A 72,089-nucleotide genomic window follows, 5' to 3' on the forward strand; every position below is an offset into this window, starting at 1 on the left:
TTCAAAAATAGTGAAATTCAATTACGATGTGCAGTAGTGATGATCACTACTGGCTGGAGAAGGTAGAGGAGAAAAAGATGTACAAACATAGTGTTTTCCCTCAAGAAGCTTACCATTTTAATTGACTGGAAAAAAAATTTGCAGATAACCAATGTGTGAAGTGATTTGAGACAAAGAACCATTTTTACATATAGTCAAGACCACTCACAGATAAGCAGACCATTTGCATGTAGGTTGTATGATTACATCATAATTTTCTCACTAAAATGAAATCTTCCTATCTGCCTACTTGGCTTTCCATGCTTGCAGACTTTTAATTAGCAGTGGGGAATAACTGTGCCCCACTTAGAGTGCTACCTGTTTCATTGGCTGTCTATCCTTGTATTCAAAGTTTTGTCTGCCAACCAAACAACATTAACATTACCTAGAAAGTTGCTGTTTGCGAATTTAGAATCTCAGACGTAATTCCAGAACTACGCAATCAGAATCTTCAACAGGTGATTCATATGCACATGAAATGTTGAAAATCAGCGCCACCTGATCTAATGCATCAACTATTGATGATTTTCTTGTTAGAACAAGACTTAGAACATGGAGGCCTACATCACTAGGACTCTCACCTGAGTAGCAAGATGGTCAGCAAAGCAATGGATCAAAAACCTGACAGCTCCATACTTTATTGTTAACTCTTTCAAACTGACATTTACTTACTTTCAGTCATTACCAAAGAGGTTTTGGGTCACTTATAAAATATATACCGTACAACACTTTAAAGAGAGTAATGTTAGGCAAGAAGGAATAAAAGGAATACAAATAGGTAAAGAAGCTGTCAAAATTTCCCTGTTTGCAGACGGTATGGTCCTATACCTTAAAGACCCAAAAAACTCTACTCAAAAGCTCCTAGACACCATCAATAGCTACAGCAAGGTAGCAGGATGTACAATCAACATAGAAAAATTATTAGCATTTCTATACACTAATAATGAACAAACTGAAAAAGAATATATGAAAACAATTCCATTTACAATAGCCTCAAAAAAAATCAAATACCTAGTTGTAAACTTAACAAAGGATGTGTTAAGTTTTACCTCTACAAGGAAAACTATAAACTTCTGAAGAAAGAGATTGAGGAAGACTATAGAAAGTGGAGAGATCTCCCATGCTCATGGATTGGTAGAATCAACATAGTAGAAATGTCTATACTCCCAAAAGTAATCTACATGTTCAATGCAATTCCCATCAAAATCCCAATGACATTCATCAAAGAGATTGAAAAATCTACTGTTAAATTTATATGGAAACACAAGAGGCCATGAATAGCCAAGACAAAACTCAGTAAAAAGAACAATGCTGGAGTTCTTCAAACTATATTACAAAGCAATAGCAATAAAAACAGCATGGTACTGGCACAAAAACAGACATGAAGACCAGTGGAACAGAATAGAGGACCCAGATATGAAGCCACACAACTATAACCAACTTATCTTTGACAAAGGTGCTAAAAATATACGATGGAGAAATAGCAGCGTCTTCAACAAAAACTGCTGGGAAAACTGGTTAGCAGTCTGCAAAAAACTGAAACTAGATCCATGCTTATCACCCTATACCAATATTAACTCAAAATGGATCAAGGATCTTAATATCAGACCCCAAACTCTAAAGTTGGTACAGGAAAGAGTAGGAAATACCTTGGAATTAATAGGTATAGGCCAGAACTTTCTCAATGGAACCCCAACAGCTCAGCAACTAAGAGGTAGCATAGATAAATGGCACTTCATAAAACTAAAAAGCTTCTGCTCAACAAAAGAAATGGTCTCTAAACTGAAGAGACCACTTGCAAAGTGGGAGAAAATATTTGCCAGCTACACATCAGACAAAGGACTGATAACCAGAATATATAGGAAACTCAAAAAACTAAATTCTCCCAAAATTAATGAACCAATAATGAAATGGGCAAATGAATTAAACAGAACTTTCTCAAAAGAAGAAATTCAAATGGCCAAAAAACACATGAAAAAATGCTCACCATCTCTAGCCATAAAGGAAATGCAAATTAAAACCACACTAAGATTCCACCTCACCCCCGTTAGAATATTAGCAACACCACTAACAACAGGTGTTGGCAAGGATGTGGGGAAAAAGGAACCCTCTTACACTGCTGGTGGGAATGTAAACTAGTACAACCACTCTGGAAAATAATTTGGAGGCTTCTTAAAAATCCAAACATTGATCTATCATATGATCCAGCAATACCACTCTTGGGGCTATATCCAAAAGAATGTGACACAGGTTACTCCAGAGGCACCTGCACACCCATGTTTATTGCAGCACTATTCACAATAGCCAAGTTATGGAAATAGCCAAGATGCCCCACCACTGACTAATGGATTAAGAAAATGTGGTATTTATACACAATGGAATTTTATGCAGCCATGAAGAAGAATGAAATGTTGTCATTTGCAGGTAAAAGGATGGAACTGGAGAACATCATTCTGAGTGAGGTTAGCCTGGCCCAAAAGACCAAAAATCGTATGTTCTCCCTCATATGTGGACATTAGATCAAGGGCAAATACAACAAGGGGATTGGACTATGATCACACGATAAAGCGAGAACACACAAGGCAGGTATGAGGATAGGTAAATCACCTAAAAAACTAGACAGCATTTGTTGCCCTCAACGAAGAGAAACTAAAGCAGATACTTTAAAGCAACTGAGGCCAATAGGAGAAGGGGACCAGGAGGAACTAGAGAAAAGGTTAGTTCGAGAAGAATTAACTTAGAAGGTAACACACATGCACAGGAAATCAATGCAAGTCAAATCCCTGTATAGCTATCCTTATGTCAACTAGCAAAAATCCTTGGTCCTTCCTATTATTACTTATACTCTCTCTTCAACAAAGCTAGAAATAAGGGCAAAATATTTTCTGCCTGGTAATGAGAGGTTGGGGGGGTAAGGGAGGGGAGGGGGAGGAAGGGAGGGGGCGGGGGGAAGTGGGGAGAAATGACCCAAACATTGTATGCACATATGAATATAATAAAAAAAGAAAAAAAAAGATGGAGAAAAAAAGAGTAATGTTGATAGTAACAATAATAAAATATAATGATATTGTTGGAAATAAAGATGAGGAGAAAATATAGATAAGAAACAGTAGCCATAAAGAGCAAAGTACACAAATTCCATGCAGAGAAAACTTATATGAATTGCCATGTTTCTCTCTTTCCCTGACTACTAGGAAGCAAAAGGCCAAATTTTATGGCAATTATGAAAACTGTTTTAACTTCTATAACTGGAATATTTTCTTCTTTGAATACCTAAAGTGATTTAGTTTTATTGTTTATATGATCTGTATTGTACCCAAGTTCAATAAATTTTTAGAAAAGATTTTTTCATGAATAGTGATTATTATACCACCCTATAATCAATCAACACATTTTGTTTCTTTTCTGAGTACTATTAAAAAGAATGAACAATACTTTTCTGCACCACTAAGAAAAATGGGTTGCTCATTTCCTCTTAACCAAACTTTGGAGCATGTGGGGCATATCCAGTTGAAACTGAATTCTGATGGTGAATAAATGATTAAGGGAGAATATATCAAAAGCTATACCCAAAGGAAAGAGAGGAGTGACTGTGAAGTTCATCAAATCTAAAGGAAATTATGTTGTGTATAATGCCCCACTAGAATCGATTTCTGTGTATCAACTTCCATAATGTGCTATTCTCCAGCTCACAGAAGAGAGATGACTGAGTCCTCCATTTTCATTATGGAAAAGGGCACATTCTTTGCAAGGTTGTACACTTGCAAAATTGTTTCTTTTCTTGAAAAAAGATGTGTTCTTTTGGGTGGCCATGGCCACAGAAGGACGAAACGTGTGTTTTCACTGTGCTCAGATGCAATACATCACCACTAACATTCCATCCATGTAAGCATTTGGATCTCAACTCAATCCAAAGAGGTTGAGCAATGTCATAGATTTAGATTTTCTCATTGGATGAATGAAATGTTTGTGTTAGAGTTTGACTTGTGGAGAGGGAATAGAGGCTGAGAAAGTATGAAAGCTATGGAGGAAAAAGAGGGAGAGAGATGGAGGGGGTGTTAGAAGACATGAGGAGGAGACACTACAATTTTCTCATTAGGTAATTCCTGCCATTCTAGCATAGGAATGGTTAGAGTTAGAAAGGTTGTTTTTGTTGATTAATTAGAAAGCTGGTTCTAAGGTGTTTTTCACAAAAGAATTCCAACAGCCTCAATGCATTCGTGCTTGCCATGCATCTATGTATCTTCTTGCTTGGTTCTCTGATTTAAAGTCTGGGAGTCAGCCTTTGTTTTATATTTTCTTTCTTGTAGCCAATAGGGTTAATCATTAAGGTAATTGAAACTTTATATTTTTAAATCTGTGAGTAGTTAGTTTTGTTGTTCAACGTATTTCACTTCAGAATATTGAGTTGAAAATACAACATATATCAAAACCTTTATGGACACATGAATGATTTGTGAAAGGGATGTGTAGCCTTTTCCTGTGTAATTTTTATGTGAATACTATTTATATGAATATTGTAAATTTGGAGCAATTTGGCTTTATTCTTTCTAATTATTTTATTGTAATTTTTTCTTAATGATAGAATTTAAATTTGGCAGAAATTAATTTTACTTTTACTAAAGTGCTGACTTTAACATTGCTTTTATTTGTTCTATTATATTTAGTTTTCTTGAAAGTTGTAAATGGAACTGTAGGCTAAGTCTGTATAGAAATCTCACACTATTATTACGTTCCTGTTGAATAGCATTTATTTTGTAATTGATGGTTGTCATCCTGTAATTTCTTGCCTTATAATACTGTGAACATTTTACCCTTTTCATTAATTTTTGTGGTATTTACAGTCTACCCTGTCATTGTATTATTTTTTCATGATCAAGTGAAGTAAGATGATCTTTATTTAATTATGTCTTATTGGACCAGAGTTTCTCAGTCTGAACTGCACAGCAGAAATACCTGGGGAACTTTCAAAAATCCAATTGTCCTTGCCACACCCAGATTAATTAAGTCAGAATCTCTGGGGTTTGAGCCCAGGTATGGGAAATTTTTAAACGTCCCCAGCTGATTCCAACATGCAGCCAGTTTTGAGAACCTCTGGATAGGGCAGAAAAGCACATCTGTTCAGAACCACTCCCAATGAACAACACAGATTTTGCAAAGATTCCTTGCCTAAGGTTTCATACCCATTAGGTGTGTTCCTGCCCAGCTTTCTAAATCAACTTCAAGCCAATAATAGCTTGATACAGTGGAGAAGAGATAGAAGTATCCATAGCAAGTTTTACCTAACAAAATCATTGACTTAGCTCAATTCCAAACTTTGAGTTTTTTGATGGACATAATTGATTATATATAAAGTTCTTTATATATAAGTTCATGTTTATGAAATACCAAAGTAAGAATCCCACTGAACTATGCACTCAAATTGGGTCTGCTATTTCATGATCATGTATGTGAACCCATAGGGCAGGTAAATATGCAGGAAAAATATGTACATATATGTGTTTATACATTTGTGTATATACATATATGTATATTCATACATATACAAATTATTACATATAAATTTATTATATATAATTTAAATTGTATGTGATAAATTTAAATTATATATAAATTTTTCCTTAAACCCAGAAAAATTAGCTAGTCTAAGTTGCTGTTATGAATGCTCAAATTAGAGGCAGGAGACTGAATTTTTTCTTATTTGGTCTGTGTCTGCTTCTGACTAAAGATTCTGTCATTTTTATTGTGTAGACAGTTAAAAATGTAAAATCAGGTATGATTGATTTTTTTTTCTTTGTTCACCACCCACATTTTTTAAAGTGCAGAATCTTGGGATAAATATCCTTAAGTAAGAAAGTTTAAGTGCCTACTCTGACAGTTGCAAATAATTTTATACAACAGTCAGACAGACAAATTGTGCTGATTGTATTTCTTTAAAAAAAAAAAAGAAGGAAGAGAGAGAGAAAGTGAAAGGGAGAGAGAAAGTCTGGCCTGGAGACTAGAGTAAATCACAAAAGTGATCTCAAGTGAACAGAGATAGATTTCTGGAATACAGTGAGCAATGAAACCGCTGACCTCTATACATGGGTTCATGTCTTTTTCTACAGAAACAGATGGGTAATAGCATAATACTGAAATCATGCTCTACATAATATGGACCTACTGATTGCAGACCTGATTGCTTGCCATATGGTTGCTGAAGGGTTGAAGAGAAAATGGGATGATATGCAAACCCTTAAAAGCAACATTTTTATTGAATGGCCATTACATTAAAACCCAAACTCTGCAAATGAAGGCAAGAACTGTGGTGAATAATGATGAAATAACAAAGCAATAAAAGCAGCAGCAGCATTGTATGCATTTTGTTTTCTATATGCAAACTAAGGGCAGACTTATTTTTGTCACTTTGCCTAGCTTTACTATGAGCATTAGGGTGTAAGGTGGCGGAACATAACTGCCTTCAAGGCAGAAATAGTGTGTGTATAGGGCATTGTTGCATTCACTAGGTCAGGAGAGAAGAAAATAATCACTCCTCGCAGAGGAACTGAATTTGACTCAGAAGCTACCTGCATTACGTGACTATCCTCTGTGAAGTTCAGTATATCAGCAAAAAGCTGTAGTAAAATCCTGTTTGAGAGTCTTGTGTGATAATGCAAAATGAAGAGGCATGTTTACTTTTTGCTTCTGCATTTCCTCACACAGATTTTCCTGCCACTCTGTATTGGCAAACAGGTGTATGGGATAAGGTAGGTGCTGTTTCCCAGAGTGTATTACAGTTTAGTTGAGCAGCTGTGATCTGTTTTGTTTTAAGCGTGTTACTGGGAACATACAGGATTTTTTTCTTTTAAATATTTTTTTATTAGCTTGCTCCAAATTTGCATACACTCCATTTCCTGTCTTTTTAATGAATGCATTTCAATCATGCAGAATCATAAGAGTTTGTGCTCTCACAAATGAAACTCAAAAACATTAAACTAAACCTACTCAGAGTGTGTGGAGGGTAATGAGGTGAGAGGTAAAAACTCAGTGCTTCAGTGAGGAGTCTGAAGTATCTAATTTTATTTTAGCATGTAAGAGCTACTGATCACCAAATATTCAAATCAAGTATATATTATGCTAACAAATCTATGGGGATTTGGGGAATTTATATTCCCTAGTGTCTACCTATGAAAGTTCGTTCTTCAGGATGTGTGTGTGTGTGTGTTTTAAATAAGCCTACAAATGGCACTTTACTAAGAATTAACTTCCTTATTAGATGCTATATAAGTTTTTCAATTCCTAAAGGTTAAACCATATCATGAGCGAGTAATCTGTGCAGTTTTCTTTTACTTTCTTTGTTATATTTCTTCTGAGAAAGCCCACTGCTTTTATTCATGTTTCCAGAAGCAAAGAAGTCCCCTGAGAGCTTTTAATACTGGCCAAATTCAAGTTGGCAAAGGTTTTGGGTCTCTTAAAAACTTTGTGCTTGCCCATTGTTTGTAAAACGTTTATTTGGAGGAAGAGGTTGACTTTGGTCAGTACAAGCTTTGGGGATATTCTTTAATTTATCTTGTATCCTAATTGTTAAGGATAATTAAGAGTTATTTTGTTAGGTTGGAACTGTTATATCTACACTTAAGATAAGTAATTAATAGCTTAGTTCAGGGGTTCTCAAACTGGAGGGCCACTAAAGCACAAATTGCTGTGGCCCACCCAATTCCAGAGTTTCTGATTCAGTGCACCTTGGAGAGGTTATCATTTGCATTTCTAATAACTTTCCAGTTAATGTTGATGGTGCTAATTCCTGGGATCACTCTTTGGCGATGTTTTTAAAGCATAGTGGCCAAGCTGAACCCTTAGCATTATTAAATAATATTTTTTTGAATATGGGAAGGGTGTTAGGAGCCTGAAATTTATTCAGTGTTGTTTAAACAATGGCTTGCACACTTTAGGCGCAAAGGAAACCACAAAGAGCCAGAACAGCACAGTTTTGTCCAAAGTAGCAATGGAGGTAGAGGTGGATGTCTATGCATTCTGGATTAGATGTCACTTTCTATGTGTCATCCCTGTTAAAACCAATCTCTAAGTTCTGCATCTACAAAAATACAGTTTGCTTTAGCAGTAAGATCAGTGTACCTTCGAAATTCCATTTGCTTTTGCTGGAAGAATAAGAATTTCTATGGCAATGTTCAAAGAACTCTCATACACTTAAATGAATCCCAGAATTGTTAGGCATTTCATCAGCCTCATTGCTTTTATCACTTTCTGTGGCCTAAAGACATATGACAAGTGTAGTATAGTATTTAAGACATTTTATGTATAGCCAAAGAGTTTTTTTCCCAGTGATGAGAAAAATTTCCTTCCTGCCTAGAAAGCTGATTTTTATACAGCTTGACTAGTGACATCTCTCCTGTGTGGCAGAAATAAGTTTTGCATAACTTTTCAGTGCCCAGGCTGACCTATTTAACAGAAACCCAGTGCTACATAATGTATTTAGGTCAAGTATTGTGTCTAAGCTTTTCATCACTCTTGTGCTCATCTTGCTGTCTGTGAAAACCTCAGGTATATCATAGATACTAATATAGGCTGAGGGATGTTGCCTGATATCAAAATGTAATAAATCCCTTTATAACATAATTATTGTATCACCCATTGTACCACTAAGTTAAAAATATGCATCTAAGATTTTAATGAAATATCTGCCTTGCTGGTTTTACTTTAAGATATTGCAGTGTTTCTAGTACCAATCACTGTGACTGAGAAGCAGCAGCAAATCAGTGGAGCTCAAATGCTTCTGTGTGCCTTTGTTATTTGGAATACTATTTTTTAAAGATTAAAGAAACGATGCTCTGTTATCATTTTTGGGGTAACTTTTTACTTGAGAAGTCAAATGATTAAGTTTTTACACATGTCTCTCAGGGTTGCTTTTTTCTAGCAGAGATTTCTTAGGTGGAGGTTGAAACCTGAATAATATGGGCAATGTCACTAGACGAACACATTGGGAGATAAACCATGAAGCTTCGAACAAATACCTCATTCTCTCTGAGATTCTCAAATTGTATAAAGTAAAAGTTATTTGAAGTGCAATTCAAAAAGTTTTTAAATGAGAACTTTCTTTCAAATAAAAATTGGTGCTAATCATGTTCCCCTTTTAATTTTGTTCACATGTTCCACTTTCCCTTATCCAAGATCATAAAACAAATGCTTACGCTTCAGGTTAACCCATGTCTGGAAGAGATGAGAAAATAGCTTTTAACTTAATTCTTTAGCTTTGGTATGTAATATGTTGTTATTCCCATTTTATTGCTTACAAAACTAAGATCTACTGGTTAGGAGCGTTAATCCATGGTAGACTGTAGGTTAGAAATCAGCCCCCCTGCCTCGAAGTGGTAATATCTTGGCTGTGATACCAGGCTGTAAAATCAGTGGGTCATACCCTGGCTGCGCATTACAGCCATCTGGGGAACTCTTGAAAAAATACCAGTGCCTGGGTCCCACCCCAGCCCATTAAGTCAGAAACTCTGGGGAGAAGGCCTGGTTATAGATGGTTGTTAAAATCTCCCCAGGTGATTCTAATTGTACAAACTGGGGTGAGAACCACTGTTTTAAATTAAACAACGTCTATGTTTGTCCTGAACTTATAGGAACCAATTTTTTAGCACTCACAGCTCTAGTCACAAATTACCAAATGAAAATTAATTATACACATGGAGGGAAGAGTGTCCAAGTTATGAAATTCCTGTTTGTAACTTTGTTACACAGAGAATGGGAAACTTGACTGAGGTTTGAGAGCAGAAGCCCTGACCCAGGTCAGAGTTTTTGGTATATAATATGCTTTTATTCCCATTTTATTGCTTACAAACCTAAGATCTACTTGCTAAGATCATCAATCCATGATGAATGCTCTAGATGTTCCCCACTTCCTCTGAGGTCCAGCAAGAACAGGCGGACAGGATGTAAATGTGCAGAGCCAGCAAGTTACACACCCCCTCTCTTTCCTCATCATCATCTCTAAAGTGGGGTCAGTAAGAGGATGAGTATGAGAGGTGAATTAAAAACATAATGTGACATACTGGAGACCTGAAATAAGTGTTGTAAGGTAAAGAATTAAGAACCACTGTTCTTGCTTTAAACCAGGTAGTATGTTTGTTATGACTTTTGTTTGTATCTACAGAATGGATAGATGAAAATGATTGTCAGTAGTATGTTATTCATCTCAAAACCAAATGTAAGGGGTGGGGTGTAGCTCAGTGGTAGAGTACTTGCCTAGCATGCACAAGACCCTGGGTTCAATCCCCAACACGGAAAAAAAAAAGTGATCTTTAAATTATCTGTTACCTGGTGCAAATAATGTATACACAAGTATGTAAATGCAAAAATGACTCCTATTGAAACTGTTCCAGGAATCGGGGCGCTGGGGAGAGCAGGGGAGAGGGTTCAGGGAGGAGGGTGAAAGACAGCAGTGGAGAGGATGAGTTAAGTATGATATATTTGACACATTGTAAGAACTTTTATAAATACTCCAGTGTACCCCCAGCCAGCACAACAATAATAAAAAACAATTATCTGTTACCTGGATTGTGTTTTCTCTGCTACTACAGATATTTAAAATAGGAATTCTAACTCCTCCTTGCCTTCCCCTTCTATTGCTATTTTTTTTCTGGCTGATGTTAACACAGCACACTAATACACTGCAATAATTGTGGGATTAGACTTTCTTGATAATTGGTCTGTATCCAAGAGCTTACTTTGAGAACAGTGGCTGTGGAATGGTGAGTGAGAAATTCCACTTGAGGTGTGGTGAAGGTGCTTCAAACATCCATGTTCTGCTCATCTTACTTTGGTTATATAAACATCTACATTTGTTTATGTCCATCTGCCAGAGTGTAAATACATATTTACTCTATGTATTTTTTCTTTAACTGTGATTTTTTTGTTTTAATTATTTGGAAATATCATTTATCAACTCTAATTGCTAACAATTTATCACTTGTGTATTTTACTTAACTGACAATTTATCATCTTTTATTTTTAAATTACTACTAAATTTACCGACTCCTTAGAATAAAAGAAGTCTAGCAAATTTTATTGACCTTACTCAGTTACTAGTTTTATGTATGTGTGCTTGTGTGTGTGTGTGTGTGTGTGTTTATGTGTTCATCAGCTTTTGCAATGGTCTATATCTAATGGCCTGCTTTAAAGTACTCTGCTGAATTGGTAGATTTATTATTATTTTTTAAAGTGTTAAAATGCATCAGTTTTTCTCTTTAAATTTAAAATAGAAGTACTTTTTTGATCCTTTAATTTAGATAATTTATAATAATGTTCCCCCTCACTCAATAATCTTTGGTTTTTTGAGACACAGTCTTGCTGTATGGCACAGGCAGTCTTTGAACTCTCAATCCTGCTGTCTCAGTCTCCCAAGTGCTGGGCTTCCATAGTGCACACCACCACACCTGGCTCCTCTGTAATTACTTTTGTGTGTGTGTGTGTGCGCTACTGGGCATAGAACTGAGGGCCCCCTGTGTGCTAAGTATGCACATTTTCACTGAGCCCCTTTATTCTTCACCTCTCTATAATCTTATAATTTGGAGAAGAGCTGCACTTAAATGAAATAGGTAGTATACACTTTGACTTAGACACATCCAAAGCATTTCCTAAATATGGGACTTGTGCTTTTGTTTTTTCACAACAGTAATAATAACAAGAATTTGTATATTCCATTAAACTTTGGCCCAGAAATAAAGGCCCCCAGAGGAAACAGCCCAAACTGCCCTTAGAGGAGAAAAGCATTCCACATAGACTTTCTTCATTCTCATCCTTTGTCCTGCTCCCAGGGCTGCATCTAGGAGTTTTCATTTTGATTAACAGCCTTTCTCAGGAAGTGGGAGGCAGAGACTAAGAAGCTAAACTCTCTTTGAAGTGTGTGCTAAATGATTCACAACAGTGTGAATGAATCAATTTCTGCAAGCATTCCCAACCTTTTAAATATGTAGTCTGCCAAATCTTTGTTGGATTACATTCAATTAAAAAAAAAGCACCTTTCTCCATGATACCCACTCTCCAGACAACTCTCAAGTACACAAGCCATTTATAACTCAGCTTCATTATGCTTGCCTCAGAGATAGTTTTGGGGAAAACATTGAATATTAACTTATCTTTGCATTTAAATATGTTGTGGCCTGCCTCTTTCATTGTAATCTTTGCAAGTACTATTAGTTTATTTTAGTGGTCCCAATTATTTAAGAAATTGCCAGAAATAAGTGAAACCAAGTTTTCATTCACTCCTTTTGATGCACAATTATGTATCTTTTATGATTCGAAGTGAGATTACCTCATCCCAAATGAACATGAAAATACTCTTTTTTGAGTATGTCTTTATTACTTTGAGGGAAAATTAAGATATTAACAAATTTGATTATACTTAGCTAATTGTGCACTTAGGCAAAGGTTATTCGGTTTTTAAATACATCCCTAGAAACGGTGAGTCCATTCTCAAAGCCGACCTGAGAACCAAGTTTGATCCCCAAGTAGTATGATCTAATGTGAGGCCCAGTGTCTATTCAGGAGAAGTCTGGCTATATTTCAAGTACAGTCATCACTCAGAGGTTATCTTTTATTCTGATGATTTGGCGTTTTCCCTCCATATGGTAAATATTTCAAGATTGGCATTAATGTTTTAGAAGGAATTTAGCAATTCCTTGTATCTAATTTAGAAACAGTTAAGCCTACAATACATAAAACTATACGTATCCGAGTTCAATTCATTTAATCCATTCCCCTTCTCCTACCAAACACACCAGAGTTCCATTTTAAATTTTCTTTCTCCTTTAGTACTATCACTATAATCCAGCTGTCTTGGCCATACAGAGGGATAGTGGAAGAGAGTTTATGGACCACCTGCAGAATTAGTTAAAAGGTAGTGTGAGTTTATTAGAGGTCTTTCAAGACCTGGTCTGCAGACACCCACATGAGGGTGATCCATAGTGCTTGCTAACTCCAGAGATTCCTGGCCTGTCGTCAGATCTGAATCCAAGATGTGAACGTGAGGCCCAGGAATCTATCATCAGTCTTGCCAAGTTAAACTTGCTCAAGTTTGAGAATACTGCAATAGAGTTTAAATGTTCTTTTGGCAGCTCTATTTCATATTTACAAATAAATATGAAATATGTCTTATTACACAGGCAGGGTATTCATTTAGAGCCTGAATTTTTTACCAAACTACTTGTATGGATATAAGATTAGCTACTCAGTAGTTATTAATATAGAAAAAGAGGGAGAAAAAGTATCAGATGTAAATTGTAAGAATTTTTCGTGAAAAATAAGGATTCTCATTAAAAAAAAGAAAACTTAAACCATATTAGTTCATGAAGACATGTGGTTTGGGTACTACATCCTCATATTCTATTTTATCATAGGTCCATCCTTATCTTCTGTTCCCTCCCTTTTTTCTCATCTTCTCTTTCCCTCATTATAAAACTGTTAAGAGGTGTCATAGAATTTACACTGCTGTGTTCACATTTTTCTTTTTGTGTCAATCTTTTATTTATTTATTGTTTATTAATTTGCAGTACTGGGGAATCAAACCAGAGCCTCATGCATGCTAGGCAAACACTCAACTGCTGAGTTACATTCCCAGCTGTTTTTTGTGTCACTCATTACCTTAAGTACACCAGAAGTTTTTTGAGAGAATTGGAAATCTGGCCTAGACCCAAGTAACATTTAATGTCTCTTAAAGGGTGTAACAGAGAACATCAATGTTTTTCATTGTTGTTGTTGTTTTGTTCATTTATTCACATGTGCCTACATTGTTTGGGTCATTTCTCCACCCTGCCCCCCTCCCCCTCTCAGTTTCAGGCAGGTCCTGTTCTGCCCTTATCACTAATTTTGTTGAAGAAAAGACATAAGCATAATAAGGAAGACAAAGCATTTTTGCTAGTTGAGTTAAGGATAGCTATATAGAGAGATTCCTACTATTGCCTTCGTGTACCCATCTGTTACTACCCATGTTGATTCAACTCTAACTGATCTTTACATTGTTTCCTGATCCCCTGCTCATGATAACCTATCATTTTAAGGTTTCTGTATTAGTTCCACTGTAGTGGGGACATCAAACACTTTCATGTTTTGGGTTTTCTACCTATTCCTGTATCTCCTGTATGTGCTGTCCTCTTGTCATGTGATCCAAGTCCAACCACATTGCTGCATTTGCCCTAGATCTAAAGTCCGCATACGAGGGAGAACATATGATTTTTGGTCTTCTGAGCCTGGCTGACCTCGCTCAGAATGATGTTCTCCAGTTCCATCCATTTACCTGCAAATAATAAGATTTCATTTTTCTTCATGACTAGTAAAATTCTGTTGTCTACAAGTATCACATTTTCTTGATCCATTCATCAGTAGTGGGGCATCTTGGTTGTTTCCATAACTTGGCTATTGAGAATAGAGCTGCAATAAACATGGGTGTGCAGGTGCCTCTGGAGTAACCTGTGTTGCATTCCTTTGGGTATATCCCCAGGAGTGGGATTGCTGGATCATATGGCAGATCATGTTTAGATTTTTTAAGACGTCTCCACATTTTTTTCAGAGTGGTTGCACCAGCTTGTATTCCCACCAGCAGAGGATTAGGGTTCCTTTTTCCCCATGTCCTCGCCAACACATGTTGTTGGTGATGTTTTTGATGATGGCTATTCTAACAGGAGTGAGGTGGAATCTTAGTGTGGTTTTGATTTTCATTTCCTTTAGAACATCAATGTTTTGTAGAAGAATTCAAGTTACTGTGGTATTATGTTGGGATGCCAGAGAAATCTGATTATAATAGTTAAAAAAGTAACTTGTTTTTAGGGTTTTTTAATTCCCCATATTATACAATGTTATTTTTTTTCTTGTCATTTTTACAGTTTATATAGATACGGATGTAAATTTAGGATTTTTTTGTTTTCACATAGCAGGGATGTTTCCCATTGGGTGAGAAATGGAAGTTAATGATTTACTGAGCTGTGAAGCTCAAATGGAATTTGGACAGGGAAAGCCAGAGTGTCTGGTGTGTTGCTGTCAGAAGAGTATTCCTTTTTTCCACATCCAGCTGTAGTGGAGGCTTCATTGTATCTCCCGTGCGGATTAGAGTGATTGAATTACAAAATGCACTGGTAATGCCATACAAATTTCATTCTTTGAACAATTAACACAAAGATCATAAATAAAATAATAATAATAATTTTTAAAACCCACAATCACATACACATGGACTCCGTGCATGCCCTGGTTGCTTTTTTCTGTGCACTGATTATTTTCTGGTTGAATTGGGTAAAGCTTCTATCACCTGTTAACATTATGACTTATTCTTCTCCCCAACAGGCAGGAAGACAGTTCTGGCTGCACCTGCCTCCTCCCAGGTGTGCTTCCCTCAGGCAAGAATGAACTGAAAAGGAGAAAAGGAATGATAAACCAGGGCAGACCACATGGTTTCAGCTAGAATCTAGCTAGCACTTATCCCACAAATTTGTTGTCACTTATATCAAAAGAGGTGGCTTCCATTGTCCCCCTTCCTCCTTTGTCAGGTTATCCTTGTGAGGGTTGCTGGATGAGAGAGTTTCAGCCTCCAAAGTAAAGTGAATCCTACGAGGCTGAGGACAATGCTACAGAAAAGGGGCAGCCAACTGTCACAGTAGCTGGGGTGGGTTGTGCCCAGGTGAAGGGGTGAGGGTGAAGCACCAACAGTATTCACCTTTAGGCTTTTCTTTTTTATCTTTTCAATTCATGCTTTAATCTGTATTCATTAGGCCACTGGTCTGTTCAGAAACTGTCCATGCTTTGATCACATGATAAAGCGAGAGCACACAAGGGAGGTATGAGGATAGGTAGGACACCTAAAAATCTAGATAGCATTTGTTGCCCTCAATGCAGAGAAACTAAAGCAGATACTTTAAAGCAACTGAGGCCAATAGGAGAAGGGGACCAGGAACTAGAGAAAAGGTTAGTTCAAGAAGAATTAACTTAGAAGGTAACACACATGTACAGGAAATCAATGTGAGTCAACTCCCTATATAGTTATCCTTCTCTCAACTAGCAAAAACCCTTGGTCCTTCCTATTATTGCTTATACTCTCTCTTCAACAAAATTAGAGATAAGGGCAAAATAGTTTCTGCTGAGTAGCGAGGGGGTAGGGGGGGAGAGGGAGGGGGTGGGGAGGGTAAGGGAGGGGATGGGGGAAGGGGGGAGAAATGACCCAAACATTGTATGCACATATGAATAAAATAAAAATTAAAAAAAGAAAGAAACTGTCCATGATTCCTCACTGCCTACAGAACACATTTCCCGTTATCCATTGCTCCCATCTGTCTTATTATCCATGTTCTCACTATTCTTGCTGCTCTCCCTAGATTAGCAATCCAATGTAGTCCTGCATGTGTCACACCAGTCCCTCTCCTTCCTTTTGGTATATCTAACTTCTTGATCATTTCTTCATCTTCAATACTTTCTTCTTCAAGCCTTGAAGTCAGTCAGCAAAACTCTGATCAAGTCCCCATTCTGATATATTTGTGCCAGAGTAATGGTTTAACAACTTTGAGTGTCAGTTTCTTCACCTATAGAAGGGACTGTTTAGTTGATAAAGTCAAATTGAAGGGTTGCATTTGAAAGCTTTAGAAAGTTCTCTCCATGGTACCCATTGATAAGGGGGGATTACTCACAAAGACCCTGTGCTCCCTGTATTCTGTGAACTTTTTTGCATTTGTTGTGTCAGCTGTTTGGCATTCATCATGACTGCACTCAGATTACAAGGCAACTTTACCTGTGGTCATACCATCTTCTTGACTAGACGCTAAACTTTCCACAGGTTTAATCTTTCTCCATCATGGCTATTGTAAGAGGTTTTCCATGGAGCTATATTAATTAATGTACCTTTTAAATACTAACAAGGCACATTTCAGCTCTTGTATCTGGACTGTAAAAGTATAGAAAGAATGTGAGCTTGGAGCTTAGATGATTGGACTGGAAAAATTCAGGTAAGTTTAGGTTTGTAGTTAAAACAGAAATTTAGAGGCTAATAGAGATTTATAAAACTGTCTAGAAAAGAGTTTTTATTAAAGTGAGGAGCCTCTAATGTTCAGGAAATAAAAATTCTATCTAACCATATACTAGCCAAGAGGTTCCAAAAATCATCTTTCAATTATTTACTTTTCTCACATTTATCAAGTTACAACCAAATAAAATATGCTTTTAAAATATTCTCTATTTCCTTAGAAATTTGCATTTTATATTATATATCCTTTTTAAAGACTGGAGTATTTAGTTAGGATATCTGGAATATATGTCAAAATGATCAGAATCAGTAAGTTCAGGATAAGATGCAGTGCTACTGGAAGTTATTAGTTATTATGCCTTTAGTTGCTGGAGTTTATTTTTTAAGGATATCCCATCATGCCCCAAAGGTATTTATAGACCAAACTTCTTAACAAGTCTGGATTTCATTATTTCATTCTCTGTACTAGGCTTGTACAAGTGGCTATTGAACACAAGCCAAGATGATTCACTTTTTATCACAAGATGGAAAACTTCTTTTAATGTGGTTCTATCTTGAGGTTTCTGTTTTCTGCTACTGGTTGGATATCAGTGACACCTAAGGTGGTAAGGATGTATTGAACACTTTAAGATGAATAGTTCAGGTTTGTTTAAAAATCTGAAACTTGGATTGTGATGAAAAAAATACAAGTGGACCATTTCACAATAAACTGACCTCACTTATTTTTCTTTATTTCCCCTATAACCCTAAATACAGAGATGGGGAAGGAAAGAAATTGTGAAAGACCTAAAGGAATGCCTAGTTAGCCTCACAATTTCTACTGCAGTTAGTATTTATCTCTTTTGAAAACAATTGGTGGTTCATGTGTGTTTCTCAGCTAAATGTTAGGGGACAAGAAAAGATAGGATATTTGGAATGTCATATACAAGGAAGCATTGCTGTCAAACATATTATTGAGGCTGGAAAAAAATGAAATTGAAACAAAGAACACCTGCTACTTTAACTCATTTAAAAAAACATAATGTTCTTTACTTGCTGACTGGAAATATTGTATTTTCAGAGAAGAGAAAGTGCTAATCTAAATGGGAGAAAATGTAATGATTCACAATGCAATGATATGAAATAAAAATATTTTAAATTGGATATTTCAGTTTGTGGAGGGGTGGGTGCTTTGTGTCAAAATGGTTTTGCTCATCAGGTGGTGAGTATTGCTCCCAAATTGCAGTAAAGAGAGTAGAATCAGCTTGTCACTAAAGATTTTTTTTTATTGACATCTTTAGCTTGTCTTCATGCCAGTAATTAAATTGCTAATTATGTGTTTCTGTTACTGTGGTCATGCTTTTATTACATAATTGCTTCAAGTTTAGCTCAAATCACTAACAATATTTATTTAACCTTTTTGTACATTAGATAAATTTTAATATATAAAAGCTTTGGAATGAGTTCATTGACTCTATTTTGATTAGCAAAATCAAAGGAATTCTAACCTTTCTTATAGTTATACGGGTTGTTGGTCATGTTTTCAATAAGATTGCTGATAATTATTAATTTGGGCAATAGCAATCATTGAAAGACCAATTGAAATAGAAGGGAAAAATACAAAAGAAACCTTCCAAAAACCTACTGTCCATTCCAGAAAGATAAAATGATCTTCCTAGAGGTAATCAAAATTATGAAATTAATAACTTGGTTCTTAATATATTTCAGAAAAATACTTGATTAAGTTGTGGATAATTCAGTTACCAAGCTTTTACCTCCCTTTTGAACATAGGAATAATTTTTGTCAGCGTTTCAATGTATTCATGATTTTTCTCATTTGTTTATTTTATGCAAACCATAAGAGACGTTTTTCTCAGTGAAGATTGCCTCTTTATTTTATTTTGAAATATTTGTATATTTATTTCATTAAATGAGATAATGCTTTTTCTTATTAACATAATTTCCAGTACATTAAACATATTTCTCCACAGACAGAAGAGAGGAATCAAATTAAATGACAGCTAAATCACTTGCAGCAATTTCAACTGTTAAAAGAAATAAGTGTCTCTGTTTTCTTTGTGATCACAAGATGTGCTGTAAAGGGAAATGAAATACTAAAGAAAGAAGGGAAAACATAAAGAAATAATGACTGACTTATTGCAGTAATACCATTGAGAGAAGAAAAATTCACTACAAATAAAAGGAAAATAATATAGTGGATTTGAAAGTTACCAAAATTCATTTCTTATTGATGAGTTCAGTGGAAGCCTAATACTAAGTAAACTGATGAAAAAAATCAATGCAATAAACTATGAATGATGAAAGTTGAAATAAATACTTTGCGTCTGGAAGACCATTATTCTAAATGTCTTTAATTTTTTAATAATTCATGTCTTTATGTTTATAAAAAAGGAGGAATTATTGCTTGGTGAACTCAAAATGCCTGTAAAAAGCATTTTCTTGGAATCCCACAGTTAGTAATAAGTCCAAATGATATTGGTGACCTTCTAATTTTTAGTGTTATGTCCTCTCTTTGACATAGATGCTTCAGGGGGAGGTGAGCTTGACTGTTAGAAATGGTACTGATTAAGGATGCTAATGTGTTTATATAGCATATTTACACCATGGAGGGAAAAAATGCTTTCCCAAAAGACTTTTTTTTGTACCTTTTGAAAGAGGAAAACTTAGACATATACTATATATATGTATGTATGTAATATGCTTGTGAATATTCTGGGGGACCGTGATGGTGCTTCTTGGGGAAAATCAACATTGCCACACACATGCATATTCATACAGGTGTGTGTTTGTGTGTGTATACTATTTTTTTATGTTGGTCAAATTGTTAATGTGTTCAAATTAGAGTATATAGGTTACGTAGGTCTGAGTATTTTCAGGTGGGGATTATCCACTCTTTCTTTCCACATATTATTAAAAAAATAACAAGTTAACTTAATTCCATCAGAAGCAATCAATTCAGTAGGGAAAAAAGTATTTCAATTATTTTTCCCGAATTGCCTCCTTCTAAATTAAGCTACTAACACAGCTGATCCTATAGCCCTCTCTTCTCAAATCCTTCTCTTTTTCTTCCCTTCCTCAATCCATCCACACCCTCAGCTCCTTCCTCTTTCTCTTCTTTTGATCCATACTTAGTGATTCCAAAATTTTGGTTTCCTTTCTTTCCTTCTTCTTCCCAACATGTTAAGAAGGCTTTTCCACTGGCTTGTCTCTTCTCATCAACCCTACTTCCATCTTGCCCTCATTGGGAGAAAAAATTCTAAAATGATTTTTCTTTTTTTGAATTACAGATTCTTGAGACTATTGCTTTGCTGAAAACATCTGATTGCTGCTCTACAAGGGGACATTTAAGGTAATAATTGTCATTTTCTACTTCTACAGACCTCTTCATCCCAAAGGTTCACAAGTCCCCACTAGGTATAAACTTTGGAGCCATCTCTCAAATTCTTTTCTCTCAGTGTGAAGCCTTTGTAAGGATATATGGAAGCTGCAACAAACAATTTTCTGGGCAGTGGGAAGGACCAGAGTTGGGGGTCAATGGTGATGTTCAAAAATTCTTTCCTGTGCCCACTTTGGAAATACTTCCTCTTATCTTACCTTCAGGATGCAAGAAATAAGGCAAAAGTGCAGGCAATATGCAAGAGATTTTGAATTATGCATTAAGCTGATAATGCTGCAGCATGCAAGCTTATGTCAATAAATAACTAGGCTGGTTGGAGGAAGGCGTTCACCTTCCCAGAGCAGGGGGTACCACACAGTGAGCAAGCTAGAGCAAGACTAGGGGAAGGATGAAAGGGGCTTACAGCCTTTTGCCTTGCTCTGATGAAGAAGTGAAAAGAGTAAGTTAATATTGAAACTATTGTCTAGTGCTTATTTGCCTTTACAATGCTTTAGCCAAGATAATAGGACTATCTCTAGTGTGGGTCCTGCTCGCAAGTTTGCACTTGGGTGGAGATAGCCCTTCTGTACATGAAGCCTCTTATGTAAAAGAATTCTGTCTAGAAGAGAAATTCATTTGAATCCTCAGACAAGATTTTTCACAATGAAATTTGGCAACATTCTAATAGGACACTCAAAATTTTGTTTCACCAGATATCTTTTCCTGATTAATATGTAATAGAAAAGCAGTTAGAAGTTAAGCAAGTGGAAGAAGCAAAAGAATGCTATGAATTATCTCCCTGGCACATAACACAGCACTACCCAGTGCTGCTGACGAGAACTGATTCTTTAATCTTTGCATTATTCTTTCTGCATTAGCAAAACGCATCAATGAATGTGAGCACCTTCTACTGTAAGAAATGAACATTGGTGCATGCACCTGCAAACACACACACACACACACACACACACACACACACACACACACACAAAGAAATACTTAGTTGTATCTGGAGTTGAGGGCTTTAGGAGAAGGACAATTGAACATTTTCCTATTTTTCCTCCTTCCTACAAAGTAGAGGAAATCCATATGTATTTCTTTATTTTTCCTAGTTTTAGAGTTTGCACCTTCTGGTTCTGCAATCTGAAGGTTTTCGGTAGACTCCACAACAGTGAGTGCGTTTGTGAGGCCCATTCTACATGCGCACATGCCTGTACACACCAATGGATTAAAAATGGATCTGGGATAACACCCTTCTCCTCAGAGAGTCATATCAAGCAGTGTTTAAATTAAATAATTTGTGGAGTGTGGGGAATAAAGCTTTTGTAGCAGTATCTAGAGGTTATCTTCCCTTGGGAAATTCCTGCCATTTAGTACAGTCTGGTGCATGTCAATGAAACACACATGCATGCATACACACACTAGTAGATGGGTTTTATTTTTTATCTAAATTATACTTATTTCTTTGGATTATCTGCCATTTTGTGTTCATGTCAAGCAAGAAAAAAAAAAAAAAAGAGACAAACTTCTTGTGAAAGGTTGAGGTCATTAAGATCCAAACAAAGCCAGGAAAGGTTGTTAGCGTTCAGGCGGGAGGGAAGACTGGCTTTCCCTGGCATGGAGCTCCTGCAGCTGCTTCTGCAGCGCTTCCAGAGAGCATGGCTGTAATAGGGAGAATGTTTAAACTCAGGCCACTGTTTGATTTTGCTACCAGCAAAAGAGGAACCATTCCTGTGCTGAGGTAATGTGAGTGTGTGAGCCATAAGTGGCTGAAATTAGTTGATTTCTTGCTGCTTATTCTGTACAACTAGTATTTCATATGAGTTGGATGTCAAGTCGAGGTTTCCAGTGAGACTTTCATGCTGTGTCACCAGTGAACCCATTCCTCTGTATTTGGATGTGTTCTTCTTCTAATCAGCAGACTTGTCCCCCAGTGGAGAAAACAAGGCTGATCGTGGCAAGGGCAGTGAGTTAGTGAAATGTTAAAGAGGAGAAAGGATGGCAGAGAAAGGGGGTGCAGAATGGAAAAAAGAAAGAAGATATCTTTCTTCAGGTACAGAGAATAAAATAAAGTTCTGATTTTGAAAATTAACATGACTCATGTGAAAATAGTTATTTTCCTTAAGTTGAAGATTATTTTTATAGTCCTTGGACTCTTCCTTTTATTCCTTACTTTAAAAATTCTTACAACTTATTAGTAGTCACTATAGAAGTTCTGAAGTTCTGAGCTAGAGTGAATCTCAATAAATTCTGCATTCTAGTTCCCCATTTCTTTGACAAAAAAGCCCCCCAAAAAACTAACAAACAAAAAAACCCATTGTGTTAGTTTGTTGGCGCTGCTTTAACAAAATACCACAGACTGGGTGGCTTAAATGGTAGAGATTTATTTTCTCACTTCTGGAGACTGAAAGTCTGAGATCCAGCCTTCTTGCCATGTTCTCAAGTGGTTATTCTTCTTCATGTACAAATTTCCTTTCTTTCTTAAAGGACATCAGTCATACTGCTTTAGAGCCCACTGTGAAGATCTCATTTTAACTTAGTCACCTTTTAAATGACCTTATATCTATCTGTGGTTGCATTCTGAGGATAAGGTCTCAAGTTGTGCTAGGAGATCCTCCCTATCTGTGCCTCCCAAGTAGCTGGGACAGAATGTTGATTTTTTTCTTCTTACTCTTTGTTGCTAGCTTATTTAAAGATTTAGTCCACTAACCTTTATTCTTTTCTGTGTTTTGATTAATAGTTGATAGCAATTTATTATAGTTTTTGTAGTTAGTTGTATTTTATTATGTTAAGAAACAAGATTTGGGGAGCAAGGTAAAAACATTTAATGGAACAAAGATTATGTGAATTTTTTGTTTTAAAGGAAGTCATAGCTTTCATGCAGTTCAATCATAGGGGTTATCAGTGCAGTTTTGAGTTAGCTCTGCCACATTCTAACTCTGGCCTAGGTCAAGTTGTTCAGCCACCTTGCCTCCAACTCCCCCTCTGTATACTGTGGATAATAGAAAGAACTTCTAAGACTTGAGTTGATACATGTAAATGCTTGGTATGATGTCCGGCTCATACTAAATACTCAATAAATGTTTATCTAATGTTCATAATAACCATAGACACTTACAGAATGCAACATTGTGCACTGTGCTAGACAAAATGCAATACCCTTCCTGAATTTCATTTGATAACAGAATTTCCTGATTTTTGAGGTGGAGCCAGGAACAGGTTCTTTCTTTGTTACTTAAGTGGACCTTGATGGAGATTTGAACTTACCAGGATGAAGTGCAAGCAGGCTTTAATGTCATCTCCTGACTTTCCCAGTCCAAAGATCCAAGGTAAAAGGCAGAGTACACAGAGGGGGCCCTCTAATAGCCTGTGGTTCTCTAGAACCCTAAGTTTTTCTTCTGTGTAGAATCTTAGTCCGTGCAGCATGAATGGACAGACCTAGTCTGTGTACTGAGCTCTTATAGAGGGACCAGTCACCAGACTCTCTCTCTGTTGCTGGAGACAGAGTTTCAATCTCTGAGTCTGGGGCTATGGAACATTCAGGACTGGGCTGCCAGACGGGGGTCACTCACAAGTCCTTTCAAAATGCACAGTGAGAAGGCAAACACATTGTTTGATTAGGCCAGGGGTTGCCAGCAGCCTTCAGCATGATGTGTGTACTATAATCAACTTGTATCATTAAGACCCTCAAACCTCAACTATTTTCTAGAAACAGTTTGGTGACCAAGGAAATACAAGTGTCACTTTAAAATGGCATCTCTGAAGGAGCTTTTGGTTTCATAAAATCTCATGAAAATCTACACCAAGACCTTGCCCTTGAATTTTTTGTGTGTTTGTTTGTTTTTGGCTTCTGAGACAAGGTCTCCTTTTGAACCTAGGCTGGTCTGGAACTCATTGTGTGGTCCAGGCTGGCCTCAGCTCATATAGGCAGGCTGGCCTATAACTCAAGATTCTCCTGCATGAACCTCCTAGGCTCATCCTAGGCTGGGATCACAGGTATGCACCATCATGCCCAGGTTTGCCCTTGAATTTTGAAAGAAGTTTAGGAAGTTGAAATATGCTTTGAATTTAATATAGAAACAAGGAAGTGCGTGAGTTGTGCTAAAAGAATAATGCTAATGGCCTGTCTGAGTTGAGGCCAGCCGGGACCACAAACAAACAAACAAACAAACAAAAACATTGAATGAACATTTTATCTGTGGGAGATACCATGTTAGGCTCTATATTTCTTATCTCATTCAATCCTGTCCATAATCCCATGAGATATGTATGTGTTTTCAAGGTTAGGGATGGCCAATGAAGTAATAAAATTACCAGGATTCAAACCCTGGTGTTTGGGCTCTACTGCTATTGATGGCAGTGGTTGCTTTAGTTGGATGATAGTTAAGGATAATCTGAGAGCTCTTCACACCTTTAGAACACTCTTCCCAAACATATTTTCATACTGTGGTTCTGTTCCAGAGATACTCAAGCTTCAAATGTTAGAAAGAATGAAAGTATTAAAATATAACACAAGATTATTTTTCTCACTTCCAGTTCAGAAAGACCATTTTAAGGACAAAAAGACTTCTGTGTATTTACATTATATACAAAGTTAAAATGAAGTAGAGAACTTTCATAAAATAATAAGATAAAGATAAATCACACAATAGGAAAATGAGTGTAAGACATGGAAGAAATGAGAATGGCTACTAAATGAAATGAAGCTGAAAATGAAAATTCATAATGGAATACCATCTTTTTGCACATCAGATTGGTAAAATTTTAAATTATGAAAAATCTTTAGCAAACCATGCATTGTGAAGAAATGGTCCCTCTTGTACTTTGTGTAGGTTGGAGTAGAAGATGGCATAGCTTTTTGGAAGGGAAATTTTTCAGAATCTCCAAAAATCTTATAAGCATAAATCTTTGATACAGAAATCCCATTTCTGAACATCTATATTGTAAAACCACTTGCATGTAGTGGAAATAAACTATAAGGATGTACATTGAAACATCATTTTTTGTAAAGCTAACTAGTAAAAGCAATACTTAAAACAAGATGAGGGCTAAAATATTTACAATTTCATTATATTATGAAATATGACATGGCCATTAAAATAATAAGAAAAATATCTTTAGATAGATCTAGATCTAGATCAGTATAATATGAAATGAAAAAATAGAACCAAAAATTCATGGACAACTATGTGTCATTTAATTTTGCTTATGTAAAATATACATACTAATTAAAATACATAGAGGGACTGTAAGGATATGTCTACATTAAAAGGTAACTATATGCTGGGTTCCAGTGGCTCATGCCTGTAATCCTAGCTACTCAGGAGACAGACCAGGAGGATTGTGTTTCAAAGCCAGCCCTGGCAAATAGTTCATGAGATCCTTCAATAAAGTCCAACACAAAAAAAAAACAAAAAAAAAAACAGGACTGATGGAGTAGCTCAAGAAGTATGGCGCCTGCCTTTCAGGTGTGAGGCCCTGAGTTCAAACCCCAGTACTGCCAAAACAAGCAAAAAGGTAACTGTATAAGGGACAGCTGTTAAGGTATGTCAAGAGAAGTTTTCATGTTTTTACTTGTAATGATAGTGTGCTAATTTTTAGTCATAAGCATATATTATGTTTTCATTTAAAACTTTAAAGTAACCCCTCCAAAATTATTAAAATATTATTGATTTGAGAAATTTTGCATAAAAATGATGATCATGTTGAAAGCTTCATAGGTGGTAGATTTTCTTTCTGCTTTTTAAAATTTTACTTGCTGAATGTTCTGTAGTGAGTATCCATTGCCTCATTCAAATCTATTGAATAAAATTCTCAAAGATTGGAACCCAGGCTTCTTCACTGTAGGAAGCCCCTGAGATAGTCTGGCAGTTAGTTGGGTTTGATAAGAACTGCCAAAGAGTTACAGTATACACCGACTTTTGAGTCTGTGACTATAAAGAGTGATTTTAGTTAGATTTTGCTTGAAGGTAAATTTTAGAGAAATTGTTCCCTTTTTATCTCATGAGTATTGATTTAGCACTCCTTTTTGGCTTCCAGATTCAGACTACTGTGGTGATGCTGTTTCTTTGATAAGTTTTCAAACTTACAGGATCTCTTCTTTATAGGATCTCATACTGCAGTTTATATTCAATGCACAGAGCTTTGTGCTCTAATTCCAAACTCTGTGGTTTTAAAGTGAGCACTTAATTGTTTCCAGAATAACCAGTAATGTGGTGCTAGAAACCCATGACTGATTCTTGGGCTCTTCTTTTCTCCTCTTCTTTTCTTTTTCTTAGGGACAGGCCACAGAGTTTTTAGGTTATTGGACTCTTTGAAGAGAAACATCATTACTTTTCATATATGAGCCCTTTCTTTTCCTGTTTCTATCATTGGAAAGGAAGGGCCAGATGTGTGTGTTTTTAAAAGAACCGTGAATTAATCTGCATAACTTGGAACAGTCATGTCTGCCTACTTCATGTCTTCCAGACATGCTGGTATGCACACTAAATGTTTGTCCACTTAACAATGCAGCAACCATTTTTGCATTTCGAGATCTATATTGGTATTTGCTCAGAACACAATTTCCTCTTCTAAGAACTATGGAATAGGATCCATTTCCCTTTACCTGCTCAATAGTTCTATGTTATCCCATTCCACCTTCTGTCATTTATGTTTTTCTTGTTTTGAGGTCTGATTATGGGTGAGCTGTTATATCCCCTGATGGCTACTAAAGGAATACTCTTTGGAGAAAAATATAAAGTATATATTTGTGGCTCATCTGTACCTTGAGGGCCTTTGCTACTTTGCATATTTTGGAAGCTTTATGAAACTAGAGTTCCTAACCTTTGTGTTACAATATGTACCCCTGGTTAAATTTCTCTTGCTTCAAAAGTAGCTACAGGAATGAGCTCAATAATTAGGATTCATCTAAACTAGAGCATTTTATTAATTACACATTGTAATCACATGGATAGTCACAAAACCAATCGTGCAAGTCTGTATTTAGAGATTTGTAGACAGAAGACTTAACGTAAACATAGAAATGTTAAACCTACTCAACTGTAACCTGCAAAGAAGATAACAAGAAGGATTCTGTTCTCGGTATGATTTGTGAACAATGCTAAGTAAATATTCATCATTAATATATAATAACTGTTGCTTTTGGCAGTTCACTTTTCATTTAATTTGATAATGTGTCCAGTAAATGAAGTGGTACAGGCTACAGTGTTTTACCAACACAATTGCATATTTTCAATCATTGTTAAATGGAGGCAGCTCAAGGCAAAGCTTTAACCCCCACTAGTTTTGTGTGTGATAAAAAGAGAAGGCGCTATCAATCTTTATTGTCTGTCTCGCTTACTGTAATTGCATTCAATAGTCCACTGATTCTGTTGTCTGTGCTAATGTCAGGAACAGAGGAGAGCCAGATGCTCAGACTCGATCATATGCATCCAGTGGCCACTTTGATAAGTTGGCAGCTAGTCACTGGGTTTGATGATAAATTGTTAACGCTATAGATTATGAACAGCTGAACACTGCAAGTGTACGTGGAGGAACTTCTTACCTTGTTTTAAATTTGGCATCATGATGCTAGCTAAAGGGCATGTCATGTATTATTCAAATGCATCTTGCACTGGAAGTGTGCCAATGACTCATTGTATCCCTATGAATAGTAAAAGCAACAACAACAACAAAAATCCACAGTGATTTGAACATGACATTAATGGTCCCAGGATTACGAAAAGGATTTTGAAATACTGTTTAATAGTTTTGATTATCTAATTCAACAAGAAGAAAGCTTCTGAGTTGTATTCACGTTTAATCCATATTAAATCATGCTCTTCCTGGTCATTTCTGTTATATTAGCTGATAACAATGATGTTTTCTAAAAACAAACCAGTTTTTCATTAGTTAAAACCCATGGTTATTTGCTTGTGAAGAGATATAAATTAGAATTGGGGGGCAAGCAGTGTGTTGAAATTTTTGCCAAGATTTTGTTTCCTATAATTGCTGCAGTCTTGAGAAAGATGTGATGCAGACCACTTGTACTAAGTGGTACAAGTCTTATCTCTACTGAGCCCATGTGACAGTTTTAAAAAATTCAGGGTTGTGGTTCTGAAGTTACGAGACATCCGTTAAAGTAACTTTACAAAGCAGAGATAACCATAAACCGTACAGCAGTCTAATTCTAGAGGAGCTGAACTGTTCGTCACCTTTTCAGTGGAAAATTCCAGGCACAACCAGATGGAGATATTTCTTTATCATTGGAGAGATTGTTGTTGAAGTCTGATCATTATCTGGTTAAATTTTCTGGAAATATACATAAGGATGTAATACTGTTGTACTTATAGATTGGGATTAGGAAAAAAAAAGGTCTTTTGTCTTACTGATGTATTTTCTTTCATTAGATAATCAAAATGTTTAATCCACTGTGTGATAACTTTTTGCCTGAGCTGCCAGGAAACTCAAAACAGCCATAATCATGTTTGTTGTGGCTGAGTTTCTTTTCCAATTTCTTCTTCATTCTTTTCTTGGTTTTTTTGTCTCTTTATTGGCAGGGTGGACATACAAGGAATTGGCTTGCAGATAAAGGAAGGGAGAGAATAGACTCTATTCTGTTTTAAGGGTGAAGACTTAAAGAGCTTAACTATGTCATTAAAATGAAGCCCAGTCTGTAGTGTGACCCTTGTAGGATTCATGATAACATTAGGAAAATCATGTCCACCTCTCTTGAGAATCATTTCCTCATCTTAAAAAAACTAAGTATAACAGAATCATTTAATTCATAAGATTGTATATGTAATATACATATTATGTATATTATAAAAAATTCATATAAAATAAGCATTTAATAGCCAGGGGTAGTGGATCACTTCTATAACCCCAGTTACTCAGGAGGCAGAGATCAGGAGAATGGAAGTTAGCAACACTCCATCTCAACCAATGAGCCAGGTGTGGTGATGTGTACCTGTGATACTAGCTACTGGGAGGATTGCAGTCCGAGGCCAGCCCTGGGCAAAAAGGTGAGACCTTATCTGAGAAGTAATTGGGAACCAAAGAAGAGATGGAAGCATGGCTCAAGTGGTAGAGTGCCTACTTAACAAACATGAAATTCAGACCCTGAGTTCAAATCCTAGTACTGCCAAATAAATAAATAAAATACGCATTTAAGAAATGTTAGCAGCTATGATAATGAAAACTTTTCCTAGGAGCACTGGACTGAAAAGAACATAAACACATGACCCAACTGTGAGTGTTCTTCTGTTGGCAACTGAAATTAAAGCCATCTTTTGATAACTTCGTCATAATTTGGTGCACTATAATTTAAGTCCTACTTTAAGCAAGGTGATGTATGAGGATCTTGGTTTGCTGTTTGATTATTTGAGATAAATTCTTTATTTTATAAAAGACATTTCACTTTGAAAAATTCTTCATCCTGGTGTGCTTCAAGCTTTTCTGTAGGAATGAGTTATGAAAATTTAAATGCACACAAGATTTGCACGAACACATTGTTTGCGTAAGTAAGGCAGGTTCCCTGGTTCTTCTTCATTCAACACATGACAGAGTTCAACCCAGAGGGTACTTATCCTCCTGCATTGGTGACACTATTTTGAATCTTTAGCTTATTTTTCTCTTCCTGGTGTCCTCAACCTCAGTGGCTTCTCCTTCCTCTCTTCATTTGCTCTCCATCTCTGATCAGTTTCTAGATTACAGTGCTCAGGGTGTAGCTTCTGGCTTCTCCCACCTACACATTCCCTCCTCAGTGACTCCATCCAGTCTGAAAGCTGTAAATGCCATGTAGAAACAAGACTGCCAAACCTGTCTGAACTGAATGTTTTCCTAGAGCTTCAGATCCATGCATCTCACCTTGGATGCATAAGAAGCATCTAAAACTGACCTTGATGCTCAGACCCCCAGCCCTTCTTATTGCCCAGTCACCCATATTTCAAAAACAACTGCCTCCTTATAAAATTCCTCAAGCCCAAAACTTCGTTATCATCCTTGATTCCTCATTTTCCCACTCACCATACCCATCCTTTTGAAAGTCCTGCTTAATCTTTCTTGAGCATGCCTGAATCTGCCTGCATCTTCTGATCTCTTCTTTACTCACCTTAGCCACTTGTGCCCAGGCCACCTGCCATTTTCACTTACACTTCTGCAGTAGCCTCCTGGTCTCTTTGCTTCCCCAATTGCTTTGCTTACAAACCATGCCCCACACAGCACAAACCACAGTTCCTTAAATCTTCCCAAGTCCCTATAGCACTTCCCTTCACGCTTACGATAAAGGCTAAAGTTTCCATTATCACTAGTGAAGCTCTGCTTTTCCAGAGTTGTCTTTAACTTTTTATAGCTCATGCACACCCATGTTGCCCCCTCCCAGGGCTTATGCATACATATTTCAACCCCTTGGAACTTTCCCCGGATTGTTACAGTACTGGCTGCTTCTAGTCACTTAGGTCTCAGCTTCAATGGTGTCTCACAGCTCAAGTAGGCTTTCCATACACACAGCCCCATCATCTCTCATGTCACTGCATTTTATTTTCTTCAAAGCTTGTCATTGTCCCCTCAGAATTATACTTCTGTTTAGTAAATGTTCTATGAAAAGATACAGAATCAAATTTTCATATCTTGTTGATGAATATTTTTGCATTTTACCTAATATTAATTTATGATAAGATTTTCTAAGAAATTTTTTGTTCTCAGAAGAGTAATTATAGTACTCATAATACTTGTCACATTCAACCCAATGACTGTTAACAATCATATTGTCATTTAAATATCCAAAGTTGATATATTAAATTGTGAGATATTAGTCAATAATTTTTGCTGTATTAGCTCACTGAACATAAGTGATGAAAACACTTGACTGTTTTCTTTAATATAATATTGAAAGTTGATAACTGTTTTCTTATTATATAAGTATGACGTTGTTTGGGAAGATTATAAGATACAATGAAGCAAAATAAAATATTAATCTATAATTCCTGATATTTTTATTTGTATTTCCAGACTTCTCTGTGTACTGTAATGTATATTTTGATTGATACTAGCTTTCTGTGTTAGCTTGAAACAAAGGCTTGTGGAAGATGGTTGATCTAAGAAATAGTCCCAGGGAGATCATTAATATTGTTATTATAAACTGCATTGCTTTTTTGAAATTGATTTTTTCAGTGTTTACTAAGTATATATAGATATGAAATTGATTCTTAAAAATATACTCTAATTTCTCGATAAACTTATTAGCTTGTTTGTGAATCTTTAGAATTTTCTATGTACATAATTATGTTGTCTGGATAAAGATCATTTTACTTACTCCTTTCTAATTTGAGGGCTTTTATTTCTTTCTCTTGTCTTATTACACTATAGAAGACTGCCAATATAATGAAGTTGTGAGAGCTGATGCCTTCACCTTCCTCCCAATGTGGGGGGTGGGGGAGAAATGTCCAATGCATGCTATTAAATATCATGTTAATTGGGAATTTTTAGTTGACAATGTATCAGAGTGAGGTAGTTCTGTTCTCTTTCCAGTTTCCTGAGAGCTTGTTTTTTTTTTTCTTTAAATAATGAGTTGATGTTTCATTTGTGTCATTTTTCCCTCCCTGAATCTAAAGGAATGACTTTTTCTACTTTATTCTGTTAATTTAATGCATTTCATTGACTTATTTTCAAATACAAAACCAGATGGGTATATTATTATAATACAATATCTATACAAATATTTGATCACAATGTATTATCTTTTTAATATATTCCTTAGATTCAATTTGGTGATATTTTGTTGCAGATTTTGGCTGTATATTTGTAAGTAGTATCAGCTTGTAGTTTTTATTTATTTATATTTTTAAGACAGGACCTTGCTATAAAGTCCCAGCTAGTCTGAAATTCATGATTTTCCTGCCTCAGCTTCTCAAGTGCTGGGATTATAGCTGTGTACCACTACAGTTGCTCATAATTCCTCTTTAAAATGTCTGATACAACTCACCAGTGAAACCAACTGGGTTTGGTGGGCTTTTTTATGGGAAAAGTTTAAACAGTAATTTAAATTTGGTTAGTTCATAAGTGGCTACACACATTTTCTATTTCTGTTGCATCACTTTTGGCAAGTTGTTTTATAAAGATTTCACTAATATCTTCTAAAATTTTGAATTTATGAGCATAAGTTTGTATGTAATATTTTTAATGTTCTTTTATTATTTGTAGCACCTGTAGTGATATCCTTACTCTAGTTTTTGACATTGTCATTTTGTGCAATATCCTTTTCTTTATGTAAGTTTATGAATTTTAATTATTTTAAGAATCAAATTTTGGCCTTGTTAATTTTTTTCTATTGCTTGTTTTCTAATTCTTTGATTCGCTATTTTTTATTTTCTCCTTTATACTCGGATTTAATTTTCTTTGTCTTAAAATAGGAACGGAAATCACTAATTTTATTTTCTTTTTGCTCTTTTTAATGTGAACATATAACTTTGCACATTTCTTTTTAGCCATTACCTTAATGGTTTCCCACAACTATTTATAATTTGGGTTATCATTACTATTCATATTGAATTTATCTTTAAGGTTAGACTTTGATCTATAGTTAAATAAGTGTCTATTTAATTTTCAGATACTTGGGGATTTCCTAGCTAATGTATTCTTATCAATTCCAGATTTTAAGTACATTATTATCAGAAAACAGTCTATGTAAGATTCCAATACTTTAAAAGTTATTTTGATTTATTTCCAGTCTGCTGTGTATTTGAAAAAAGAATGTATATTCTGTACTTGTGAGTTGTGGTCTGTGCAAGTATTCTAGATTTCTATCAAATTTTGTCTATTTGTTCTATTTTTGAGAAAAAGATGTATGTCAAAATCTACAGTTAAGACATTTCTTAACTATTTTTTGTTTCTCTATGTTTGTATTTGATATCAATTTTTGAGCTTTGTTATTAAGTACATTTACATTTATGGTTGTCATGTCTCTGATAAATTGAACCTTTGGTTATTATAAAAATTTTTTTATTTGTAGCAATATTCAGTGCCTTGAAGTCTAATTTGCCTGATATTATTGTAGCCACACTAGCTTCCTTCTGCCATTTGACTTCTATAAACTTTTCCTCCTTTTACTTTTAAGTTCTTATATTTAAGGTACATTTCGTATATGTATGTGTGTGTATACCTTGCTTACTTTTCACCTTGACAATTTCTACCTTTTAATTTTTTTGTGTGATTAGCAGTATGATTAGGAGTAAGTCAGAATCTTGTTTTTTTTCTGTTTACTCTGTTGGGTTTTAAATCTTATGTTTATCTTTTTCCCTTCACTTGGATTAATTCAATGTTAAAAAACTTCTCCTATAATTTCCTTATTAATATTTTAGCTTCTTTGTTTCTTCAAATTTTCATTGAGGTAGCTTCTAGAAATTAAAATATTTATCAGAATCTGACACTCAAAATTTTAACAATTTTCTTCAAATAGTGCTGCTGAATAGAAAGTATCTGATATCTATTTGTTTAGTAAATGACAAGATCCATGATATTATTCTAATGTCTTTACATAAATGCTTTTCATTTTTATGTATTTCTAGTATTGATTTATAAAAAGATCTTTAACACTTTCTCAGACTTTTAAGGCTAATTAAAATATTCATAACATTTTTACATGGCCTGTTAATAATCATGTTGCCATTTAAATTTCTAAAAATGATATCTCAAAACTTATTATGTCAATCAATAAATTCAAGCAAACCATCCTAGTCACCCTAAATGGCAAAAACACTTTTTTTCTTTGTGGAATTTTGAAGGGATTATTTTAACATTTGTCTCATGACATAAGAAAAATTGGTATTTGTTTTTTATCAGCTATTTCAATAGTTTGAAGTTCTTGAAAGGGTAATCCTACTTTTAGTTGTGTTGAATTCATTTTCTTATGTGCTTTGTAAGTGTAAGTTATGGGCTCTCATCCTTAGTATAGCACTGTCTTGAGAATCTTGTTCAGTCGGGATTAGGGCCGTATATCCACAGAGTATTTCTGCATTATTTTCTACTAGATGTTCCAAGCTGTATCCTAATCTGTGGACAGTTTTATGCTAATTTCATGGTTTATGAATTCCCAAATCATGAGACCAAAATCAAATCACATTCTCTCTACCCGCTCCTCACACATATCCCCAGAGAAGTTTATTTTCCCCTTCCATCCTAGCTTGGAAAGAGAGAAGCTTTCGCTTCTCCCTCTTGTGCTGGTTGGCAGACGTTTCTCTAGTCCACTTATGATTAATCCTGTGAAGTTCCCAATTTTCATGATGGTGAAGGGGCAGGAGTTGTCTCCTTTGCAGTCTCTATCTTTGAAGCTTTGGGTTCTTTCTTTTGTCTATAAGTGTGTGTTCAAAACTAAGCCTCTGGATCACGGGAAGATCTCTATTCACACTTCCATTTACCCAATCTCCAGATAGGACCACTGGTACCAATCTCCAGATAGGACCTTTTCTTACCTTCCTGTCCTTCAATTTTGAAAAAAGACATTTTCATTTGTTTAAGGTAGCTTATACAGGGAGTTTCTTCATGACATTTCCATGTATGTATTTAATATATCCTGAATTGGTTCATCCCTTCCATTTTTCTCCTTTCTACTTTAGTCCCCTTCTTATTGTGATATCAACAGGTTTAAGTATTTTATATTCATTCTTATATAGAGAAGATATCATCCATATTCACCTTCTTGTTCTGAGTTTCAAGTTTTTCTTCTTCAGTGCTGGTTCTGGCGATCTAGTTACCTTTCTTGCTCACTCAATTATATATTAAAATGTTTGTCCCTATTTTTAGACATTTTTTTTTAGCACAAAGAACTTTCAAGTTATCTTGTCTCCCATATTGATAAAAGACTCATTGTGCTCTTTTGTACAGTTACTTTTTCTTCGTGTTAGCATTCAAGTTTAAAATTTTGTTTCTTTAATTGAAAAGAGCAGTAAGAATTATAGCTGTTATTTAAATCTTGAGATTTCTGATATAAAGATTGTAGTGGAGGTTCATGGGCTATTTTCTGTATTTCAAAATACCTGGTCTAAATTATTTTACATGAATATACAAAAATTCTGTGCATGCTAAGTAGAATGTCATATCTCCTTTCCTTTTACTAAAATCATATTATTTTACTGTGATAACATTGGTTATATGATGTTGAGAAAAACTGAAGATCATAATTACATTTGAGATGGACACATTGTTTAATCAATAGAGATAACAGAATTTCACATACTCCTACTATACAAAGTGGTAAAGATTTAACAATTACTTTCTTAATATTTCTCCAGTTTCCTTAACATTTTCTGCTTAATAATTTCATTAAGCTTCATTATTTGTAGTTGTTGCTTTATTGTATTATTAGCCTCTTCTTTATTATGCATCCTTTGTGCTCAAAAATCCAAATTTTATAAAAATAAGTAAACATGGAATCAGTGAGGAAAATTAAATTAGAGTAGACATATTTGGTTCCATTGCATATAGTTTTCTAAATCTAAAAATGCGAGCTAGCTATACTGATAGCCTTAAATCTCTTAGGAACTTGGGCTTTTTTGCTTCCATTCTAGAACTAAATAGTGTTTTATTTTCTAATTATTGTGTCATGTGTGAAATTCTAATAGGCATACCTAGCAAGAACAGAAAGTGTTTATGTCTTACAGGATTTTGTTCTAGAACCAGAAGGCAAAAATAATGGAATACCTTTGTATAAAATCAGTCTTGATCTAAGAATCTAGATTTATTTAGCAATTAGTTCACAGAACTCAAATATAAAAATTAGAAGGCTAATTTGTTAGTTATTTTTCTCAGCTTCACACATAATCATAAAAATCATAAGTTTTCTACTTTGGAAAGGGTCTTAAAGGCTAACTACATTTTTGAAGGTTGAATTTCTTCTACAGTACTCCTGCCAAATACTCTTCAAATCTGGAAGTTGATGTTTGAGCTGTAGCTATATAACTCTGTGAGTAAGCTCTTTTGATTTCTGGAGATCACTCACACCATCTAAAATGTCAATATCCTTCCTCCACTTCTGGTAGGTTCCTTTGTTTTGCTTTCTCTGAATTTTCATTTTTCTGAATCTAAATCAGCTATCCTATACAACATAGGACAGTTGGAACTCAAAGCCCAGCATTTGTGCGTGTGTGTGTGTGCGTGTGTGTTGTGAGGTTGTGAGGGGAAGAAGGAGGGAGTGAAGGAGGGGCTGAAGGAGGGGAAGGTCGTCATTCTGCCTACAGGGCCTTTTACTGATTTCTTTTCATCTCTCTGACATCCATCCCATTCACTAGTGATAGAGGCAAGTGTCATTCAAAAAACTTGAATTCACATTCAATGTACTCCCTGTCTCAAGTTCTATCTTAATTTTGTCAAAAATTTACTTTCTATCAAGATTGTACCCACTCTGCAGGAAATATTAATTAATAGATTCTCATTTCATCATAGATAAAAATTATCTTTAAAACTACATTAGATATTTACTTACACATACCTTACAATATTATCAGTTGATGTAGTTTACTAATCTGAATGTCTTATAAATTTGTGGTAAGAATTAGTAAGATGTTTAACTTATTAAAATGCTGGGAATGGGAGGGGCCATCTAGGATTGAATGACTTTGCCAAGGTGTAACTTTTGCAGGGAGGTCAATTTGACAGAGGGAAGAAATTTGCTTTCAGATTAGGGAGTGCTAGAAAATTGTAAAGTACTCTTGTATTATACACTCATAAAAAGAATCAATAGCTAAGAACAGATACCTGCCTTTATTATCTTGGTAAGTGGATACATAAGATTAATCTGTAATTAGTACATTCACACCCTAAGTGGAAAGCCCTCAAAGTACTTCCAACATTAAATGAGCGACTTCTGTAAGGCAAATATTGTATTTCTGGCCTGGCTGCTGAGTGGATTTTTTTTTCTTTTTTTGCAGGGTGGGGGTACATTGTGGCGTTTACGAAAGTTCTTACAATGTATCAAATATATCATACTTGGAAAAGTGCTAGAGGAACAGATCCGTTTCTAAAATGGACATATGTCCTTCTGCAAATACTTCTAGTCCAAAAAAAAAAAAACATGATTAACATCTTACTAAAGTTTAAACTTGACTAAATTTTGAGTTAGTGTAAATACATCATTAAATCTTGTTACTATGATGATTATTTTTATTTGGGGTTGTGGCAAATTATTAGCACTTGTCCCTTAACCAAAGGAAACATTTATTTTGGTTTCATCTCATGACAATGGTTTTCTTTCACATATCTGTGCAACCATGCTCTTCATCTATCTTTCCCCTTATTGTTGTTGAAAAAAATATCTTTAGGTCCTCCTTAAAAGTAGAATGTGTTTACCAGTTAATAGCAATGATAACAGAACAGACCCTCTGCAGGTTTTTTTAGATTGTTCAGTGTCTATGAAAATTTTGTGACTATTTTATTGCTGCTTCTCGACAGGTTTTTCAGTTCTTTTTATAGCTCATATATTGTTTTGAAGCCACATTCTCTCCAAATACTGGGGGAAAAAAAAGAAATCTGGGGCTACTGCCATGCCTGGACAATTACATTTTGATAATGAAATTGGTGAGCTATTAAGAAGATGTGAGTTGATAAGAACATGATGGATTTACAACAGAAAAATACTGGGAAGGGTGATCTTTTGGGTGTTGCAAAAATTACTGAAATGTGCTTAGTTTATGCACCCTATGTGCCTGGTGGTGGCAGCTATGGGGGCTGGGGCACTGGAGTATTTTAGTTAATACTTGGACTGTTCTAAACTGAGCTGTCCTAACATTTTTCACAGAGACAGGGATCCGAACAAATACTGTGTATACTCACATATGCATCCCTGTATGTTTTTGATTGAAAACAATGCTATCATAAAATACTTGTCTACTCTACTAAATCAATTTGACTATGTTTATAGCCATGGGAATTATTTAATGTTGTTTGATAATTTCTTGTTTTGTTTATACTGAAAAATCATTAACTAAGAAGCAGAGGAAACAAAAAAGTGGTTTGTTAAATTCATATTACCTACTGTTCTTTCTTTTCCCCCGTATTTTCTTCAAATTAATCAATTAAAATGCACAGATGTTCAATTAAAACTATAAAAATTTTCCATGGCTACAGCTGTTTTGAAGCTGCATTGTTGAAAATTTAACATATCTGGTAATGATTCCCTCTCAGAAGAAATGAAATTAATGACTCTTTGCTAGATTATTTTCCATTTGATAAATTAAACAAAATTAGAAAAAAACCTGAGACTTACTCTGCCTGCTACATTTATTAATTAGCATGATAGACTAGCAGATATTAATATGAAAAGGCAACAAAATGGAAAATGTTTCTTATTTTTCAAGTGAAATACCTTCAGGACTGCAGTTTATCTTTTCAGCAAATGGTTACATGTTATAAATTATTAAAATTTCACCTGTAAATAGCAGACAAGTGACAAATTTCGTCATCTCACATAATAGAGATGGCAGGGATGTGATTATGCAGGGCTGGTATAACATTTTTCTTCACATTCTTGTCCACCTTGTGCATGATAGTCAGTGACCCTTAAATAATAAGTGGAGAAACAGGATCTTTTTTTTTCTCAGTCATGTTGTTTTGTCTCCAGGAGAATTTATTTTTTTTTCCTCATTCCCAATGTATTGTTTAATTTTTAAATATCTTCCTACTCTTTTTTTCTTATGCCCACACTAATAGATGCTCAGTAGTGTGTGTGTGTGTGTGTGTGTGTGTGTGTGTGTGTGTGGAAACAGAGAGTTTATTTTCTGGAGCTGCCACTAAGGGTAATGGAGGCTGGCAATTGTATGGTGAGCTGGCAGCCTGGAAAAGCAGTGTTGTAGCTTCGAGTTGAAAAATCCTCAGGGCAGACCAAACAGACTGGAAACTCAGGTAGAATCTCTGTGTTGCAACCATGAACCAAAATTCCTTCTGCTATGGGAAACTTCCGTCTTCCATCAGTTGGATGAGGTTCCAATAGTAAGGTGGGACATCTGTGTTCCTTAAAGTCTACTAACTGTATATGTTAATCACATCTAAAACATGCAGTCATAGCAACTCTTGGACTGGCATTTGGCCAAACAACTGGGAACCATACCGCACCTAAGTTGACATATAGCATTAACCATCACACTAGGTATGGAAATTTTAGAAAATAAAAATAAAAGTAGGTACTAGAAATGCACTTGTAATCAAGCACCTTCAAATGACCTCGACTAATGTTTCAAACTATATCTGATTCTTCCTCTCACATTAATATAGCTTTTCTTTGTCCAAAGTTGAGAATAAAGTATTTATTTGTTTCCTAACTCTTTGTTTATTTAAGATCACATACACCTTCTCACTTCATTAAAATTATTTCTTTTGCAACTCATATGTAGTAGCCATGATATAATGAGTTAAAGGGATTGTTGAATCATTACTTCTTAAATTTAAAAGGACATTGTATCTTTTCACACTTGTGTTTCAAATATATTACTACATGGGCATTTGCTAGTTAAAATATGCACATCTTAAAACTTTTGCAAGTACTGCTAAATTGCCTTCTAGAAATGCACCAGTTTATATTCCCAAAGGCAATATTCCAGAGGACTGTTCTCTTCCTCTCCTTTAAAATTAGGTGTTAGAAGAAAAAATACTCCAATCTGAAGAATAAGAAAGACCTCTTGTTATTTTAATTTGAATATCTTTGATTTCTAGTTATGTTGAATAAGTTTCTTAAGTCTGCTGATATTTGTAGTTCTTTGTGAATTGTTTACTTTACCCAATTTCTAACACATTTGTTTGCCTGTTGTTTTCTTATTCTAAAAACTCTATTCAATGTGTGTACACATATATAGAGAATAATTTTATCTTAAATTCTACACTTTTCTCTAATTCATTACTGCTTTTCAATTTATTTATAATTTTCTGAAATGACTGAAGTTTTTATCTTTAATTCTGCTTAACTTATTCTATCCACTTTTTTCCAGTATTTTATACTTTTGAGTCATATATTCCAGATTTTTCTACTCCAAGATCATACATCTTCTAGTGCCATTACAACTTTCTTCCTTCCTTCCTTCCTTCCTTCCTTCCTTCCTTCCTTCCTTCCTTCCTTCCTTCCTTCCTTCCTCCCTCCCTTCCTCCCTCCCTCCCTCCCTCCCTCCCTCCCTCCCTCCCTTTCTTCCTTCCTTCCTTCCTTCCTCCCTTCCTTCTCTGGAATTCAATACTATCTCTGGTGTGAGGTAGGGATTATTTTTCAGTTTATAATTTTATTTAAAATGCAATTTTTCTATCTACTTTTGTACCTGAAGGAGATGGAATGGGAAAGACTAAAATTAATGTTAGAAGAAGCAACTTATATATTTCACATCTGATAGACCCAATAAAGATTATAGTTATTCTGCCACATCATTATTTTATATAAAAGCAATATTAAATATAACAGCAATTGTCTGAGGTTTCTGTGTGCATGGATATGCCTACATTCATGTGGATTTACTTGGGTACACAAGAGAACATGCCTGTAGGGTGACAATTAGGATTCCAGGAACCATTTCCAATATGGCTCTTTGATCTTTTTTAGCTGTTATATTTTCATAGACTTGGGAATTGATTCTGCCAGCATCTTAAGCAGTGATCAAACTAGATCTGCAGTACTAGATTGAAGTATTTTCAATAGGGGCTATGAATTTGTGTGTTATAAGTCTCACAAGAGACTGCCTCTTGCCCATGGATTTATTCTGCCAGTGATCAAATCTTGTTGCTGACAAAATTAAGTGAGAAGGGTTATGACAATACTCCCTAGAATAATACTGTTTGTGGCCTTATTGTAATTGTCACTGTATTTTTTTTATCACTATAGGAAATATCTTCTACCCTAACTCCTCACTAATTCTTTATAAAACTACAACTTATTGGATAAAATGTTTCTAAGAAAGTGCACTGATTGAGATAATCTGCTTGTCGATGACCATATTCTTCTAATCAACTCTTGTTACCAGTGACCAAATAGGACTCAGAAGTCCCATTTGTGACACCACATCTTAGCATAATACTGTCTATTACCTACTGTAATTGTCACTGTATTCTTTGTTCCCCCATGGGAAAAGTCTTCCACTTATTTTCTATAAAATGACAAGTTATTGGATGTCTGTTAGAAAGTACATTGATCGAGGAAGATCTTACCCTAAATACTCTCGCCTGCAATCTGAAAAACTTGTATAACTTTCATCATGAGTTTTTAATCAATAGATGTTGAACAGGAAACAAGAAATTTTAAGTGAGCTGGATGTAGTGGTACTCACCTGTAATCCCAACTATGAGGGATGTATAGCGAGGAGGATCCTGTCCAAAACTTGCTCCAGGTGGCACCTCAAGACTTATCTGAACAATGACTAAAGTGGAAAAAAAAAAAAAAAAGAAGAAGAAGAAGAGAAAGGAGTGGAGGCATCGCTCAGTAAAGTGCCTACCAAGCAAGCATGAGGCCCTATGTACAAACTCTACCACCATAAAAAAATTCAAGTTAGCCATATAAAGTTATAATATTTGTAATTATCAAAAGTAAGTCTAATTTTTCAGAATATTTCACATAGTCACCAATTTATTTTAGAGTAGCAGTTTTTTTGATACCACTTTTTCAGGAGTGTCTTTAAACTGATTTTTAATGTAACAGAATTCCTCATTAAAATGTATAGGTTTTTTTTATTGGTATTGTACTGTTTTAAAATTAAGATTGCTTGGAAATGGGGCTAGCATTTTACATTTTTATGGAGCTCTCTAGATGCTTTATGTAGCCATTGAAGTTTGAGAAGCACTAGACTGCTGCATTTGGGTGTAGAATGAGTATGGTTGGGGAGCTTTTCTCATGAAATGTTAAAATGATATATAAAAGTGCCTTGCAGAGTGTCATGCACATAGTAGGCATTGTAAAAATGTGTATTACTATCTGGGTATTGAAAATAATTAGTAGACTGATATGTACTTGGCCTGGCCCAATTTGTGGTTATTTCTACATACATTAAAACCATATGCTTTGTATTACTAATCTCTGTGAGCTAAACATTTTAGAGGACAATGTTTATTGACTTTTCAGTGTGAACAGCTCATCATTCTGTTAAAGACTCAATATTCTGAATATTCTAGGAACATAAATATCCATAAGTACTACTTGCATTATCTAGCAGAATTACCATATATTTACACAGCTGTTAAATGGTTGCCTTAAATTGTTTTTAAATAGTTCAGGTGTATGGAATTATTCAAATTATGTAAATATTCAGAAGATTATACCAAAATAAGAAGATGCCACCTTGTGGTACAAAAAAAAGATTCTTTAGTATATGTGTGATATAAGGTTGACAAATCTTTTGAATAATAAGTGGTTGGCAAACCTATTTGAATAAATAGAGAAAGCTGCTAAAATGCTCACACTCATATCCAAGTGTTTTAATTCAGTAACGATGTCACAAATAGAAAGATCACCTGGGGAAAATTATAAGGAAGTGTGTTGTTTTATGAAAGCAGGGGTCTATTCAGCAGTATACAATAGCCACACAGAACTAAAAGGGAACATTTTAATGATGCTTAATAGAAAATAGTAGAGTCAGAACATGTATTTTAAAATTATGATTGTGATGAGTTTTTAAAAACAATTGCTATATCTTGTTCCTTCAGGTAAAAAGTAAAAAAATTATTATGATTTAATTTTAATGAGCTTAAAGATAAATCATTTACCTGAATAATATTTAGGTATATTAAAATGATGTTTTGTTAAAAAGATTAAGATTACTTTTTCTTCTTTTAGTTTATCATTTTTACATTTACTTACATGTGTATATATTGTTTGTGCCACCTCCCTCCCAGGATTAATTTTAATTAATTATGAACCATGGCTTTTACCTAGATGAGTGGGTTGCTTGCATCAAATTTTTGTAGAATCTGAAGATGAGTCAATCTTGGAAATCATGTAGTCCAATATCTGTTTTGCAGGTATGTAAACTAAGACATAGAGATGGTAAATGACTTGTGCAGGAGCTCCTCCTGTGTCGCTTGGTAGTTGACTGTATCTTGTGCTTCTAGCTTCCCTTGCTGTTTCTGGATTGGTCTCTTGAATTGAGAAGCTTTGTTTCTCAGGAAAAGAATGGAAGAAAGAGAATACATTTCTCCCTCTGAACCTTTCATTAAATGTTTATTCTGTTGCATTTCTTCATAAGCACTTTTATATTGCCATTTTCTCCTCTTATTAGAATACTTAATATAGTTCCAAATAGTGCATAATTGAAAACAGTTTATCATATACACTTTTATTTATTAGTATAATAGTATCCCTGCAATCTGGTGGCAGGAAAGTACTGCACTACTTTATTGTAATTTATTCTATTTTAAATGTTCATTTGGGTCTACGAAATTGCATAATACTTTTTAGAAATATGCTTTCAGAGTATATTGGGAAAAAACCCATGAATATCAGAATTGGTTTAGAAATTTTATAGATAAAATATTGTTGGATAGTCCACATCCAAACTTAAATATATTAATCAGCCAGTTATTTCAAAGATGTTGAGAGTTTGTGTACATATGTGTATGCACCAAAGAAATAAAGGTCATGCCCACAGACACTTGTCCATGACAAATAGCAATGGACAGTATTGGCCATTCTTGTTATTGAAATTTTACAGGATCAAAGGAGCGTTGTGAGTGGACTTATTAGGAAAAGCAACACAGATAGAATTATTATAAATGATGCCTTGAGGAAAAATAATTTAGATAATTAGGAGGCATTGGGATTCTGGGTACAAATGTTATGAACCATTTCTAGTTCTCTCTGGGACATAGTGATTAGAAATTTTCTTAGAACAGGTGTTCTTTTATAAGGGTAAAATCACAAAGGATATCTAATGATAAACCAAAAGTAGTTAACTCTTTTTCATATAATGTAAAGTCATGGATGACTTTGGATAAAGAAAGTGGTATGAACTGGTATTGTAGATGAAACTGGTATTATACAGAAAATGTTGTTTTGTGAAAATAGCATAAAGCGATATGTATGCATATTGACTTCACTTAACTGAACAGATAATCTTTCTGTTCTCATATATACTTTGATTTGTGAGTTTCAAAGAATGAAATATTTCTGTTTCTATAATGAAATATTTCTATTATATTTACTTGGGTACTTTCTTCCTCTTACTGTACTGAGCAGAAAGAGGGCCATGCAAAAATCCACACTCCCTTTGCAGCTGTTCAGCTTTTTCAACACCACCAACCTGTAGAAAAATTATCACTTTCTATATGCAGATTTATTAAGCAAAGAATAACAAAATGCCCAGGACTGGTAGCATATTAAGGTGGTGTTAGAGTACCCATCCTTCATGTGCTTACAGATGGCATTAGCAAGTTAGTATGGCTCTGAAAAGGCCCCAAGAACCTAAAATATACCTTTTGTTGAAAATGTCCCTGTTTTAGGCACAATAAAGGATCATCCAAAGATGGTCATGCCAGAGCCAGTAAGTATAAAATAATTACTATTATTCTGCTACCTCGGTGGCACGATGAGTAATTACTGTTATAGGAAAGTGATCAAGTGACTGTATTGAGCCAAACTCTGAACTATAAGCTTCTCAAACTTCATCTCTCTGTTCTGGCTGTAATTGAAATACCTCTTTAGCTCATTAAAAATGAGCTTAAACACATTAGTTCATATGTTACATGGTCTTTACTTCTAACTGCTGGGATTCTGTATCTTAGTCTATATTTAGCAAGATAGTGCTGAACAATATCTTGAAATGATTTTCTGTAGTTCTTACTCTTTTGACTGGCTCTACCTTTGTGCAGAACACCGCTCCATTTGGAAAATTACATAGGTTCAGGAAAATAGGCATGTTAGTAAATGGAATACAGTCCCTTGGGGATATATGATGACTACTGTTTTACCATTGTTGGTAGGTAGCACGGTGATTTTGTTGGACTCCTCTGCAACTATGATATCATTATTTTAAAACCAAGCTTTGTACCCCGTTTAACCAACTCTCAAGCAGATTGGAAGATAGGTAGCAATCTGAGAAATTTGCACCAGGGAAGTATGAAGTTACTGAATATCTGCAGTATACTTTTATTAATCCAAAAATCACAAAGTTTTTGTTTGTCCCAAGATTCCAATGACCAGTTCATAGCTGTCAATCACCTGCAGCCCTAGACTGGGACTGGTGTAGATGTTTGTAGGAAACCTGAGACTCAGCAGGATGCCAGTATTTGGGACCAGCTGATGCCAATTTCCTTCCAGACAGCTTTTTGACCTTCCATTCCTCAATTGACTTGGCTCTTATGGTATTCTTTTCTCTTTCCTCCTTGTTTTTCTTTCCATCCTCATTCTTGATTTCATCCATGGGCTTCATTTCTGTGTTTCTGACATAAAATATAGGGATAAGAATGAGTGACAGAGGTGGTGAATTTGATCAAAGTATGTAATAGGTATGAATGGGAATGCCAAACCCCTTACTATGTACAACTTAAGATGCACCAACAAAAAAAGTCAGTGACAAAAAAATAGTTTTCTACAGCTTTAAAACTTTTACTTTCTCTTCTCCTTGCTGTATCCTCTCTTCCAGGATGCCTTTCCTATTCATGCTAATAGTTATCACCTCTGTACTGATAATTGTTTTTACTGTCTTTCTAGCTCCTAAATCTTTCCTGTCAGACTTGCAAATCCAGTGACTTGCCCACTGGAAGTCAAGATGAATCTTACAATCAGCTACAATCAGCAAGTCCCATTGTAAACTTGTCAACTTTACTTTATTCTCTGGGGTCTATCTCTTAATTGTGGAACCATTATCCTTCAACCTTTAAATAAAAACAAACTTTTTAACCATTTTTGTCTGTTTTAAAGTATTACTTGAATTTCTATCCTCTCCATTTTTACCATTATCCTCTTTCAAACCCTCCTGTCTGTTATCTGAATATTAATTTTATTTTGATCATTTTCATGTTTAGCTGTAAATTTTATCATTAAATATATCCATCAAGCTTTTATTTTTTAATGTCCTCCATTGCTTTAATGCTTAAGTGGTACTAATCTACCATGAAGTAAGTTAAGTACTCAGATAGATTTTCCTCTACATTATTATAGTTTTTTCTTTATGATTGATGCTTTTATAGTTTTTTTTCTTTTAAATGTTAAATGTTCTTTCCCATTATTATCTCTGCATATTTAAGTTTTTAGTGCTTGCGTCATCTTTCTTGATTGGATTTGTTGAATACTTACTCTAATAATTTTATAAAATATAGTTCTAATAATTATTCATTTTAGTATATTTTTCTTTTAAAACATTTTAACTCATTTCTACTTTCATTTTCTGTATTTTCTTTTCCCTATTTTCCTAGGTTCGTTTTGTTGATAGAATTTACAGTTATGAATTTGTCTCCAGGTTACAACTTTTTAAGCAACCCATAAATTATAATATGTGGTACTTTTTAAAGTATTTAGATTATGTGGAATTTCACACATCTGCAATAGAAAAGAAATAGTTTAATCATTTCCCAGGTATCTATCAATGAACTTCAACAATTGTCAACATTTTGACACTATTCCTTCCCTTGTACCTTTATTTACTGTAGTATTTTAAAACAAATCCTAAATATGTGAAATGCAGTAATATTAACGTATGTTTTTCAATTTTTTCTTATTATTACAAAATTTAGGAGGATATAATTTGTTCAGCTCCTTATGTGTGTATATGTGCATCTGGGTATGTATATGTACACATACCTGCTTATAAACATGCACATATTTTCAAGTGATTGGAGAATCTTCGAGGCTTTATTAAAATACAAGACATGTAGTCAGATTATAGTCTGTATTATGTCTGCTTTTGATAATATATAGGGTTTCCTACCATGAATTATTATCCTAGTAGTTTTTAAAAATATCATATATGGATTCTTCAAATGCAAGGAAAATGGGCCTTTAAGGTAAAAATCTCAATTCATGTTATTCACTATACTGGTCAAGTTCTCATATTGGTATTATTTAAGTTATGATAATCCAGTTCTCTAATGCTTCATAATCTATCTGTCCAAGGCTGAGATTGTTGTATGAAAATCTGTTATGATAAGTTGGTTTCTGTCCATTTTTTCACTTTTATATCCCTGCTGATTTTGGCTTAATATATTTGCATGTTGTATTTGACTCATAAGGTTCCTGACTGCTATAATAACTTCATTATCATAACTTTTATCTGTATAAAACAGCCCTCTTTCATCCCATTTGTACTTTTTATCTTAAATCCCACATTGTCCAAAGTTAACATTATCACCTCTACCTAATTTTAATTTGTATTTGCTTGAGAAATCTCTTATTCTTTTATTTTTAACATCTACACGCATTTCCGAATCAGAGCATAGCAGCAGCATTTAAGGTGTCTTTTGACTCAGTTGTAGTCTTCTACCTCTTTCTGAGTTTGTCGAAACCAATAAATTTAGCTTTTATTTCTGTAGTTATGTACCTTTATGTCTTTTTTTATGTTTTCTTTCAATTTTTGCATTTCTCTTTTTGTTATCTTTATTCCAGTTGTTATTGTTTTTAACAGACTATATTTTCATCTTTATCTTTCTAAAAGAAGATATTTCATTTATCCATGAGAAGTTTATATTCCTTAACCCTCCCCCACTCTTTCCTATCCAAAAGGGTGCTAGGTTCAGACTCAGATTGATGCTATTAAACTGTTTTTTGTCTCAGATCTAATCTTTCACAAGAATTACTTCTGATATTTGCATTCAGATTTGAAAATATGTTTATAACTGTTCTTTAGACCTAACACTTATGATTAATTATTTCAGAGCTCATTGATATGTATACTTCACCTCTCCTATTCATGAGTTTTAAATTTTATTTTGAATTTTAGAAGTCTTTCATCCCAATCTATTTTTGTTTCATCACAATCTGTTCTTTCTTTATGGAATACTGAGAATACCAAATTGTTTTCTAATTTTTTCTATGAGAATGAGAAATATCAGATCTTCTAAATGATATTGTCTTTGCCTGTTTTACCATATTTAACCATAGGTCTTATTTTATTTATCTTCATTCCAATTAGGACTTTCTCCAGAATCACTGTTTTTCATTTTTCCTTTCTTGTACCTTTGTCTACATATTATTAGGTAAGTTGATATGTCCATTTTCTTAATTTCCAGTGACAAGTGAGATTCATATACTGTGATAGTCCTCTACAGAGGTAGACTCTTCTATCACCCCCACTACCCACCCAAAATGATGGAATTAATTGAAACTACAACCTTTGCGATTCATCGAGAGCAGTACATCTTTAACTCTTTCACATTTCATTTATATTAGTACAGTATCTCTCAGGATGCAATGTACTATAAGTACAGTCTTCCATCTTTCTTTTTCTCAAATATTATTTTCTGGGAGTTTCTCTCCCTGAATAATGTAGAAATATAAGTGGATGGAAGTGTGAAAAAGCCAGCCCCCATTTTGAACAGAATGGCTGCTCAATTTCCTGTGTAGTAGAAGGTCCGAATCTCTGAGCTGAACTGTGCAGTAAACAATACTAGCATAAAAAACAACTGATACCTCGTCGAAGGACACAAACTTCTATTTTACAAGGTAATAGTAAATAGGCTACTATTTTCTCACTCTTGACTCATGGGCCGTCTCCCAGATTTCTGGCTCTGGGTTTCCTGTCAGTCTTAGTTTTCTGTGTTAAACTTTTCCATTTTTATGTGTATGTTGTGGACTATTAGGAGAGGCAGTGTCAGGGGATGGTAGTCAGACCCCACCTTATACTAGAAGTCTCCCTTGATCTACATTTAATTGATTTAATTGTTATAAATAATGAGTGCAGTTGTTGGGAGTATTTTCACTTACTCATTTCAACAATCCCTAAGACCAGTTTTTCTACCTACAGATTAATTAAATCCAATGCCAAAAACTATATATATATATATATATACACATATATATACCAAACACCAAAAAAAAATTAGTCAAATAAGAAATGGCTTTTACTCCAGAATATTATGATTGAGACTGTAACAGAGTTGAGTTAAAAGGTCGATGGTATAACAGAGTCAGTGTTACTTTTCTCCTTGGGAAATTGGAATACTCTCAAGAGAATATGAAACTGAAGTGAATTTGGGAGTATGAATAGATATTTGGAGACTAGGTTGAGAAGGCTGGGTTCTTTCCTTCCTTGGCACAGGGCATAAGCAGGAGTAGCATTAGGTCAGAAAGTGGTACAAGTATGTAGGCATTTAGTCTGAAGAGGCTTATGAGGCCACTTTTAGTGTGAATGGTGGACTGAAGTGGAGAAGGATGGATGGCTCGAAGCTCATTGCAGAGCAGATATAATAATCTGTGCAAATGAAATGGCGGAGTGAAATCAAGCACCAGCAGTGGGGACTCATGGCAGGTTTAAATGTCTAACATGGAGAGACAGAGGAAGAATACATAGTTTGAAAATGGCTTGGTTCTCTGATCTGCAGCTTACAGTTATATGTGTGATACAATGGTCAAAATAACTACTATGAAAAAATGAAACATTTCTATTTTCAGCACCTGTAGATCAACCTTTTATTTGATCATGTAGGTGATCTATTTATTTTAATGCATTCTTTTGTAGTGCTACTAATATCTTTCTTATTGTCCAAAGTCACATTTCCATTTTATGGGAAAACTAAAGCATAAATGGGTTTGGCATAAATTTTGAGGAATTCCTGTTAGGTCTAGTTGAGTAGTCAATCCTATTTTTCTGATTTCTAAGGAAACATTCCCTTCACTAGGATTATCTGTTTCTTTGCTCAGCAAAAGTCATGAAACTATCTGAAAACTCATGTAATTTATAAGCTAAAATGGAAGCCATTTTATACCTCTGTTATATTTTTAATAAGTCCTACTTCCAATGAATATATTGCTCATATATTTCATATGGGTATGATTAAAATATATCAGAAGAGAGACAAAGTAGAATTATTTCCCTAAAGTTTCTGAGAAACTAATAATCTATTCAGAGAACCAAATGGTTTTATCCAAGTGAAAATATTATTTATTCCCCAAAGGAATTTCTACCTATTACCCACAATTCAGTTAAATAGATTTGCTTCTCATGTTTGAGTTTCTTCCTTCAAATCATGTATCCTTTATTCAACTGAAATATATATATTCTTAAGCTTATTTCTGAGATGTTTTATACTAATGGGAGAATAAACATTAAAACAACAAATATCCTTAATACACACTATGATTGTTGGAACAAGTTAAAGTACTCATCTTATAAACATTTAAAAGGTTTCTGAAATGGAGAATGAGATTTCCATTTGTTTTAGTCAAGTAATTTTTAAAGAGGCACTAGAAATAAAAAGTACATATATATATCTAAATATATAAAACCAATTTTAATAATTTGGTGGTGTCATTACAAGAAATGACATTCTCATATTCTCACTGCAGGGGTAAAGTTTTTATTCTTTCTAGAAAAAAAGACTTATGAGTGAACTAAGATATTTACTCCAGAGGTAAATGTTAAAATGTTTAGTGATGTACTTGTATTAATTTGAAAACATAACTTGTTAACCATTTTATAATATTTGTTTCCAAACATTTAAAACACTCTAATAAAGATTCTAATACAATTGTAATCAGCTACAATCAATATGCAGAGGCTGGTTTTCATTTTCCACTTTGCATTGAGAGGCAGTCCTTAAAGGACTGAAGACCAAGCTGTACTTGAATATGGCTGAGATTTACTTGTACTCAGATCTCTTATATTCCTCCCCAGCACTCAAGACAGGCTTTTATTTGATAAGGATGCTTTGAAATCTGAATTTTAACATGTAGCTGTGTGCATTTAGGCATGCAAATATACACACTGTATATTATTTTGCTTTTACAGTAATTATTTTCATTTATGAAATTCTAAATTCATTGTTAAATATTGAATATTTTGGTTAAGTGACAGCTTGTGCTAGCTTTAGGATATTCCTGCTTGATAATTATTCATGAGAAGAACAGCTGAAAACAAACTAGTTATACACCTTGGCAAATTACTGTGATTGTAATTCTGTGAAATTTCCCCATGGCCATGTGACTTTATTATAAGCACTCTAACAGTGCAGATGTCCAGAGTGTTGTCATTGTCACAAATGTTATTCCTGTATTCAGTTTTTGAATCACTCTTTACTACTTCAGTGGAAATGTGACAAAGGAGAAGAGACATGCAGTATATGTGATAGAACATAGGCAGCTCTTCTCAGAGTCTATCCTTCAGTCTGGAGTGAGCATGGTTCTTACAGCCTGCGTTCCTGTAAAATATGGAGGCAGCAGCCTCCCTGTAAAATCTAGAGAGGATGACTACATTTCCTATTAAATGTTAGGAAAAAGGAAAAATAACCTCAACTTATTATCTTTCAAAAGTTCTGCTGAAAATGAAAAGTCATTTCCCTCCTTTCCTTCTTCCTTTCACTTCCTTCCCCATATGGTTCCCGAAATGTTCCTCCATTTAAGTGGATTTTAAAGCTCGTTCCTTATAGTTCCTAGAGCATTCATTGCTTTTGAGAAAAAAAGAAAAACATTTTAGCATGTGCTATTTTTGTTATTCTAATTAGCAAAAACAGCTGGTCCTGTACAGCTCAGACTGTAGTCTTTTTCAACACATTGTTCAGATTTTTTTTTCTTCTTCTTCTGTCAACCTACAGGCTACCACCTCTCCTCTTCCCACACAAATCAACCCCCAAAACACCTGCACATACACCTTAAATGTCACCTACATCTGCCATGAAAGAACGAGGGAAACAGCCTCTTCTTCCTGGTGACTTGGCAGGGCACAAGCACCAAATTATCTAGAAGGTGTGAACAAAAGTCATTCACAAGGTTCTCACCACCTCACCGATTTTCCATTCACCAAGCATTTTACTCTGTCTCAAAAGTACAGCTATCTTACAGTTTTTTGTTTTGTTTCTTTTTTCTTCCTTCAAATAGCAAATAGGAGTAGCCTCTTATAGAATGAGAGATTGAAAAATTGGATAAGCAAACCTTACAATTTGGTATCTATCAAAGGCATGTGACTGCCAATGATTATTGGAGCTGATCAGTCACACTCTGTTGCCGTGACAACGAATCCCCATCTTGTTTATATGGAGTGGTAGCACCACGGGAGAATAATGTTGAGATGAATTAAATTTGTGTTGTTGAGAAATTAACATGCAGGATGTTTAGAATTGAGTTGAATGGGTGTTTATCAGTGTTATTTTATTTCTTTTTTTGATGGGAGGAGGTAGGGACAAAACATGACACACGGAGGGTGTCATTATGGAAGAGTTCAGTAACACACTGAAATGTTTCAAATGTGAATTCTTAGATGAGGTCCAGGTATGAGGTAGTCATCTTTATTTGATTATGTCACTGATGTGTTTCATGAGTTTGTCTTTCCATGTTCTTTAGTTTCCTTCTTCAAATTTAAAAAGGATTATAAGAGCATGTGTCTTTTAAATTTTATATTTGTTTATCTATTGAGCTAGAAACAATTCATAATTCAAGACCATTAATCTGGTTGGAAAAATATAGTATAATTTATACATTTTCATTTTCAATGACTAAGGATCTCTTCTAGCCAAATTTTGGGGAGTTTAGTTCATAAAGATAGTAAGTAATTAAGATTTTTTCCTATAATATTTTGGAATCCCCTGAAATTATAAAATGTTATAACAAATTTCCTTCAAAGGAGACATGAAAGACTTGTGTTATTTTGACTTTTATCACACTCAAATAGGAGCTCCCCTTGCTCCTATTTTCTTTCACTAGCCACAGTTGTACTGCCATTTTCTCTCTCTTTTCCTTGCACTCAACCCAGCTTTCCGTCAAATGGTTGCATTATAATCCTCTGTCATCATGCAACTATAAGTTCCCTCTTCTCCAGCTTCTAGGAATCATTTACTTATATTCCTGAGATAAGACTGTCATCTGTCCAAGTATCAGTTGCTCTTGCTATTTTGCCCTTATAGTTCTTGTATTATTATGAATTCCACAGATGTTTGAAGTTGACTGCCTCTTTCAAGGCTGTGTTGACATGTAAGATGTGATCCTAGTTTGGGAGTTTATAATCTTGCTATGAGAAAGGGAAAGAAAGCAATGCTTACTGACAGTCTCCTATGTGTCAGTGCTCCTCTGCTCAGTACTTCATGCATTTATATCTCACAAATACTGGAGGAAGTAAGTAATACCTTCAGTGTTCAAATAAGGAAACTCAGTAATAGAGAAGTTAGAGAATTTGGTTAAGGACATGCAATGGCTGGCCACTGCTCAAGTTTGGGGAACCTTCCTGTGAGTTGCATACTTGCTTTGTCTTTGTCCTCCAGGCCACATTAGGTGATAAATAGACACATAAACAGGCAAAAATGCCACACAAGGCGCAGTAAAATGAGTGTTACAAAAATGTTAATGGTAAATGCCTGTTTCCGAAGTGGAAGCTAAGGAAAAGGTCTCTTGTAACCAGAATGGTTAAGAATAATTCGGAAGAGGAGGAAGTCGTTTTTGTGAAGATGGAAGCTGAACAACCTGCCCTCTGTCACCTAGGTGGACCACAAATGTTTATTCGTGTTAAGGTTATGTAGGATATGTGCTCAAAACAAATAGAAGTTAAATCTTTATTTTAGATTTTTTGTATTTCTCTTGGCTTCCACATGAACAATGTTCATTATACTTTCCAGTGGGTTGTTTGTCAAAAACAACTCTTCTAGAATGAGATATGATGGATGATATATTCCTATTTCATTGAGCTAGAAGGCCTTGGGACCCAGAACCTGTGTTAATCAAGTTAAGTGAATGGTGAACTAGTAGAGTCATCCATATACTATTTTCTGTTGCACATGTTAGTCAGGGATACTGGTAAAATCAGTAGGCCCTGCTTTACTGGTTTCTTCAACCCTTTCTCCTCCCAAGTGTTGTTGACCTGCAACATTTCAGTAGCTCTCTTTTTTGATTGTTGGAGGTATTGTTAACAAAGGAAGAGGAGTCAGGAAATAGAAAATATGCAGTGGTATCTGTTAGAGAGGATTTGGTCAGGAGCCCTGTGATAATAGATTTCTATATTAGCCACTTCATTTTATAGCTCTTATATAGTAATACCTTGTACCTCCTCAGTTCCTCATCTCTATACTGGGAATTATGACTCTGTTCTCATCATGGAGTTATTATCAAAGAAATATTGAGTACTTCCTTTAACATTTTTAATTGAGTTTATATTAATTCAGTGCAACACCTTTTGGAGAAGGTCTTTTTTATAATAAAACTATCTTGCTACCCCAAAGAGGTCTTATCTCTGTTCTTCTCCCTGGGGAAGCAAAATGCTGTACACTTCTTGTCACCTCTCCACTCTGCAGTATGTGGAGGCCTCTCTTGCAGAACTTTGGGCTCATTGAACCTCTTTGTCATCATGGTGGCATCCTGTGAACTGTGGAGCATCTGCACAGGGACCCTTTCTCCCACAGGAACGATCTTTCAGACCAAGATTTCAGGAAAATACATTTGAAAAAAAATTTTTCCTTGAAGCATATCCTTGCTAATTTGGAGAATAAAAAGGTAATAATTAAAAACATGCTTTGAATTAAAAAAAAACATATCAAGGCTTATTTCCCCTTCCTCTGAGAATAGAAGTAAAGCTGCTAAATTTAGGGGATGGGATTCTTTAACCAAACGTATTAAATAATCTTATGATTTGCTGGCCAAATGTATTTAAAGGGTTCAGTTCATTATTTGGTAAAAAGGAGAAGAAAACCTGGTCAGCATTTTCCAGGAAGTGAGTTAATCATCTAGTAAACAGTGCCTGGGTTATCATGGGGTTGGCAGATTATCTGACTAGTAAGGAAAAGTTTTCTTACCACATTCCAAACTGCTATCTGCATATTTTGGGTGGTTTTGACCTTGCCTGAAGAATCTGGGAGAATAACTCCTACCTCTTCAGTTAACAACTTGATGCACATGTTGAGGGCATTGTGACAACATTCCCATCAAAATCTACAAGAGATTATTGTTAGGGCAAACCATGTAGAGACCTACAGCTATATGGCAACTGGTTAACTACATCGCTGCTCAATCCCCACCCACTGGGTAGGATTTTGAGCTTTAGCAGGATTTTGAGGTTTCAAAAGGTGAGGCGGGGGGCCGGGGCAGGGTTAGATAGATGAACCTTCCAGTGTATTATTTGGGCTTATGGACTGTGCAGGAGTTACTGATAAAGTCATGAACTTAACACATGTCTTTGGCACTGTGTAGTTTGTGTAGTGGGTCATCTAAATAACAAGGATGTCAGACCCTTCTCTCTTCGTACCGTGAGATCTGCCGCAAATTTCAGCTTAATCAACTTTCACTCACTTGGTGCACATCCAAAGAGTATTGGGGCTTCAGTAATTGCTCAATAATTCAGAACTTGTCAAATAGGTTTTTATGTGGAAATAAAGTTTGCTGAAATACATTTGCATCCTCAGAATCTCAACATCCGTTCCTGGGCAACTCTGTCATCTCTTAAGTTTCTGTGTGGGTTTTTCACCTAAGTGCTATTTTTCTCCAGCATAGAGGAACAAATTCATAAAAGAAATCTCAGTTTTTTCAACCTGATATTATGTGCTGGATTCAACAATGAACTGACTTTTGAATTTTAGTGAGGGGTAAATGAATGGATCGGAAACCGCTGCTTTTAAAAATGACTCCTTCTATTCCACTGTACTAAATTTCATGCAGGGGGAAAAAAGTTATTTTGCAGGTATAGTCCTTTTGCCTGGAGGTTGACTTTAATTTACTTGAAATGAGGATTTCTTTTCCCTCTTCCCATTAAAGCTTTCTCTCTTTTCAAGTGTAGAGCATTGAAAAACTATAGCAAGTACTTAGGTCCTTTGTGATTTACCAGTTTTCTTTATATATTCAACCTATAGAAAGCCAGAAAGTATTCCCCTTCACAGGCATGAAGACATATTGTCTAAAGGTAAATGAACGTGTCCATGAGGACTTAATGAATTTCATGAAGCCTTGGGAACAACAGGAGACAACTTATGACTTTCTCTCCTGTTCCTTCCTTTCTTGACCTGTTCTGTTCTTTTCTCCATTCTCCTTTCTTTTTTCCTTTGAATGCAGGAAAGTAGATAAAATATTAGACATAACAGAGCCTAAAGAGATGATTTTGGTTTAATTATCACGGTAACAAAGTAGAAAGGCAAGGCTGACACATTAATGACACCCACATCCTTTAATTCTACTCTTAAAAAACATCTAGAAACAGGGCCTTCCCCCGTTAGTTCTCTATTGTAGTTGGAAGCTGAGAGGTTAACTTCCCCCTGGTTAACAGTGGCCTCCCTTTACCCTCCCTCCTGTAAATTTTTAGGACAGAAGTAACAGTCTGTGTATCTGGAGAGGAGGAAAAGTCCACATTGACCAATTTTGTTTGATTTCTCAGGAAAATAAGAAACTTCATGTTCTTGTTTATATGGAATCATCATGGAACCCCCATGGAGAGGTCCTGCCATTAGCAGAAAGAACGTGTAGTAAAAGGAAGCAGACTTAGATTTTAATCCTCACCTTCACTGTCTCATCTATATAATGGAACTTACCTTTTTTTTCAAGGCCTTGCAATTATTAGGCAAGCTCTCCATCACTTGAGCCATGTTTCTAGTCCTTTGGGTTTTTTAAGATTTCTTTTTCAGATAGGGTCTCATGCTTTTGCCCAGGGCAGCAGACTGCAGTCCTCATGCCTCTTTCTCCTGAGTAGAAAGGATTACAGATATGCACCATCACCCCGCTTTACATTTTTATGGACCTTCTGATTCGTAGAACCTGGGAAAAGATAAAGCCCCCTTCCACACATGTGTGTAATGTTTATAATGTACATATAGTACTAATATTCTCAAATTTTTGCCACAAGTCAAGAATTCCCGTATGCTATACTAAAATGAAGTTTCAATGCTAAAAGAATCAAACAAGAGAAAAAGAGGGAAAAATCTTAATAGTGTCCCTACTTTATTTCCAAAAGCATTCAAAATCTGTAAAAAGATAAAAAATGAAATTTGTTGGGCAATTGTTAAATTAATATAGGTTTACATTAATGTGTATATTGCTAGCTTATTGGGTGGGTTACTGTTGTCCATTTGTCTCTTTCTGGATTCTTTGTAAATGGAACCTATTTAGAGTGATTTATTCAACTTGTCTGTTTGTTATTTCCTTTTGTTTTTTACCCTGCTCATGAAATCTACAACTCAGCTGAACACCTAAAAACAAGATACCTAATTACTGTTCTAGTTACTATGGCTGCAAAATAAATTATCCCCAAATTCACTGCCATAAAACAATTATTATTAGGCTCATTGACTCTGTGGGTTGGGAATTCAGATAGAGCACAGTGAGGCTAGCTTGATTCTGATGCACAGTATCTGTGGCCTCAGCTGGAAGACTTGAAAGCTGGGGGCTGGAGTCATTCTTTGAAGTTTGCTCCCTGATATTTCTGGCAGCTAATGCTTTCTGTGTGCTGAAACCTAGCTGGAGTTATCGACCAGACACCTACATGTGACCTCTCTCTGAGGTCTGGGCCTCCTTGAAATCATGGTGAGAGAGAGGTTGGCAGGAGCTGTATCCTTTTGACATTGACCATCATATAATATCACTTCTAGCCACTCAATTTGACTGATCTTAGGACTGACTGTAAGCCTCCCCAAGTTCCAGAGAAGGGGAATTTAAAACAATTAGACTTCCTTTCTTCATTAGGAGTGAGAAGATTCTGAAAGAAAATGTTGAACTTCAAATATTGCTATAGTCATTTCTGGTAAATACCATGTACTGTAATTACCTTCCCAGCAACATTGAGAAGTACCAAGTATGTACATTTAAGAAAATATCCAAAGGAAAATCTGACTCCCACTAAATAGGTGACTTCCTTCTACTTATGAGGAAGGGCTATTTCCCTTGGGGAGAAAGGAAGAGGAAGTACTTGTAATTAGAGAGTCAACTGTAACAATTTAATGAATGGGTTTTGAATTCTAAATATGCCCCAATTAAATACAAATATCAAAAGCACATTGCAAAAATCAAGTTCAAATGGTTTGGGATGGATTGTTCTGGATTATTCAGGACCTCTATATTGTTTTGATGCACTGGATGTACTAATTACTGATTTCTTTTCTTCTAGTTCCTCGGGGTTAAAGATGGTAGTGATAATGGTGCTTTTGAAGGAGAGGAATGTGGTGACCACTTTCCACCTGTCATGCTTCTCCACATCTGCCGACTCCTTCCTGAGAGTGTTCAGTAGGATCAGAAGCAATCTTTGGGTCATTGACTCATTCATTACTGTTGTTATCAATACACATTTGTTCAATAGCTGCCATGTAAAGGGCATACTAGTTGTTATTTGCTATTCCAAACAGAAAGATTAATAATAAGCAGGGTGTGAAGGACTCTAGATTTAAGCCCTAACTCCAAAAAAGAAAAGCCCCTATCTATACAAATACTTGGTAAAATATCTCGGCATCACACTTCACTTTGGTGGACCGAAAAGTCTGTTCTTCCTGTAAGGCTACACTTCTTTTAAAAGCTTATCTTAATAGGGAGAGATACCCTTACAACTAATGGTAGCATTAAGTGTAATTTGGTAAGTATCATTTCAAAAACTGCTGGGGTTTGGAGAGCCTACTTCTTTGTGGAATAATTAGAGAAGAGCAGCATGGAAGTGGTAGCATGTGAATTAGAACTTGAAGAACTAGTAAGGGTCTTAATATGTGGAGGTGAAGGTAAAGAAGATAATCCAGAGATTGGGAGAATATAACTAGAGACTTCAGGGGAATAGCATGACACACATTAGAGGAAACCATGTGGGGGGACTATAAAGGCTTAAAGGTTGGAAATATTGTTTGAGTTCTTATCAGGACAAATCATTTATGGCGGCTTATGGGAGCAGTTGAAGGTGTGTGAGTGAGGAGTGACATGGACAGCGAGGGTCACAGGAAGAGGAATTCAGCTTTAGTACCCACAATGCATTGAAAAGGTTTTGGGGACAAACATGCTAGGAGGTTTTCAATAATCTAGAAGATAGTGATGAGGACAAAGCTGGGTTTGGTGACGGGAGCTATAAAGAGAGAGAGAGTGAAATGTGTTGACATTTCTATAAAAAGCTAGCTGCAAGTCTGGAGCAACGAGATGCCATTTGTCATTATGTCTATGCTTCCTACCGACTGACCAATTGCTCAATTAAAGTACATTGCCTCTTCTCTTGAATTATCTTCTTTTTCTCCCTTACCTTATTGAGTCATGCTCTCCAGGGGCCCTCCTGAGCACCTGCATCTAATTTAGAGATGTGTTGTCATGGCTCCTGTTGAGACTGTTCTGCATTTGGAAGTTCATTTTCTATTCCGTTTATTTCCATTAAATGCTTTGCTATTAGACTTCTTACAAGTCATACCCCCTGAATACGAAGTCAGAAAATAATACGAGCAGCACTGAAAGTGCTGAATTGCCGGTCAGCGTTGTTAGGAGCAAGAGGCATAAAGGGATAACAGTGTGTCTTGTAAGCAATTTGGTAGAAGAGGTTTATCCCATTTTTTGCCCCTGAAATAGTTCGAGTTTTTTTTTTTTTTTTTTTTAAAGAAATGATGTGCCTTGCTCATTCTGTTAACATTTCCCTGTCCCTATGCCCCTCAAGGTAGGTCTGTGCACATGGAGAGGTTAATATTAATATTGCCTTTTTACAGCTAAATTATCTGGCTTTAGAACCATTCACAGATTCTATTAAAGACCCCTATGGAGGATTGCTTCTTCAAATAGGCATTTTAATTCACCCGGGTACAATAAGGTGTTACCTTCCTTTCATTAATAAAATGGGAACTCATAAAGAAAACCAGATTATCTTGAATTTATGATCAAGTAATTTTGTTTCTCTTAGCCTGGATAATAATTGTGAAACATCATTTTCCCCTTCTTTCCTTTTCCCTTCATATACTTCGACATTCTTAATTTCTCATGTTTATTTATCTTTTTTATTTTAATTTGACAGGGAAAGCTATCTAGGACCCCAGGAGGCAAACACTGTGATTCAAGAATTGGTCCTTTCCATCTTCAATTTAATGAAATAATAAGCCAGTAATTGATTTATATTTATATTTACATTTGCCTTACAAATTCTGGGATTTTTGTCACCTTTATTGTAATTCTGTAAGTAGTCACTAAATTACTTTCAATGAACTCTTTTTTCCCCTTACCTACCTAGTGACTGAAGTCTTTTATTTTAATCTAGGGGCTTTGTTCTTCTTTTGTTTCTTGTGCCATTTATTTTTACCTCAAATTTTAGTTTTCATTGCAAATTGTTATTGAATTACTACTTTTTTTTGCTCCAAACTCTTTGCCTATTTATTAAGAAATAATTTGTTTAAAACAATCAGGTTTTGTGACTTTCTACTTTCTACACAACAACGTCTTAGGTATTGCAAGGGGAACAGGCTTCTGGTAGTGTTAACAATTTAGGACACGAGCTGGAAAGTAAGCAAGCTAGGTTGAAGCCCTGCAGTTGACTTTGACAACACCTTTCACCCAAATCATTATCTTCCTGGGTCTCCCTTTGTTCACACACTTGTTGCTTTATCCATGTTTATTAAGGTATATATTTTCTGGTAATAACTTAAAGAAGATTAGCTATTGCTTATTATAAGGATAATTCAAGAAAGAAAATCCAATAGATATAGGCAAATAACATCAGAAATGATAGCTGATAACCTGATATTTTAGCAAAATATTTGTAACTGCATTAATATTGGTGAGAATAGTTTAGAGCGTGCGCACACACACACATCAGGTACTTTTTCATCTATCGTTTTAGCTTAGTTCCACAAATTAAGTATGAATGTTCCCATTTTATAGATAAGCAAATTCATTCTGAGGTGTAAATTGTCAAAACTGCCACAGCTAACAAGTGGCACCTCCAGAATCTTTCCTTCAGGTGACTCCCAAAGCCCAGTAACCATTCTCTTTCATCTGCTGCTTCCCTATGCTGCAAGAGATGCACATGAGCGCTAGACCTTCAAGAAAAAAGTAAATTTGGTTCTGTAGCTTTTTCTTTAAGGAAGCAAAAGAGCAATGTGAATTGAAAGAATTCCATTAAAATAATATGTGTGTGTGTGTGTGTGTGTGTGTGTGTGTGTGTGTATTTGTGTGTGTGTGTGTGTATTTGTATGTGTGAGTGAATGACTACTTAAATTCTTTGAAAAATTATGTGGGACCTGAGTGAACAATGAAGAGAGAGAAATTATTTTTGCTATAATCCTAGCATCTCAGATTCAGGAAACTTGAGTTTTAGATTGGATTTTTCCTTAAATTAAAATAATAACAACAATCACAACAATAAAACAGGTCACCATGAGCTATCAGGATTCATTCATGCATTTGTTCACGTCATTTAGCAAGCATCGAATGATTATTTTGTACACAAAGCCATGGTCATGGCTCTGGAAAATTCTATAAGATCATGCAAACAAAACAAAATACAAAATGCTGTAAAAATCTCATTTCAATATAACTCGGGCGGATGCTGATAGCACCCCACTTCCTACTTTTCATCCTGCATGTTGCCACCAGTTATTGTGTCCTCAAACCTTAATCTGATGACTTCACTTCCTGGTTTCAAACCTCTGACAACTTCTATTACCTATTAAGTGGCTGTTGGTCCTTCAGAACCTGTTGTCTTCTTGTCTTTTCTGTTTCATTTCCACCCCTTCTAACCCCCCCACCCCACCTTCCACCCTATCCCGCCCACCACCCCCACCCCCACCAAAACTCAGCTCAGTGTCCTGCTCACTCTTCCTCCCCAGAGGGCAGGCACTTTCTCATCTCCATGCCTGTCTCCTTGCTGCTTCCTCCTGGGCACATCTTGCTTTCTCATTCATGAGTCAGGTTTCTCCTTGGGAATCCAACTCCAATGTGTGTTTTTCCTGACAACTTGCTCCTCCCTAGCAGGAAAGAAAAACAAATTCTTCTTTCCAAGCACTTCATATTATAGTATTTTATATTATAATAATGCAATTAAAATATTTTTTATTTAATGGTCTCTGACTAGAGTACAATTTCCTTCTAGAACGTGGCTATCTTTTGTTCATTCTCATTGACTTGGTTTCAGGAATCTGGCATATATATGGCTACCCATATAGGTTGGGTGAAAAGCACAAGACAAAAGGAAGTAAGGAGATAAATGCTGTAATAAGGGGGATAATTTTTCAGAAATGGTGGAAGAGGCATTCCAGAGCAGGTTGTATGTAAGTGGGGAGGGCAGACAGCTATGTGCAGGGCTTAGGATGGGTAAGGAGAAGACATCACAAGCAGAAAGTACCACGTATAGGGAGGCTAGAAAGGACATGGCCTGGTTGGAAAATGCAAATTAATTAATGCCTTTATTGACCTGCACTAGAATGGAGATGGGGCAGCAGAGAAGTTTCTCAACGTGGACTACTTGTGATGTGGTAGGCCTGCCAGTGTAGGAACTTGACTGTTCTGTGGCTATCTTTGGGGAGCTGCTGTGAATGGCACCCAGGTGGATAAGATTGTATGCTAAGAGCTGTGTAGTAGATACTGGATGAGGTCAATGTGTATACAAAGGCCTGTCAACAGAGGGAGTGCAGGGAAGCTCATGGTCTTGCTAGAACTCCTGGTGCTGTACTAAATATATATGGCTCAGCTTTCCCCTTCTGGTATTACTACATATTTTTCTGATCTGATGAGCTGCTTGAATCTCTGATAATCTGTGCATTGTTATTTGTTCTTTCGACTCTGGCTATCCTAGTCTCTTTGTTGTTCTTTGAGTGTTTAAGAAAATCCTACTTCAGAAGTCTGCCCTTTCTGCAAACTCTGCCTGAACACACTCCTTACCAGCCTGTGCTAGCACCCCTCTCAGTCTCCTTCCCAGTTTTTCCTGTGTTTTATTTCCTTCTTGGTCCTAATGCCGTCTTTCATGACTTGTGTCTGTGTTTGCTATCCTAGTCCCCCTTTGCAGAGTTTCCTGGTATTAAGTGCTTTGCTTTGTTCTCTGTTGTATCTCAACACTTAGGACTATGTCTAGCATATTGTAGGTTGTCAGTACATATGTATTTAATTATTTAGTAAATGAATGAGTGTCCCAAACTGCCTACTTCTTTCCTGAATTGGTCCATCATCCTAAGGACTGATAGGCAGTCTCTAAAACCAGAATTGTCCAAACTTCCTCATAACAGAGCATAGAAAAAAATATTTATATGATATCATGGTATATTGAAGGGGATGTGGAGATGTCTATACAGTGCTTGTGAGATAAAGGAATAAACATATACTATATAATACATATAATATTTATGTATCATATATAATTGAATTTTCATAAAAGTTTCAGAACAAAAAATTTAAATCAAAATTTTATAACCATCATTGCCTTGTGGCCTGCTGTAACCTGTTTGCCAGCTGCTGTTGACTCCCCATTGTCTTTTTCCATTCTGTCTGGATTTGAGACTTTTGCCTTCCAGGCAGAACTTTCTGGCAGCACTTTGTCCCTACCTGCATCCCACACCCTCCTCTTCTACACATGAGCTGGCCCATTCCATCATAGTAGAACTCTGGCCCTTGCTATGATGATGACACAGAATATGAGCTGTCTGCTGTTGCCAGCATGATAAAATAGTAAGTAAGGAATGTTTGTGAAAGTTTGGCATGTTGGAGGCCTCCTTGCTTAACCGCAGCTGAGCAGCACCATCTGCTTGGGAACAGCCAATTTGTTGTTTGTTTTACACTGAGTTTATTAAAGTTACCCAAGGGAGAGAAAGAATGGCCTTATTTGGAGCTTGTTTCCTTGAAAACCCACATGATTTAACGAAAAGAATACTAGAATAGTCTCTCCAAGACCCAGGTTCTTGTCTCACCCATGGCTTTACCAGTATGATCTTATAAACTGGTGACTTCAAATACAAAGTGAAAATAACTCTTTCTTGTCTGTCTCAGAACTGTTGTGAGAATTGCATCAAATCATACAATGATTTAACTTAACATATAACTTAATATGCTAAAATAAGTGTCCCATACAATTTAATATATTGATAAGTATTATTATTATTGGCTTTAAATTATTTAAGGGTTTCTACATTGAATCTCATAGCTACAGAGCTCTGCTGAGTAAAAATTTGATTTACATCATAGACCATCCCCCTGGGGTTGTTGCAAGGGTAAATCCTGTACATATGAGTGCATACCAAGAGGCGGTCCCTAAAAGCATTGGCATAGCCTTCCTTATCTGAAAGCTTCAAAAGCCACTGCGTCTCTTACCCATTAAAAATAAAAGACTCACAAGTAAGATACATGTTCCTATTTTAAACCTGACAACTTGTTAAGCTATATATTCCTAAAATGAACTCATTGGCATCGCAAGACTTGTCTACAAGTATTGAAATGAAGACACAGTTATACATACATAGATTAACGAAGTCTTATTAAAAGGTTACCAATCCCTTTTTGAAACTATTTTCATGTTTTTCTGTCTTCTAAAAATTTAGAATATAAAATCTAAATAATTTATTCTCTTGCTCTAAACTCCAGGCACAAACGGAAACATATTTTGTTTCTGTTCTCAAATGTACCCATTTTTTTTCCAGAGGTGATTCAATTTAATCTTCTGAAATGGTCTTTCATTCAATTCTCAATGGCAAGGTGTGGTGTTCCAGTAAAACACTTATGATAAATTCTGTAATTCTGTGATTAAAAAATTCTGGATATCCTTGTGTTTTTAATATTAAGGATCAGCAAAGGGCATCAAAATATACTATGTTTTTCAAACTCTGTATTGCTGATTTGTTTCCTCATTTTGATAATCACATTGTTGAAAAGCTATTTGCTCTGGTTGATACTTTAAATGTCTCAAATGTGCTTCAGGGCCACTTTTCTTCCTTTTTTGTCTCCGTGAATACTTTCTTTCTTACATCTACTGCATAAGCAGGGAGAAGAAATAAATGCATTTTTAAAAAATTATCTTAAATTGCACACATTTTCCTTCAAACACAAATATTTTCAATTTGGTGTTTTGAGTCTCAGGTGAAGAGTGTAAGAGAGACTGTAGAAAACATTACTTTTGGGGAAAGCTCCTATTTTGGATCCACAGATTGAAAATCAGATTTTTCCTAGGATTTTGCAACATATGGAAATTGACATCCTCTGAAATTTGGAGACACCAAAATAGAAAGTGAAGCCAGATTTATTTTCACTTTAGTAATCTGGCTCTATTACCTTGAATAAACTAGTCTGTAGGGAATTATTTTTCTTATACTAAGAGTTAAATAAATTCATTTTAGGAAATATAGAAAATCCAGAAACATATAAATAAGAAAATTAAATTTGATGTGTAATTTATATCTACATATAAATAGTTAATTTTTAATATATTTCCTTCTGGTTTATTTTTACTGCTTCTCAGATCAATATGTTTTCAAAAATCAGGCATTGATTAGTTTATATTCTTATATTTTGCTTTTTCTTCTACTATTATGTTATGAGCACTTGTTGAATGAATAATCCAGACAAAAGCCATAAATATTCAGTCGTACATTAGAAGGCTGAATATTATTTTTATGGATATAATGTAATTAATTTTACTGCTCTGTTAACATTAAAAGTACTTTTTTTCTATTAATAACCCCTAAATGAACATTTTCATACACAAATTGCTCTTATTTTCAGTTGTTTCCCTAGAACCATCAAAAACATTTTGTGCTTTTCCTATTAGTTGAATCTTTTTCTCAATCAAAGGTATTAACCTTTTCAAGAAAAGTTTTCACTCATTAGTTAGAAGGTTAGAAACAGTTTCCCTTAGTTAGAAATACTAATTAGAATATTTTTCAAAATTTTCATAGCTATTCTTTATGCAATAAATATTTTTGGAATTCTTCCTCTGGGCTTGGCAAAATAGATATGTTCTCTGCTCTCACAAGATACATGTAAGTCTAGGGAAGGTCTTACCTTTCTTTTTAAACCCAACTCTACATTCACTTTGACAAATTAAGAGAAAATAAAGTGATTTTAATTGTAACACTATTAAATAGAGTAAAACTGATATTCTTACAAAAATTTAGCCTAAGACACAAAAAAATCTACTTAGACACAAAAGGCTCGTGTATGTATTTTTTTATGATTTTCAGTGAATATCTATAGTTCCTGTGTATTTTCTTAATTACGGCTCTCCTTTAGTTCTTCATGGTTTTTTGTTTTGTTTTGTTTTGTTTTTCCATGTTGAAAGGCATCTGTTTCTTTTTACCTATTCTGTTATTGTAGACATTGGACAAAACTATTCATTTTTGTATATTTTGTTTATATTTGGCCATTTTCTAGAACTTTGTTTTCAGTTCTACTTAGAGACAGATGTTGCTTTGAAGCTATGTTGACTTGGAACTCTCAATTATGTGAAATTGGGCAAGTTATGCAAGTCTTGGTCTTAGTTTCTCAACCAAGTGTGAGAACAATACGACAATTTTATGCACTTAGGATTTAATGAGCTACATATTAAAGAACTTAGCATGATAACAAGCATTTAATAAATGACAGATCATTATTGCCATTTCCTTAAATTCTTTACATCACCTACTGCTTTATTACAATTTCGACTGATGATTCTCCTATAATTAACGGTATTTCCTTTATAAACTTAGATAATCTATTATTCAGAGAATAAATTTTATTATTGGTACCATTATTATTATAACTACATAGAAGATTTTACCTATCATATTATGATTCTTTTGTTCCATTTATTTTAAATTCTAATTCTATGTCTAATATTATAGTTGAATCCCCTGCCTTATTTTTGTTATGATTAGGCATTATTGAAGGGTAGCTTTTTCTTTTTAATGTCTTTGTCATTTTGTGTTAGCTATGTTTCTATTAGCAGCATATGTTAAAACTCATTTGCCTTAATCTAAAATTTTTGTTTTATCAAAATGGTTTTGCACGTTCGTATTTGTGTCAAAATTCATATACTTGGTGTTATTTGTCACACTTGTGAGAGAAGTTTGTATGCTTCCTGCCTTCTTTTTTCCTATTGCGTTATGGATTTTTTCCTTTTTATTTTTCCTCCTTCTTTTCAACTCCAAAATTTTTTATAAGGTATATATTTGTTTTTAACATGAAAAGCTACTTTATTTTGAAATAAAACTTGTAATCCTGTGTTTCTCTAATTACGATTATGGAGAAGCTGATTTTAATGAATTACTAAGTAAGACAAGAAATTACCTCCTTTACTTACTTTCTTTTCTCCCACTTGGTGTTAATACAATCTAGAATGTGAGATCTAGATAATAAATGTTAAATAATGATTGTTTTCCAAAAATTATAGTTCTCTGCAAGAACTGTTTTAAAAATTAACTCATCTTCATAATCATATTTAAAATTGATTTAACATTGTGTTTATTTGCCATTATTTATTTACAACTATGCTTTGTTGTTTCCCTTTTTAATAATTTTGAGTGTTCTGTGTTAGCTTAAATATATCTTTGAGTGATTTCTTTTTTAGAAAGGAGAATGTGGGTTATATACTTTTTGAGTGTACCCAATAACATCTTTTTATGGCCTTTGTACATGTACCAAAATTGCTTTATTTTATTAATTAATTAATTGATTAATTTATCAAGACAGGATCTCATTATGTAGCTCAGCCTCAAACTTGCTAGATAGGCTATGCTGGCCTCTAATTCCTGATCTTCCTGCCTCAGCCTCCTGGGATCACAGGCATGCGCTACTGCTCCCTGCGCCAAATTGTTCTTATACAGAATTCTTGGGTCCCAGACTTTTCCCCACAAAATTGTGTAGATATTGTTTCACTATCATCTGTGATTTAATGAAGCCCCAAAGCAGTTTAAGCTCAGCATGACATTTTTCTTCTTTGCAAGTAACCTTTCTTTTCTGATACAAATAGAATATTAGTATTTTTTTACCCTTGTAAGTCACTTTTTGTAGTTGTCATTCATCCTCTTTTATGTAGTCTTTACATCATGACTGATTGTTTTTGTTATACTTATCCTCTACCCTCTGCTATGTTGCTGACCAAATTTTTTAGCACAATCTATACTTCTTTAATCCAGATTCATTGATAATAGAATTCTAGATTCTTTTCAAAACTCATTCTACTTCTTTATCACCTGCACATGCATCTCAACTAAACCTTTCTGCACACCAGTTTATTTCCTGATTATTTTGTCATTCATCTCTTGCTTTTGATGGAAAGTTTTCTTACATTTATTTGAGAATGCTGGGAAGAGGGATTTTCGTCCTCTTTTCCTTCAGTTTTAGGAACAACCAAATTTTGTGGGAGCTTCTCCCTTGCATCTGTGTGTTGCTGTCTTCTGCTTTTATACTGAAGAATCTTTTCATAAACTGCTTTTTGGTTGGCATATCCAAGAACGAGGTGTGATCTGTCAGGCAGGGCTTTGGGAATACCCCAAAAGTTGGATTCTTCTTGAAACCTCTCACTGTTTTCTTTGTTATCAGAAGCTTTTCCTCAAATCTTAAGCTGACAACCAAATGTCCAGTGTCAACCAATCATCTATCAAGTGACACTCTTTCAAACTAGGGAAGGATTTTCTATTCTATTTTGGTCATCTCACTTTGAATCATTTTAAGCATCATTTGGATTTTCTCATTCCAGAAGTAATATGTGAAATCTGTAATGTCCAAACAGCATCTCTTCCAGAGCTCTTCCTGATTCAGACACTTCTATCTCATATTCAATGTGTCATTGCCTGTTCTACTCATGCGTATGGTGCCTTGTTAAAATTATAGCCTATGAAAGAACATACAAAAGGTGGGGCTGACAGGCTGAGAATGGGACACAGTGATGATGGATTAGCCTTGTAAGCTCATAAAGTAACTTCTAGTTAGTTCCTGGTTCTGTGGTCAGTGGGGTCCTCATGCTGCTGGGCAGAGGTACAAAGTAAAGGAAGGAAGAGGTGGAACCTCCACCTTTTTTTTTTTTTGACCTCCCTGTCATCTCAGGTCTCCATTCCTTGATTATATGAAATTTCTCCTGGATCATGTATCTAGTTTCTATTGCTTTTGAAATCCATCTTTTTCCCTAGGTTTGAAGGATATTAAAAGAAGCATGTGAATTGGGTGCCCCCAGCACCCCCTGTATTAACACAGAAGTATGGTATGATCCATAAAGAGACACTCTCCAGAGGCAGAAGATAAGACCTTCAGTAGAAAGTAGTTATTAGTGAACCAACCTGAAGTCTTCCCTGAGATCCAGAGGCGTGGGGGGCGGGTCTCATGTCCATTCATGTGAAAACATTGGATATAATGTTTGTGTTCATATTAAAGCATCTACTGGATTTATCACATATAACAAATAAAAGAAATATATAAAGGTGATTACCAGATAGTGTTATAAAGTCAAGTACCTGGGAGTTTGGGTCAGCTGATGATTTTTAGAAAATCTTTGCAATTCCATTTATTAATCTGCTTATTGTCTAAGTCAAATAATCTATTCACTGATGTCTCAGTTGTGTATTGAGAATAACATTTCAGGAAAACTGTCTTTTGGCTCTCAAGTTTTGAGCATCCCAAAGGATTCATCTTTAAAGATGTCTCTCACTCATGCATACAGCTTTTTAATTCACATCCCTGTCCCTATTCAGAAAAGTGCAGCTGCTTATGTAGCTGAAGGAAACTTTCCTATTTAGAGTGTCTGTCACTGTCATTTTATGGCAGACTGAATCTATTGGTGGTTGTTAGTTTCTGAAATAATTAAATATTGCCTGTTGTTATACATCTTCAGTCAAGGGCTCCTTTTCAAAGCACAGTTGGGGCCACTGTATTACATTCCTTATGTTCTCTGCTTGGTAGGAATCCAGAAGCACCGTAGTGTCTTTCAACCTTGTGATGGGCCACACTTAAATGGCAGAAAACCTGGAGCCAAATCTAGAACCAGGAGGAAGATGTAAGGAATGGTATAGAGATAAGGGTTGGTAACTAGAACCAAAGAGTCAGGAGTTACTTTACTTTCAATTTTCCTGTCCTGCTCCAGACTGGTGGCTTCCGCAGCCTCTGAGTTTGAGGATTAGAGAGTTAAAGTACAGAAAGTTGAAGGGCACTGAGGCTAGAAAGACTGCTCAGCATTTACTCAGAGAGCTGACCCAGAGCAGGATGAATGTTTGAGATGACTCAAAAAAACCCAGAATCTGGTCAAGATAGGCAGTGTCTGATGACAGGCCATTAAAGCTTATGGAAAATAAGACTTACAGATGAGTCATTTTGAAAGTTCTGTATTTGGCAGAAACACTTTGCTTTTCAGTCAATAACCTTATGATTAAAATAAGGTCCTTGTTTAATAAGAGTGCTGGCTGAACACTTTATAGTTCCAAATGCTCTCCCATTTATTCTGAATTAGCTTGTTCACACTTTAATGGATAAAAATTTCCATTTTAGGTTTTTATATATGATTATGCATTGCAGTTAAAGCCTCTTTTTGGGAAAGGTTTTACAATGTGATTTTATTTGTTTGCTAGTAAAATTTATTACTGTAATACTTTTACCATCCTCATTTAATCTTCAGATTTCTCTTTAAAAAAACCTCAATTCACCATTATGTTAGCTACTCACACTGACGGGGTAGGGTGCAGTTTCACAGTGCATACATTCTTATTGGCTTTTTCTTGAATATTTTATTCTGAGGACAGTGAACTCAGTTTTTACAGAAATAAATCATTCAGCTATATTAAGATTTGAAAGGATTATAAATGGTTTATTTTCAGCCATTATTGTGAAAATAGGAAAAGGGGGAGAAACACCCCACACTATCATTTAAACATGTCAATTCTTCAAAATAGTGTTGGAGGAAGTGTCTTTTGAAATAACAAGCTAGGGTGAAAAAGTATTTCCTCTTGAGCTAGTCTCTCATAGTCACTTTTAATATGAACGTACATTTTTGAAACAAAATGTATTTCTAGGGAATACACTAGAAAGTAAACATCTCTTGTGTATGTATAACATCTAAATAAATACTCCCTTTATGTGTGTTTTATATATAGGCATCTCTGAATTCATTTATTTGTTTTGAAGTTTAAAATATTTCTGAAACTTCCAGAAGTGAAGCATATCATCCCTTTCCATTTTTTTTCCTAGCACCTCAAATTAAGACCCATTTAGTTGTTTGGATGTAATTTACTCACAAATATTTGTGAATTTATTTGCTTCAATACTAAGAACATGACAATTTAAATACTTCACATAGGCCAAATGTTTCCCTCAAGACTCACATGTACCTAGGAAATCCTACTCTAGGAAATCTCTACTCTAGAGAATAATAATCTAGAAAAATGGGTTCATCTCCATTGACTCTTTGGTCATTGGTTTTTTAGGACAGTGCAATTTAATTTCAATTTTCAATTCTTCAGATTTTTTTTGTTCTAAAGTGATTGAACATATTGATTTGGTTATAGAGTTGGTCTTGAAGATAGCAGGAATAATTTAACTAATAATCTCTGGGCAACGTATGTTCTTCCATTCATGCAATGAAAACTAAGTTCCTACTTGGTGCTGAATTTTTATTTTCATGTTGTTAATACACAGTGGATATTTTAAAATCATTTGTGTGATTAGGCTTGAAGACACAGTTAATATAAAAGGTGATATAAAAATAAAATTGAATTCTATATCTACTGCACATCCATATATATATATATATA

The sequence above is a fragment of the Castor canadensis genome, chromosome 12, assembly GCF_047511655.1.
Source record: "Castor canadensis chromosome 12, mCasCan1.hap1v2, whole genome shotgun sequence".
In the NCBI taxonomy this organism is placed as follows: Eukaryota; Metazoa; Chordata; class Mammalia; order Rodentia; family Castoridae; genus Castor; species Castor canadensis.